Source organism: Triticum aestivum, chromosome 5A (assembly GCF_018294505.1).
Source record: "Triticum aestivum cultivar Chinese Spring chromosome 5A, IWGSC CS RefSeq v2.1, whole genome shotgun sequence".
NCBI classification, from domain to species: Eukaryota; Viridiplantae; Streptophyta; class Magnoliopsida; order Poales; family Poaceae; genus Triticum; species Triticum aestivum.
The window spans coordinates 673,059,531-673,131,619 of NC_057806.1; the positions used below are offsets into that span (position 1 = coordinate 673,059,531).

Below are 72,089 nucleotides of genomic sequence, written 5' to 3' on the forward strand. Positions count from 1 at the left end.
GAAAAAGTTCAAAATGGATCAAGCAAAGAAAGGATTCTTGCCTGTGTTACAAGGTATGAAATTGAGTAAGACTCAATGCCCGACCAATGCAGAAGATAGAGAGAAAATGAAAGATGTTCCCTATGCTTCAGCCATAGGCTCTATCATGTATGCAATGCTGTGTACCAGACCTGATGTGTATCTTACTATAAGTCTAGCAGCGAGGTACCAAAGTAATCCAGGAGTAGATCACTGGACAGCGGTCAAGAACATCCTGAAATACCTGAAAAGGACTAAGGATATGTTTCTCATATATGAAGGTGAAAAAGAGCTCATCGTAAATGGTTACGTTGATGCAAGCTTTGACACTGATCCGGACGATTCTAAATCACAAACCGGATACGTATTTACATTAAACGGTGGAGCTGTCAGTTGGTGCAGTTCTAAACAAAGCATTGTGGCGGGATCTACATGTGAAGCGGAGTACATAGCTGCTTCGGAAGCAGCAAACGAAGGAGTCTGGATGAAGGAGTTCATATCCGATCTAGGTGTCATACCTAGTGCATCGGGTCCAATGAAAATCTTTTGTGACAATACTGGTGCAATTGCCTTGGCAAAGGAATCCAGATTTCACAAGAGAACCAAGCACATCAAGAGACGCTTCAATTCCATCCGGGATCTAGTCCAGGTGGGAGACATAGAGATTTGCAAGATACATGTGGATCTGAATGTTGCAGACCCATTGACTAAGCCTCTTCCACGAGCAAAATATGATCATCACCAAAGCTCCATGGGTGTTAGAATCATTACTGTGTAATCTAGATTATTGACTCTAGTGCAAGTGGGAGACTGAAGGAAATATGCCCTAGAGGCAATAATAAAGTTATTATTTATTTCATTATTTCATGATAAATGTTTATTATTCATGCTAGAATTGTATTAACTGGAAACATAATACATGTGTGAATACATAGACAAACAGAGTGTCACTAGTATGCCTCTACTTGACTAGCTCGTTAATCAAAGATGGTTATGTTTCCTAACCATAGACAAAGATTTGTTATTTGATTAACGGGATCACATCATTAGGAGAATGATGTGATTGACTTGACCCATTCCGTTAGCTTAGCACTCGATCGTTTAGTATGTTGCTATTGCTTTCTTCATGACTTATACATGTTCCTATGACTATGAGATTATGCAACTCCCGTTTACCGGAGGAACACTTTGTGTGCTACCAAACGTCACAACGTAACTGGGTGATTATAAAGGAGCTCTACAGGTGTCTCCAAAGGTACATGTTGGGTTGGCGTATTTCGAGATTAGGATTTGTCACTCCGATTGTCGGAGAGGTATCTCTGGGCCCTCTCGGTAATGCACATCACCTAAGCCTTGCAAGCAATGCAACTAAATGAGTTAGTTGTGAGATGATGTATTACGGAACGAGTAAAGAGACTTGCCGGTAACGAGATTGAACTAGGTATTGATATACCGACGATCGAATCTCGGGCAAGTAACATACCGATGACAAAGGGAACAACGTATGTTGTTATGCGGTCTGACCGATAAATATCTTCGTAGAATATGTGGGAGCCAATATGAGCATCCAGGTTCCACTATTGGTTATTGACCGGAGACATGTCTCGGTCATGTCTACATTGTTCTCGAACCTGTAGGGTCCGCACGCTTAAGGTTTCGATGACAGTTATATTATGAGTTTATGAGTTTTGATGTACCGAAGTTGGTTCGGAGTCCCGGATATGATCGCGGACATAACGAGGAGTCTCGAAATGGTCGAAACATAAAGATTAATATATTGGACGGCTATATTCGGACACCGGAAGTGTTCCGGGGAAGTTTCAAATAAAACTGGAGTACCGGGGGGCTACCGGAACCCCCCAGGGGGTTAAGGGGCCTCATGGGCCTAAAGTGGAGAAGAGGAGGGGCTGCCAGGGCAGGCCGCGCGCCCCCCTCTCCCCCTAATCCGAATTGGACAAGGAGGGAGGGGCGGCGCCCCCCTTTCCTTCATCTCCTCTCTCCCTTCCTTCCCCCTCTCCTACTTGGACAAGGAAAGGGAGGGGAGTCCTACTCCCGGTAGGAGTAGGACTCCTCCTGCACGCCTCCTACTAGGGCCGGCCGCACCCCTCCTTTGGCTCCTTTATATACGGAGGCAGGGGGCACCCCTAGACACACAAGTTGATCCACATGATCGTTTTCTTAGCCGTGTGCGGTGCCCCCTTCCACCATAATCCTCGATAATACTGTAGTGGTGCTTAGGCGAAGCCCTGCGACAGTTGAACATCAAGATCGTCACCACGTCGTCGTGCTGACGGAACTCTTCCCCGACACTTTGCTGGATCGAAGTCCGGGGATCGTCATCGAGATGAACGTGTGCTGAAACTTGGAGGTGCCGTAGTTTCGGTGCTTGGATCGGTCAGATCGTGAAGACGTACAACTACATCAACCACGTTGATATAACGCTTCCGCTGTCGGTCTACAAAGGTACGTAGATCACACTCTCCCCTCGTTGCTATGCATCACCATGATCTTGCGTGTGTGTAGGAATTTTTTTGAAATTACTACGTTCCCCAACACCACCACGGGTGCACTGCCCACGGGCTCGGCCTTGACGGTGGCGAGCATCGGCGACCCAGAGGAGCGGAGGAGGTGGAGGAGGAGCCGCCCACCATGCGCCTCGGCAGCCAAGAGTTGCCGCTCCGGCGGGGGACCGGGGCCGGGATCGCCGGGTACACGAGCGGCGGCTCGTTGCCACCCTCGAGGTGCTCAAGGACGGCATGGAGCGTGTGCCCGGGGATGCCCCACCACAGGCGGCGACCATCGGTGTTGTGACGCTCCCTCACCGGCGCGTTGTTGGTGAAGACGAGCTGCTCCTCGTGGCGACGCTGGAAGTATGCCGTCCACCAAGCGTGGTTATCGGCGGCGTACTTCAGAAGGCCCTGCACCTCCTCCGGCAGGGACGCCCGAACACGCTCGATCTTGGCAAGGCGGCAGTTGGCGTCGGTCGACGGAGGGGGGACGGGGACGCCTTCGGCGCTGAGCTCCATGAGCCCGACACACGCATGTTAGGCGGCGCCGGGTAGTTCTCCTCGTGGAGGAGGTACGTCTCCCACTCGTGAAGGTGGCGGTGGCCGAAGCCGTTGGCCGCCGCTCCATCGCCGGGGAATCGCTCGCCCTTCGGCGGTTGTAGACGCGGTGGCTGTAGACGGGGAGAGAGATGGGGGCATTGGCGGCGAGGGAGTGTGAGGGGGAGCAGTATTTATAGCGGTGGGTGGGCGGCAGCCATGTGGAGGACTGGCAAGAGGGGTGGGCCACCGCTGAGGAATCAATGGAAGGCTGACCGACGGCAGCCTTCGCATTGATTCCCCGCGGGAAAACGAGTCGATGAGGATGACAAACACGCCTAGTCGCTGACTCGGCGGGTCCACTAGGCTTTCGCATAAAAAATGTTTCCCCCGGTGCCCCCGAACACCCCCAGTGCGCCGGGTTTGGCCTGGGTCCGCCGACGCCAAATTCGGCCCTACCCGATGAAAAATGGGGCTTCTAGGGGCGCGACTGGACCGGTTTTTTCATGTCGTCGATAAAAAAGGCCTTGGGAGGTGTGTTGGGGGGTGGGGGTGTGGAGATGCTCTATGTTCTACATCAAAGTCCAAATTCAATTCAGATCGGATGCCATTGGTCTCCATACATACGTGGTCAAGTAGAAAAGTCGTGACGAACTATCTGTCGTACGTGTTCTGATGGGTTGCGGAGTGTAATTGTAGGAAATCCATCCGGCGTGAACGAGTGCCGTCGTGATCGTCCTGTCACTGCTGACCCTCTTCCCGGCGTGGCACCCAAATCATATGCTCTGGCAGCCGCGATTGTTGTTGGCTCTGTTGAGATTGAATAGCCTAAGAGCATCTTTAGCCGCGCCCCCAACAGGCCCCCCAGGTCACTTTTTTGGCGCCAGCGCCAGAAAAACGCCCCAGTCGCGCCCCCAGAACGACGAAAAGCACCGGTTCGGTCCTTTTTTCGCCCGGCGGCCGCAGGCCGAACCCGGCGCACTAGGGGGCGATCGGGGGCTCCGGCGCAAGAGAAAAACGTGGCTGGCCCACACCGTCAGGCAAAAAGTTAAGATTTTCTTCCCCGATCCGCCTTCCACCCCCCGCGCCCTCCGCCGCCACTAGCTATATCCCGGTGCCGCCCGCCGCCCTTCACCACTAGATAGCCATTCCCCGCCGGATAAATAGCAAAGGTTCACCGCGGCAGCCCCTCCAACAACAGCTGGGCGTTTTCGGCCGTTGTTTCCGGCCGCGGAGGGGCAGTTCGGCGGGTGCACGCCAACCGGGCGCAAGGTGTTCGGCGATTTGCCTGCCTCAGCGATGGACTCGAATGACGAGGAAGCGCTCGCCGCACTGCTGGAGGAGGAAGCCGAGGCCGACGTCCAGGAAGAAGAGCATCTGATGGTGCTCGCCGCCCTCGCCCAGCTGCTGGCGAGCAATGAAAAGCCGCGGCGAGGTGGCTCGGCGCCGGGGTGTGTGAAAGCAAAAAACTGGCATCGTCTCGAAGGCTACTGCATGCTCTACTCCGACTACTTCGCCGATGCTCCACTTCACGGCGACAAAACATTTCGGCGCCATTATCGGATGAGCCGAAAGCTCTTCCTTAGGATTGTGAATTCCATCCGGGAGTTCGACAACTACTTCAAGTGCAAGATGGATTGCACCGGCAAACTTGGATTCACCTCGATCCAGAAGTGCATGACAGTGATGAGGATGCTTGCATGCGGAGCTCCCGGTGATTCACTGGACGACTATGGGCGCATGGCCGAGTCCACCAGCATGGAGTGTTTGTACAAGTTCTGTCGGGCAGTGGTTGCAGTGTTTGGACCGCAATACTTGAGAACACCCAATGCGGAAGACACTGCTCGGATCCTAGCACAGAATGCAGCAAAAGGATTTCCTAGGATGCTTGAAAGCATCGACTGCATGCATTGGAAATGGAAGAATTGTCCATTTGCTTGGCAGGGGATGTACAAAGGCGCCAAAGGCGGTTGCAGTGTGGTACTTGAGGCGGTGGCCACACAGGACCTCTGGATTTGACACTCCTTTTTTGGTATGCCAAGAACTCACAATGACATCAACGTGTTGCAGTGCTCTCCTGTCTTTGCCAAGCTTGTTGAAGGTCTTTCTCCTCCGGTGAATTTCGAGATCAATGGGCAGCACTACAACAAGGGGTACTATCTAGCTGATGGCATCTATCTGAGATGGTCGACATTTGTGAAGATGATCTCAAACCCTGTGCCAGGAGGCAAGAACGCCTGGTTTGCGAAGGTTCAGGAGGCTTGCAGGAAGGATATCGAGCGGGCATTTGGTGTGCTCCAATTTCTATTTGCTTTTGTCCGGTACCCCGCTCAGACCTGGTCAAAAGATCAAATGTGGGAGATTATGACTTGCTGTGTCATCTTGCACAACATGATCATCGAGAGCGAGCAAGAAGACCCAATGTTTGACACTGAACCATACTACAGGCAGGTCCTCTAGCCGAAGTTGATCACCAACTACCGGCAACCTGGACTGCCTATCTCAGTATGCGTCAGGAGATCCGAGACCCACATGTGCATCATCAACTGCAGCAAGATCTGATAGAGCACCTATGGAGGCTCAAGGGCGACGCCGGGCGCGACGTGTGATGAAATATGAGTTTTTATTTGTTGAACTATATAATTTGTATTGAACTATTTGTTGTTGTACTATTTTGTTGAAGTATTTGATATTTCTGTGATGAAATATGTGATAAAAAAATTTATGTGGATAATTGAACGCCGAACAACGGCGAACCACGCCGAATATGGGCCTATTGTCATCCATATGGGCCCTTTATTCGCTGAAATGGGGCTGAAAAGTTGGCCAATATAGACGCATGGGGTGACGACTGGGCACAAAACCGCCCCAGTGCCGGTTATATCGCCGGCTCGTCCCCAGGGGACGATTTTTATGCGTCTTGAGGGGAGGGGGGGTGGGACGGCTGGAGATGCTCTAAACACCGTTTGCAGGTAGCTAGCTAGCGTGGGTGCAACGTGTGGAACTGCTGAAGCTACTTGCTGAAGTGCTCACTCGATGAGTTCCCTGACCGGTGCTATTGGCCATAGCCACACAGGCGTGCAAGATCGTGATTGGTTCGGTCGGTGTATGGGTTTTGACACTTTTGCACTTGAGGCCCGGCAGGCTCGGCTGAGCATATACATGCCCTAAACCATGTCTCAGAGGCTGCATGACAATAGAAACACAACTCAAGGTTTGGTTGCAAGTATGTGCTCCCGGTGTTTGGTTACGTACAAGATATGCGGTGTGGTAACCTTTTCTTCTTATATTATGGTGAGATTACCAGCACTAAGCACACACATTACTATAGTTTCCATTCAACCACATATATCCAACTTCACGGTAGCTCCAACGTATATCCATCGTACCACCACAATATGGAGACACCACTGATAGAATTTATTGGAACTAATCTTGGGCACATCATTAATTGCCCAAATGATATTTGTAAAAAAGCACATTCGCTAATTGCTCTTTATCTCTTTTTTGTCTGCGCGGACCTAAAGGGACGTGGCTAGACAAAATGGGTCCGTGCGATTGAAGTTGGCCCCCAAACGGGCATCCATTTTGTCTGTTTGGGTTGGGCAAAGGGGCGGTGTCCGGTCCTTTCTACCTTTGCGTTGGCAAAAGGGAGGTGTTCGACCCTGTCTACCTTTATGCTCGCCTTGCGCCCAACCGACGGACGCATTCGTATTTCGTCCGTCCGCCTGAATTTTAGGCAAAGGAAAAATGAACCAGAAATCTAGTCGTCGCGGCCAGAGTGATGCTAGCGGTCAAAGTTCATGCTAGCTAGAGTGCCAGCGGCCGGCACCCATGCCAACCTACAAAATTTGATCACCCCCATAGTTTTCACACCGGCACGCTTGCCAGCGCACAAAAAATGGCCATACTTCATGTCTGGCGGCCTCCTAGTTCATACTGGCACACAAGCCGACATACAAAATGACGTCGATCTTGGCCGTAGCTCATCATCTTTTGACCATCTCCCTTTGCTTCTTCTCAAACCAGCCTCTTCTCTCCGGGGACATTTTGCTCAAGTCCACGGTCATGAAAGCTAGCGCCATTCATTTTGCTTTGGATCTTGCCGGGATCGAAGCCTTGGCATTGGCCCTTGGGGTGGAAGGCTTGGCCACGGACCTCATAGATGACATTCTCCATGAAAGCGTTGAAGTCGGGGTCGTCTTGCGCCGGCGTCGGATAGGGCGTTCTGTCCAACAGGTTGCGGGCATTGGGAAGGTTGCTCATAGGAATCATCCGAGGCTACTTGCATCCCAGTGGCCGACTGGCTGGCGACACCTGACCCAGGCATGGCGTTGAGGTCGATGACGGCCGCTGGTGCAGGGGTGGCCGGCGCGACCATACTGCCACCCAACGACATGGAGAAGCGGGTCACACCATGCTCGTGCGCTGGATGAATGTCGCCCGTCTAAGGTGTTGTGAAGGAGCTCGGCGACTGACCTTGTGAAGGGCGAACGATCGATGAGCATGTGTTCGCCGCGGCCATGGCGGCGCCAAGGAGAATGGCCGGTGCAGTTGGCTAAACCCTAGCATGAGGAAGGTGTGCGTCGTTGCTGCCTGCATGGCCTTGGCGACAAGGGCCTCGTTGTCCTCGATGGCAGCCTCGAGGGCGTTCTGGGCCACGGCTTTCCTGTCTGCCTGAGAGGCCCTCTAGGCTCTCTGCTTGGCCGATTCCCGGTCAAGTCGGTCGAGCTCCGCTGGAGTGAGCTTGCCCTCGGCTTCTTCTTCTTCATCGTCGCAGGAAGGGCGGAGGTGGCAGCGGGTTCCTGCGGGGCGCTGGCCATGGAGCGGGAAGGGCTGAGGGTGGGCGGGAGGGCTTTTTGAAAAAGAAGGGGGAAATGGGATTGTTGTGTCCCTGGCAGTCACGCCAGGGGAGGACAAGGGTACGCGTCCTGCCCATCCATGCGTTGTCCGTCTAGATGTAAACGCGGACCAATTTTGAGCGGAAAATGGGTCGCAGACGGATAGAAAATGGACGCTTGACTGTTTGTAGGTGCATGTTGGGCCGTGATTTGTGTTAGTTTGGACCCAAACGAACGCGGCCAGATGAAATGGCTTGTGCGTTGGAGTTGGCCTAACCCTAATACGCAATTTCTTGACTCTTGCCTCCATGCCGACTTCCTCTCTCTCGTGGTCGAAGTCCTAAAACATAAGACCGTGCGCAGGGTACTGCCAACTCTAGGTTGTTCGGGTCAACGACGACATTGAAGTGGCGGAGCTTCGCAACCAGGATGTGGCGGTGGGCGGTGAGCATGAGGAGCGCCCAGAAGGGCAGCGCGGCACCATTCTCGGCCCCATCCTGACCCGGATTGCTTAATGGTGTGACCGACGTGGCGTTCCCGCTTCCTCCCCAACACATCATCCCTCAACAGTTGGAGCACGGGTGACTCGTCGTTTGCGTCTCCGGGGGTTGCACAAACCCTTCCTGATTTACGGAGGTCCTCCTTAATTGCGTCGCGACACCTCCACTCACTGCTTTCGTTGTCCTTCTCCTGCTAGCAGGAGACCGTGGGGGAAGCTCCAGGATGGAACCAGGAGACGACAGCGAGGACAAGCATCACGGCGTTGATTCAGGCCTTCGCTCGCGTGCCGCCCAACCCCGACCACCCCCACCGCTCCCTCCTCGGCTGGTGTTGTTCTCTCACTCATACACACCAGGTGCTTCATGTAATGCACACGGGAAGAGAAATAAAACGAGGGGAAGAAAGAAGAAGACCAAGTCAACATGTCCCGATGGCAATTTTGTTTGCCAACTCAGCGTGATGGATGGGCCCACCAGTCAGAAACCTCATCAAAGAGTGCCAAACGAGCCATCAATGCTTTCTGTGAAAAAATAAGTGTTCTATTCAGTACATTTTGCGACCAACACATAAAGTGATGGCCTTTTGCTAAGGACGGTATAATTATGGTGGTTTTATGGATTTCACTCGGTGTGGGTCGTGTGTTGACGAGGGACGGGAGGATTTTTTTTCTCTTGAGCGGACCGAGCAGGGTACTGCTTGATCCAACGAGGCTGGATAGCTTGATCTAACGGGTTGCATGGTGACCTCGCTCAACTGGATCGGTAGACCCACGCAAGTGCCCAAAATAATAATAGTACATACTACGTCCCAGCGTCTAACTTTTTTTTCGAGAAACTGGCAGGAGCACTGCCTTTCAATTAGAAGCAGAGTGAGTGTTACAATAGTTTACACAAGGCTTTTCCTATAAGATTCGGGTGGCGGGGTAGCCTCCCAACCATCATCGGCATGCGGATTACTCGCGAAAGAGAAAGCAAATGGATCTGTGCAAGCGAATATCTGTCAAAGCTAGATGGGCAACTTCTTGGCAGGTCAACCTCTTGCCGATGAAAACCCGACGGTTCCTCTCCTTCCAGATGTTCCAGAGCGTGTAAATCATGGCTCCACTACTCTCTCGCCTGTTCTGAGCTGGAACACTGGCAAGAAAGCCCTCCCACCACGTGTTGATGGAGGTTCCATTGTCCGGTGGGCTCGGGCTAGGCATTCCCTCCGCTGCGTGGACGCTCCTCCAGACCGCCTGCGAGAAGGGGCAATCTCTACAGAGATGAGTGACCGTCTCATTGGATGCCATGCAAAGGCGGCATATAGGATTGTGTGGCCATCCACGGATTGCCAGGTTTTTCGCCGTGAGGATCCTTCCATGCAGGACAAGCCAGGCGAAGAGCTTGCATTTGGGGGTGCCTGTGCTTTCCAAACCTTAGCAGAGCGGAAAGGCACCAAGCGACCAGAGAACTGCATATGGTAGGCAGACTTGTTGGAGTATTCCCCTGAACCCATCCAGTTCCAGCGGATGGAGTCTGGACGGGAGGGGTCAATGCCGGTGGTCTGTAGAAGCTGCCAAATGTCGAGGAATTCGCAGAGCTGGACGGCAGTGGTCAACCGGTCAATGGCAGTAATCCAGCGATCCCCCTCCAGATCTTCACAAACCGTCCTGTTCTTTCTTGTAGCAATCTTGTAGAGCTCAGGGGCACGAGTGCATAGCGGAGAATCACCGATCCATTTATCCTTCCAGAAACTGGCACGCTTTCCATCTTCGATAGTGATAGTCGTGGAGGCCCGGAATAGCGCCATGTCAGATTCACTGCAGGGCAGGTCGGTGCCCACCCATGGCCGGTCAGGGTCCGCCCACTCGTACCAAGGCCATCGCAGCCGCAAGGCACGTCCAAAGCGCTCCAGGTCAGTCACCCCAAGTCCACCCAAGATTTTGGGGGTGCATACCAATTTCCAATTTACTAGGGAGCACCCCGCCCCGGCATTGTCATTGTCATCAGCGCTCCAAAAAAAATTTTGAGCCAACCTGTCCATCTTCTTGAGCGCCCATTTGGGTAGGGGGAGGACCGCCGCATGGTAGGTGATGGTAGGAATGAGAACTGACTTTGTGAGGTCCACCCGGCCAGCCCGCGTAAGGTTTCTTCCCTTCCAGCCCGGGATGCGAGCGCCGAACTTGTCAATGAGAGGTTGCAAGTCCACCTTCCGAAGACGTCGGATGTGTAGGGGGAGACCGAGGTATTTTCCGGGGAAGGTGGTCAGCTTGGCTGGGAAGACCGAAAGAGTGTCAACCAGGTCAATGTGCTCGCAGCGGATGGGGAAGACTTCGGTCTTTTCAAGATTTGTTCTTAGTCCAGTGGCTTCGGCGAAAACATCCAGGATGTGACGGATGGCCAGTAACTCCTCCTTGTTCGGGTTGGCAAAAATTCTGGCGTCATCAGCGTATAGGGAGGTTCTTAGCCTGGCAGTGCGAGTCTGAACTAGATTGAGCACCCTCATATCTATAGCCATGCTAAGGATCCGTTGTAGAGGGTCAATGGCAAGGATGAAGTCCCAGAGTCTAACATTTGTGTACAGAGGGAGTACATAGTAAAACCGTGACAACACCCAAAATTGCATATGTTTACAAGCGGAGAGAGTACACAGTTTTTTGTCAGGCCCTACGCTTCCATACACGCATGATCTCTGGGTGGGAAAATGAGTTGGCCTCCTCCTCCATATATAACTCTCGCTTTTATTATTGTTCACTTTATTCAATAGCGTCAATAATGTGGCACATTAGATTCACTCTCTAAAACATTCCTTCCGATATATGTCCATAATTGCAAGAATAACTTACTTTTTCTACTACACGCCAACTGCACGGGATAGATTCTATTCGACAGGTACATTTTGGAATAGACCATTTTTTCCATTGGTACCGTCCGCCTCCTCCGAAACAAATTAAGTGAAGTGGCAACAACGGGAAATGCCTGCCTACAAGGGCAAACGACTCAGGGGTTCGTGTGTTTAACATTTTTACTCTATTATTTGATTTTTTTTGGAGTACAAGACAGCTCCAGAGAACATTTAACATTATTGCAAATGTAATTTATTTGAGAAAATGGATATTTTTTGTTTGTTCCCTTTTTGGGTTTTTAAAATTTTGCAATTGAAATAGTGTTAAAAGACTTGGCCAGAAATCAACAAAAAAATGGAGTAAATTTAGCTTTGTGCTCAAAAGCTAGTGGTTGTAGCAATGAGTATCCCAGTAAGTATATTTTTCACCATTGCATCTCATTAAAACCATTCAGCTGCGCATCAAGGACGCTAGCTCGCGATAGCCACGTCGGCGCTGGTCATTTTGCAAAAACGACCTCGTCTTTTCCGTATTCAACCCGCACTCCCGACTCGTCCCTCTCACTCTACTCCATTCACTCCCCTCCCCTCGCAGCCGCCCCACGCTCCTCTCAGCTCTCGCCTCTCCCCCCGCCTCTCCGCCGTCGCCGCCGCGGGGCTCCTCTCAGCTCTCGCCTCTCTCCTTTCCCCTTGCTGTGTCGCCTCCCCTCGGCGCCGCCGCCTCGCCTTGCCTCGGGTCTCCGTTCCACCTATTTTTTTTTTACTTTTTGCTCCAAGCCAGCGACGAATCCCCGGATCTGGCGTCAGCGAGGAAGGATACGGTGGCTGCGAGGACGTACACGCCGGATCCGGGCCAGCACAACCACCAGATGGGAGCTGCGGCGGCTGGACACCTTCGAGGTGCTGCCGCGGGCAGGAGAATATCGCTGCAGCACCCTTCGCCGCTGCCAAGCTCCTGGCGCTGGTGGACGCGAGACCCCAAGTTGCCGTCCACCACGAGGTGCTGCTACGGGTAGGAGGAGCTGCTGCCGCACACCACTAAGTGATGCTACGGGCAGGCGGAGGTGTGACCACGACGACGTACCAGACAAGGTACCTGCTCCCTGTCCAATTTCTAGCAATCCAATTTTTTGTGTTAGTACTATGATTTGTGATGGCAAGGAGTGCTGTGGTTTTCTCTAGAGTATTGTACCATTTGTGATGGCAAGGAGTAATCTGTAGCTGTAGCAGTAAATCATTAGAAAAGCTGGGCAAATCTGTAGCTTTTGCTCTAGAGTACTGCTCAAGGAGTACAAACTGCAACTACTCCAGCAGTACTCCCTGTATTGTGTTATTGTGTACGCAGGATTTAGATGTGTTGTACTCCTGCCCACTGTAAAATGATCCTCTAAATCATGTAGACAGAAGTAGGAGTACTTGTCGAGGGAAATGATGATGGTGGTAAATGATCCTCTAAATCCTGCCCATTGCCAAATGATCATCTAAATCCTGTCCACCGTTAAATGTTGATGGTAACCACCTTGCTTGTTACTCCTTGCTGGAGTACTGTTAACTGAAAATACAGAACAAACAAACAAAATGCATTTGAAGTTGCGTGTCGTGGCCGTGCTGGGATGGTCGATCGATACCGCGCCGATCCGGTTCGGCGGGGTCGTCGACGACGTGCTGTGGGAACAGGAGACCGGGCTCTGGTCCCGGCAGTCCGGGGCATGCTGCTGCTGCTCGTGCAGCAGAATGACGGCCGCATCGGCGCGTCCGGGGAGAGTTGCATCGACCTGGTGGGCAGGTGAATTCGTTCGACGGCGTGCAAGAGTTCTTCGCCCACTTCCACTACCCCAACGCACAATACGCCCTCATCCCATCTCATCTCCTGCTTAACTGTTTTGCTACTTTTAATTATTCAGTGCTTTCATTTCACACGTATTGAATTATGCAATACTCCATGTGAAAATGGAATGGAGGGAGTACTAAATTTAGGATCAATTTTTCACTTCCTGCCAACAAGTGTGAATTATACTGACATGTCCTGAACTCTTTTGCTGGTCAGGAGAGGCGCAGTGAATGAGAATGTTGGCTTAGAAATTCAGAACATCCAAGAAGTGGTCGGGGGACTGGTTTTGGTAAGTGAACACGGTACAAAGTTAGTTCGGTTTATGATTTGGACGTGGTTTAATGTCATGAACCATCTGTTTTGTTTTTGTAATATCTTTTTTTCCTATCTAACAAGAGGTTGTTATTGTTCATTACCCTGCATTGGATGGTTATGCAGTAAGCCAGTAAGATGCTTCTGTGAACAAGCAAACATTGATGTTTAGATCCTTTACAACAGTACATGTAAATATCATTTCACTTATTTGAAATTCCACACACCCAGTTCATATATATGAGGGTATCTTGAGAAGATCAGTTCTGCCACTGTTGTTGTTGGAGACAGAATTGAACGAGCTCTTCCTTTGTATCATCTTTCTTATATTGATTAGTGAATAGTTGTTGCTGCTTTTAGCCCTCGTTTTCGTGAGAACTTGTTCAGAGTGTAGAAAAGAAAATTATGTGGCTATAGAAGCATATATGCCATTCAGTAAAACATCAAAGAAAAATAACTTTGAAATCTATATATTTATTGACTGTGCACCTATTCCATCTTCCAAGTAACTTCTGTGGGGTCATCCTGATCAGAAGTTTATCCACCTAAAGAAAAATTAATTTTATCCGAACTTCATTTCATTTATTATGTTCTCTCACATTTTTTCATTGTATTTATACATGAGGATTTTTTTTGTTTCTCTTGTTTATTTTGAAAGTGAGTACCAGTTTTGAATAGGCATTATCTTTGACCATTTGATAGTGAGTTGAAAGAATATTTTCTCATTTCCAAGTTCCTCGCTACCCGCTCTCCTGTTTGAAGATTATTCTATTCCTTTTGTGAATTCTCTTCATGTCCTGAAGAGGAGGTTTCTGCACCCTATTATGCTTCATGTCCTTCATTCAAAAATTAATTTGATGCCTGGCTGATTAGTGCTGAATCAGATCTAGCACAGAATCACATTTTACAGCATTTCCATTATGAGTATGTTTATACAGTTGTTGAGTACCTTTAATTGAATCAGCAGATTGTCTCGTCTACCCTTTGTGTATTAGTTATCCTTCCTTATGGTGTTTTGATTGAATAGAAGCAGATCAGGAGCCTTTGTTGTTGGTCCACTCTAATCCCAACCCTTTGTATGATATTTTTGTCATCTAGATTTTTATAGATGGTTATGTTGTATGTTCATATTCATATGTTGGCTCGGAGATCCCTTTTGTGGCTTCTACTTTATCATGAAGATTGTCGACAAGGATTGAGAAGACATAATTGCTTACTAATTAGATTTCCATAGATGGTTATGTTGTATGTTCATATTCATATGTTGGCTCGCAGATCCCTTTTCTGGCTTCTACTTTATCATGAAGATTGTCGACAAGGATTGATAAGAGATAATTGCTTACTAATTGCTCGTGTGTTTTTCATCTCAGTGCTTCTCGGTGCCCTTCATAAAGAACTTTCTCCCCGGATTGTCTATCAAATCTCCAGTTGGAAATATCAGTCTACAGGCCCGTCTGATAAAATTAACCTTTAACAACCAACTGGATGATTAGCTGCTCCATCATGCTACATACGCCTCTTTGTTGAGTGTTTTCCCCGTTTTCTTGGAGAGTGCTACCTTTGCAATGGTTTGGCCATAAATCTGTTGTCCGCACAAGTAGTACTGCTAATTTGCCCTTTTTAATGACGATTTATGCTTTCCGTACGCAAGTATTTTATTTGCAGTTTTGCATTAGCCAAATACTGAACTTCAGTGGGAGACATTCACTGTTTTTCAGATTTGATGGAAAAACAAAAAATATGCCGCCAATCGGCGTAATTTTATAACCGTTCTCGTCATCTGAGTAACATCCGAAATGGCTAATCTGATCGGTTTTGCTGCTTGTGTAGAACCGACGACAAGCTTGTTGGCGGGCATCTGGCAGGATCGGTGAACATCCTCTACATGTACAATACCAGCTCAGGCAATTATTAGAACTCTGTCAGTTAGTTAAGCTCTTGTGATCATTGAAAGGGAGGGGGGATTAAGGTGTTTCCATCAACAACCATTTATTGGTCGAGTGGACTCAGAACTGGATTCGTACTGAAAAATCAGGGTTGGCATCATGATAACAAGCATGGTCACCTTAAGTCTCAACTCTGAGCCTCCTCTTGGAAAAAATGCCCGCATTCCAAACAAGTCCATTTACAGACTCTAAACCTCCTCTATGAGCACCAAGTAGACACTCTCTTTGCTATGTTTTGGCACAAAGAGCCAGACATCAAGTACTACGTGTGCACAATCAACAGGACATTTGCCAAACCAGGCCAGCGCATGGTATGCTCAAATGCACAGCCTATTCAATGTTTACTAACTTCATAATGTAGCAAGTTGTATCTCCATACCACACAACTCCCACTTTTTATTGTTTTTTTAACAGAAAAGATGCTCATTTATTCTAACCGAGTATCTGTGCTTTTAACCTTATCTTTTCAACACCACTACTAATGCTTTAATGCCATCCGCACACTGTATATGAAAATGATTAATTTGCCTTGTGTAAGCCCAATTTTCTTTCATCGCCATTCTTTACCACTCTCATACTTAGTTATACTCAATCAGATTCATTGAACTCGCTTTTACAATATTACTTGTTTTTTCTTAGAGCTCTATAATCTACTGTAGTCGACCATTCAATTACAAGCACATCTATTTTTAGTTCTTCATCTTCCTTTACTACTTCACTCTTTTCATGAGCTTCACCAGCCATTTTACAGAATATGAAATGTTGTTTTCTTATGCATTTTAATTACCTTTACAACTGTAACTTTGTGATGATACAAACGAAAGTTGCACATATTTTCCTATTTATACTATTGTTCTATCCATGCTTAAAATATAACAAATCATATTCTGTTCATACTACTTAACAGTCAGCAGTTTACTTATGTTACAAATACCAATTATATTCCCTTTCTCACCTGATCAACACCTGATCTGTTGTTATTTTTCTCCTACCACTTATGAAATTTCTACTTTGCCTTTTCTAGCTTACCATTTTTTCATTCGTTTGTTCTCTGTTCATACACTAAGCTGTACATACTCAAATCGTCAATTGCACACCAGAAATATTGACTTCTCTTTGCTCTTTCATGAGCCATTTTACTTGACCATTCAGAATGTTGGGTCCTCAAGACGTGTAGTGAATAACAGTACTTTGCTAACACCATTAATATCATGAATATCCATAGAACACGCTCTTATCTTTCATATCACACAACAATTTATGTCCATGTAAATAACTTACTTTCTTCTACCAGTATTTTTAGGTTAACTATACTGAAGAGAACTTGCAGGACTACATTGATCCAAACAATGATACACTCATGGTCATACTTGCAGACCGCCATCTGCTCGCCGAATGTTGCATCATGCTAGGAATGGACAAAAGGGCCACTATAACCACCAACTGGCCTGAGTTTTGTCGCCGCGCCAACATTCGCGAGGGAGACATATGTGCATTTCGTTTCAGGATAACTTCAAAGCGCCGCCTGGTCCTCACCGTGCACTACCTCTAGATGCACCATCGAAGATGATGCAGCCCCTGTGTCAATATAATCTAGCATTAAGTACTCCTAATTATGTTATATCCTGTGATAACCTATCGGTTGCTTTTGGGTCCTCTTATCACATGCTTTTCAAGACACTAAACCTACGTTGCTGCTTATGTTAAGTGCACTATTGTCAGTCAGATGTTTCATGTTCAGATCCATAATGAGCTTTCTCTGTAAAGTATATATTTCTATTTTTGCTGCTAAGTTTCTTAACTAAAGCAATTATCCCAAATGCTAATTAGAATAGAAAAGAGTGTTAAAGGGATGAGTACAACCAGGCACTGCTCAGCCACCCTTCAAGAGGCGCGCCACGGGCATGCCCCAACACCTAGTTCAATGAACATATTGACCAAACGTCGGCCTTACGTGGCTTGATACTTACTTTTGTAAGGTTTCGCTGGTAAAGGCTGCCCCACACAGAATGGTCAAGCCAACCCAGACCCGACTCCCTACTTGTTGGACAAAGCAGCAGGGAGGATACCGAGATTAGTGGCAAGTGTGAAGCCTAGTCAGGCCAGACGCCCTGCAAAAATATGTGTCTACATATCACGCTATGTAGGCCTGACATATCTGCCATGTTAGTTTTGGGAATAATGTTTTAGTGGTGTCATATTATGTTGCTAGTAAGTCCCATAAATAGGATATATTATGTCATTATGTTTCTTCAATGGAATAAATTAATGAACAATTTACTCAGCACAGAAGTTCTTTGAATTCGTATAAGACCATGCTCCTTCTTTTTAAATATTACCCTAATATTAGAGCATAATAAAATAAGAGTGCACACATCTCCAATATGATTGTACTTAAGAGAAGAGAGAAGGCATACTCACATTCATCAACTTCAGTCTGCTGGTGTTCAAATCTCAGGTTTGGCGTCCGGTGTGTCTCACTAAGAGCATCTCTAGCAGACTTCTTAAAAAACAGTCAAACCGGTAAAAAATGATGTTTTCATTTTTTGCTATTAAAAAACACCCTGAATAGAGCCCATAAAAATGGTCAAACCCGTAAATTTTCTCATGCCCCTGAGAATCCACCTCCACAACCCTTTTATTTACAAATTTGGAGGCAAAGATGAGGGTTTCCTAAAAACCGGTCAACGCTACGTGAGAAGGGAATTCCGCCATGCACACACGGGCTCCGGTGACCTTTCGCCATGGAACTCGTCGGAAACTCGACGCTTACGATAGTTGCGGCGACGGGAGCTAGCTCCTGGATCGATTCGATCGATCCGTTCAAGCAACTACGGTGACGGGAGCTAGCTAGCTAGCTTCTGGATCGGTTTGATTGATCCATTCAAGCAGCTACGACAACGGACGGGCGCTTCATGCGAGCCATCCTGGACACTGCTGGCTCCGTATTTGGCCGATTCGTGCGCTGTCTGCCGGCTTCGTAGGAGCGAGCTAGCTGACGTGGACACGGGCGAGAGGAAAAAGAAGACGCGGGGACAAAAATGTAAGCAAATATTCGGTTTTACAGTTTATGTTTGAGGAGTTTGTTCGGCCGCAGCTCAAACCGACTCTGAAAACACTTTTCCGTGAACTGAAAACCGCGTTTTCAGTTCCGCGGTTTAAGGAGTTTGCTAGAGATGCTCTGAGACCAAATATTCTTTCCATGATATGTGACCAATCTCAGGTTTGGCGTCCGGTGTGTCTCACTAAGACATAATATTATTTCTATTGTATGCGGCCTATCCGTACACAACCAGATGTCAGGTGACTTTATCCATCTACTAGAGGCTCAACTATGTGCTTGAGTGTATCTATGCTTATTGGATTGGACTGGCGGGGATAACTAGAAATATCAACTAATCAATGGGTGTGTGGTGAATATATGCAAACATGCATCCGTCGGTAAGCTAGCGCTCAGGGCTCCAATGACCTTCCGTCATGAAACTTGCCGGAAACTCGACGCTTACAACAGCTGCGGCGACGGGAGCTAGCTAGCTAGCTCCTGGAACGATTCAATCGATCCATTCAAGCAGCTACGGCGACGGGAGCTAGCTAGCTCCTGGATCGATTCGATCGATCCAGTCAAGCAGCTACGGCGATGGACGCTGGGGCGCTTCGTGCGAGCCGCGCTGGACACCGGAGGCTCTGTTTTTGGCTGATTTGTGCGTTGTCCGTCGACTTCGTAGGAGCGAGCTAGCTGACCGTAGATACGCGCGAGAGGAAAAAACGTGGGAAAATATACAAGAGAATATTTGGTTTTACAGTTTCAATTTGAGGGGTCTGTTCGGCCGCAACTCAAACCGACCCTTAAAACACGTTTTTCGTGAATTGAAAACTGCATTTTTAGTTTCGCGCTTTAAGGCGTCTGCTAGAGATGCTATAAGACGAAATATTCTTTCCATGGTATGCAACCAATCTCAGGTCTGGCGTCCGGTGTGTCTCACTAAGACAGAATATTCTTTTCATGGTATGCGACCTATCCGTAAACAGCGAGATGCCTGGTGACTTTATCCATCTACTAGAGGCTCAACTATGTGCTTGTGTGTGTCTATGCGAAATGAAACGTGTATCTATGCTTGTTGGATTGGACTGGCGGGGATAAGTAGAAATATCAACTAATCAATGGGTGTGTGCTGAATATATGCGAACATGCATGTGTCGGTAAGCCAGCGCTTGGGACTCCGGTGGCCTTCCGCCATGGAATTCGCTGGAAACTCGGCGCTTACAGCAGCTGCGGCGACGGGAGCTAGCTAGCTAGCTCATGGATCGACTCGATCGATTCATTCAAGCAGCTACGGCGATGGAAGCTAGCTAGCTAGCTCCTGGATCAATCGATCCATTCAAGCAGCTATGGCATCGGACTATGGGGCCGGGGCGCTTCGTGCGAGCCGTTCTGGACGTCGGCGGCTCCGTATTTGGCCGCTTCGTGTGTTGTCCGCCGGCTTTGTAGGAGCAAGCTAGCTGACCGTTGACACGTGCGAGAGTAAGAAGAAGACGTAGAAGAAAATATAAGCAAATATCCGGTTCTATAGTTTAAGTTTGAGGGATTCGTTCAGCCACAGCTCAAACTAACCTTTGAAACGCATTTTCCGCGAACTGAAAACCGCGTTTCTAATTTTACGGTTCAAGGGGTCTGCTAGAGATGCTCTAAGACGAAATATTCTTTTCATGGTATGCGTCAATCTCAGGTTTGGCGTCCCGTGTATCTCACTAAGATTGAATATTCCATGGTGTGCGGCCTATCCCTAAACAGCGAGATGTCTGATGACTTTGCCCGTCTACTAGAAGCTTAACTATGTGATTGTGCGTGTCTATGCTTGTTGAATTCGACTGGCCGGGATAACTAGAAATATCAACTAATCAATGGATGCGTGGTGAATATATGCATTCGTAAGCTAGGGCTTGCTATAAATAGCGGGGCTTACACACTAGCAATCATCCATCTCACTCTCAGGCTGGCTAGCTAGCTACACGTACGTTCCCTAGCTAGCTAGCCACTAGCCAGCTCTAGCTAGTTGCATCTTGATCGAATGGCGGTAAGTGATTGCAGCTGCATGCATACTACTTACATATGATGTGATTTGCTTGTGATTGAGCACTAGCTAAATCCAGATTGGTTTGTGTGGTATGGGGATGTATATAGGGCGCAGTGAAGATTGGTTCATGGGGTCTACCCAGCGGAAAACTTTGCGACATCAACAGCTACAGCAGCCCCCAACGCCTCATCAGCATCACCGTGTATAGCAACGAAACCCCTGGAGGCTGCATCGTTGGCTTCTCCTTCACCTACGTGGACCAGACCGGAGGGGCCATCAACGTCGGCACATGGGGCAACACCTGGGGAGGCGTCAAAACGGTACACAGCACACACGCTCGCTCTCTCTCTCTTTTGGGCCACTCCAACATGCATGCAGAAATTTGAGAAATTTGAGCGCATGCATGCATGCAGATTTATATGAACCAGGGGGAGCATGTGAACGATGTGAGCGGCACCTCCAACAGCAGAGGGGTGACCTCGCTCAAGATAGTCACCAACCAGGGGGACCGCGGCACGTACGGGTGTCCGGCGGGCGACGCATTCAGCGTGCCGCTGCGGCAGGGCAAGAACGAGGTGGTGGCCTTCTTCGGCCACTCCGACGACACCCTCAAGTCCCTGGGCGTCTACGTGCCGGGGGCCAAGGAGTGCCCCGTCAAGATTGGCCCCTGGGGCGGCCACCTCGGCTCCTCCAGGGACCTCTACGCCAGCAACATGCCGGTGCAGCTGCAGAGCATCGCCGTCCGCAGCAGCGAGAGGTCCGGCGGCCGCGTCTTCGGCTTCTCCTACAACTACTTGGACAAGGCCGGCCAGCGCATCAGCGTTGGCCCCTGGGGCTCCAGGACCAAAGGCCAGCAGCGCAACATCGCCATGAACGAGGACAACTACGTCACCTTCATCAGCGGCACCTACGATGACTACGGCGTCACCTCGCTCAAGTTCGAGTCCACCCAAGACGACTACGGCCCCTTCGGGTGCCCGGTGGGCACCGCCTTCAGCGTGCCTGTGCGGGATACCGGGGCCATCGTCGGCTTCTTCGGCCGCTCCAGCGCCGACGGCCTCGTCGGCTTCGGTGCCTATGTCGTGCCGCTGGATGACTAGCTATCTGGTAGCTAATTAACGATCCAGACTATGCATGCATTCTTACACCTATTGTACTACCGCATGCCCAGTGAGTTGTGTTAAAAAAACAAGGCAGCTACTATGCATGATGCTATACAAGTTGATGTGTGTGGTGAATAAGGATTACTTATGCGAGCTTGCGTGTACGTTAGCAACATGCATGCATGTATGTGTGCTCACATGCAAATATATATGTACACTACTGTAAGTTTGCCGTCCGAATATATATGAAAAAAAATAGTATTTATATATGATATGTATGCACTCCTTTGACTTTAATTCATTAATTAGATGGATTTATAATTTTATTATACTGTGCATGGAGATTATTTAGGATGAGCCTACAATAGAAGAAGAGACTCTTCTCCCCTCTCTCTCATACAGATGATTTTTTTTCTTTTCTTTTCTAAGGGTGCATACAGATGATTTCTTGGGTCAAAATATTCAATGTATTCATTCATGCACATACAAGAGATCTTGCCCATAGTTTAGACCTTTTACAGTAGATGAAAATAATATAAACTGTCCATTTCTAGTCATTTAATGGACTGGGTCCATCAATACTACTAGAAAAAATCAGTAGTATATTTTTTTGAAGGGGTAAAATTGGAAGACAAAATCCGTGTGTTTTCTTCTCGTGCTTTAACGGGACTGCAGAGACCGGACCGGACATGAGATGGCTTCTTCCCGGACGGTATTTTTTTTAAAAGGGGGATTACCCCTGGCCTCTGCATCCGAAAGATGCATGCGACCATATTATTAAAAAGTGGCGGCAATTACCAAAGTCCGAGATCCAATATAGCTCGCAAACAGAGCAAAGAAAAAAATAAAGACAAAGTGAAATCATAGCCACAACTGGCTGGAAAATAGGACAAAGTGACTAAACATCTATTCCGTTATGAGACCGCCATCCAAGCCGGTTGAAGATACCCCGTGCTACCATCTCCCATTGGTTGCACCCAGTAACCGAATGCTCCCTGAAGTCCATAGGAGTGAGTAACAACCACATATGGTTCCATGTCGTAGCTCTGAAAATAACCTGCAAGAAATTTGAAGTATTTGTCTGTTAAAGATCATATCGTTCCTACAATTCCATATAGCCCAAAGTAGCGCGTATATTCCAATCCGAATACGTGCCACAATAGCAGGTTCCACTCCAGTTAGCCACGTCCCAAATAACGCATCAATACTGCTGAAGGAGTAATGTTAGCGGCTATATGAATGGTTTGCTAAAGTAATTTCGCGAGAGGGCAATCTATGAAGAGGTGTTGTTTAATCTTGGTCACAAAAACAACATCATACACTATCTACCCATCTATGAAGAGGTGTTGCTAAGGATCACATGTTTGTGGACAAACCACATGAAAATTTTGATTCGCAAGGGAACCTTAACTTTCCAAATATGCATCGATCTTGGGATTGCGCCAGACTTAATTAGATCCAAGTACATAGATTTAACCGTAAACACTCAATTTCCCGTTAACTTCCAGTGAATGTAGTCCGGTTGGTCGGAGAGTTGAACATCCATCAACCTCCGCACCAAGTGTAGCCAGGAACTTCAACGTTCCCCTACTAAAGACCTCCTGAACTAGATATATAAAGGTACCACATATAATACTGTAGTCACGTAATCCTCCTTAGGTTGCACAATATTATACAAGGTGGGATACTATAGGGCTAGAGGTGTCTTTCCTAACCACATATCCTCCCAAAACCTTCTTGTTGTTCCATTACCAACAACGAATTTCACCCTATGAAAGAAGATATCTTTTGTTCTCATGAGTTCCTTCCAAAACGGTGAATCATTAGGTCTTACGGTAACCTGAGCCAGAGATTTAGATTGTAAATATTTTTCCAGTAAAATCTGTGCCCACATACCATGCACCAGTCTCTTCGGATAACAAATATAACCATTCATTAGGCATTTATTTTTAATCTCCAGGTTCTCAATACCAAGACCCCCCCCCCCCGGTCTTTGGGTCGGCAAATAATATCTCATCTTGCCAAGCGGTATTTTGCCTTAACCTCATCTGACTGCTAGAAAAACAAGATCAATAGAAGTCTAGTCTCTTCCGTACCCCTTTAGGTACCTCGAAGAAAGATAACAGGAACATCGACATACTAGTTAGTACTGAATTGATCAGCACCAGCCGACCTCCATAGGACATAAGCTTACCCTTTCAGCAACTTAGTTTTTTGATGCATTTCCATTCTTTATTAGTTAATTTACGATGATGAATTGGAATGCCCAGATAACTAAACGGTAAGGATCCCAATTCACATCCGAATAATTATCGGTAAATATCTTGTTCCTCTTTGGCCCTACCAAAGCAAAACAACTCGCTCTTGTGAAAGTTAATCTTTAGTCCCGACAATTGTTCAAAGAGGCACAACACTAGTTTCATATTCCTAGCCTTTGCAAGATCATGCTCCATGAAGATAATAGTGTCATCAGCATATTGTAGGATAGAAACTCCCCCATCAACCAAATGGGAAACAAGTCCACCTACTTGGCCATTCTCCTTCGCCCGACCTATAAGCACGGCCAACATATCAGCCACAATGTTAAATAAGATAGGAGACATCAGGTCTTCTTGTCTCAGGCCCTTATGAGTCTAGAAATAATGACCGATGTCATCATTCATCTTAATCCCGACAGTATCTTTTTGGACGAAGAAATCCACCTGACTCCTCCATGTTCCATTAAACCCCTTCATGCACATGTCCTGTTGTAGGAACGGCCACTTGACATTATCATACGCCTTCTCAAAATCCACCTTGAAGATCACCGCATCTAGTTTCTTCGAATGGATTTCATGTAAGACAACAACCCCTTCTAGGATATGTCTCCCAGGCATGAATGCAGTCTGACTCGGTTGCACCACCGAATGGGTGATCCGTGTAAATCTATTGGTGCCTACTTTCGTGAATATTTTGAAACTCACATTCAAGAGACAGGTTGACCTAAACTGCTCGATTCGAACTACTTCTTCTTTCTTTGGCAACAACATTATCGTACCGAAGTTAAGATGGAAGAGTTGCAGGTGGCCATTGAAGAAGTCATGAAACATAGGCATAAGGCATCCTTGACATGCCAACATTTCTTATAGAATTCCACCGGGAACCCATCTGGTCCCGGTGGTTTATTCGGCTTCATCTGAGATATCGCATCGAAAACCTTTTTCTCAGTAAAAGGTGAAGATAGAATCCCATTTTCATCTGAGATATCATGCCGAAAACCTCTTTCTTAGTAAAAGCCCAACGGTATTTTTGGCCGAGGAAATCACCATGTACAATAGATTGATTGATCTTGTCCGGATGCACTAGATCGTACGTGATCAGTCGATTGTTTTCTGGTTGCACTCAAATGACGCAGGCACAAGCAGCGGGGGCATCTCAGAAGGAGCAACAGCCACCACGGCGCCGGACGCTGTAGCGGCGACTCCGTGGCCTGCTGGTTGATGTGATGCCCGGTAGGAGACTTGGAGCTCCTACTTGAAGGGCACGGAGGCCAGCTCTGATCAATTGTTGGACATGGTCATTGATGACCGGCGACGACAACGACGAGGCTTCATGAGGATGGTTACCGCCAGGGATTTTACAAATTAAGGCCCTGTTCGGCCACGCGCGGAGCAGCGTTTAATCAACTCCGCAGATTATAACTGGATTGCCGCTCCGCTCCGGCGCGGAGCCGCGGAGCGGAGGGAATCCGAACGCGGCCTAAGAAACAATAAAATGACAAAACCACCCCACTATTTAACGGCTGCAATGATTCAATACTACCGGTTTCAGAAGTAGCACGATGTACCCCAAAAAAATATAGGAAAGAAAGTTAGCTTGGTCAGGGCATGTCCTAAAACCATTGCCTCCTAAGTTAGGGGTGAAATTGCTTTTGTGACCGCTGCATAGGTCCAAATTACATAAACACAACTTTAAACACAAAGAGAATTACATAAAGCTTCACATGAGACACTTAGCCTCCACACGAACAACTAATGAGCACATGTCGTCTTCTCCGCAAGCTGCATCAGAAATGGAAGCCTCTCCTTGCCTCCGGTGACCGGCCAAACCAAAGCTCTGTGGAGAATAATTGCGTTGCTAATGTTATATTCCTTGTGTGTGTATATCACTATAATGGGATTGTTTATCGCTTTCCGGTAATGAAATGCCAGGATTTAATTTGCGGAAACATATAAATAAATAAATGGAGATCGTGTTTCTAAAATAAGTTGGAACGTCCAAGAGTAATTCAACCAATTCATTGCTACCAGTAAATAATTAATTCATGAGAGAGATATGGAGATAGAGAGAGAGTGTAGGGGAAGGCCCCTGCTGTGACCCAGTTTTCATTATATCAAAGATAACTACAAGAGGATCAATCAGGGGTTAGGGGAGTTACATATGAGACGCAGAAGACTCACTTTCATTACTCTTCTTTGTTTAGTAATCCCAACAATATGCGACGCCCAAACTCAATAAAACTCTCTTACTGTATTCCAAATTTATTGAAATTCTGGTTTTATTTTAAATCAAACTTCTATAAATTTGACCAAGTTTACGGAAAATTATGTTAATATGTACAACATCAAATATATATAATAAAATATATTTTTTGATAGTACGGAAACTATTTTTTGTATTGTAGATGTTGATATATTTTTCAATAGACATGTGAAACTTAAATTATTTTGACGTAAGGCAAACACTGAACTTTAAATATCCAGATGTAATCCCCGCAAAAAAAAATCCAGATGTAATATATTCACTATTTTAAGAATAACTTTACTTTACTTTAAATTGGTAGTGCACACACTAGCTAGCTGCGCGGGATTCCGGTCCATCGAACATTATATGCAGGATATTACCACATACATGCACACATGGACATTTCTAATATTCTGTACGTGAGGATGCCAACAAGATAACAAGGAACCTTAGCCACCGGACTACCACATACATGGACAGATGAATACGCTGAATGGTGTGCGCGTGAAGGTGAAGATGCCCACAAGATAACAAGGAACCTCGGCATCCATCAACATGCTGAGACGTTATGATCCAAAAGACTCCGCAACTAGTCAACTAAGATACTCGGAAGGAGTTTGGGGCGTGTTTGGTTACATTGCCAATTCAGCCTGGCCCGGTGAGCCTGGCTTTATTGAGCCGGTTTGAGGGGATGCAAGCAAAAAGACCCTAGATGCATATAGTTTGGTTGTCTACATGTACCTAGTTGCATGAGACAATCATTTTTGATCCGGCGTTTGGTTGCCCGCATTGCATTAGACGCACATATGACATGGTGTTTGGTTGCAACTTGCATAAGGTGTTGTCACCACTACTAACTAGTGGTGAGCTTACCACACACAATCTGAACATGTAGTACCATCTAGTTAAACAAATGACAGTTTATCCTAATTACTATCAAATGACAGTTCAAATTATTAAGAGCCATTGGCTAAATAGGGGATAGTTCATCGGTGTTGCTGCCACCGGATCTTCCTCTTCCTCTTCCTCTTCTTATGTTTCTGCTTCTGCTTCTTCTTCTTCTTCCATCTTCTTCAAATCCTGCACTGACCTCTGTTAAGCCACATTGCCTCTGCCCACTACAACCTTTTGTTCTTCCAAGCGTCATTGTCAAATGCCTCCACACCATGGCCGGAGCTAACAACATCGTCAGGCTCGACCTCTTCCTCCTCAGGCACGTGTTCATCAAAGCCCCACTGGAGGATCCAGTTATGCAGAATGCAACAAGTAAGAACAAGCTTAACCTGAGTGGAGTATGGGTGGAATGCTGTAACGCCCTCGATGCGGCTATATCTCCCACGTGTCGAAGCACGACTTAGAGGCATAACCGCATTGAAAGCAATGTCGCAAGTGAGGTAATCTTCACACAACCCATGTAATACATAAGGGAAAGAGATACATAGTTGGCTTACAATCGCCACTTCACACAATTACATGAATAAAGCATTACAACATCCAAATACAATCAAGGTCCGACTACGGAACCAAAACAAAAGAAGAACCCCAAATGCGACACGGTCCCCGATCGACCCCAACTGGGCTCCACTACCGATCAACTAGAACGAAACAACACAAAGGACAAGATCTTCATCGAGCTCCTCCTGAGCTTGGTTGCATCATCTGCACGGTTCAACGGCACCTGCAAGCTGGTTTTGGAAGTATCTGTGAGTCACGAGGACTCAGCAATCTCGCACCCTCGCGATCAAGACTATTTAAGCTTATGGATAAGGTAAAGGTATGAGGTGGAGCTGCAGCAAGCGACTAGCATATATGGCGGCTAACATACGCAAATGAGAGTGAGAAGAGAAGGCAAAGCACGGTCGAGAAACTATGATCAAGAAGTGATCCTGGACTACTTACGTCAAGCATTACTCCAACACCGTGTTCACTTCCCGGACTCCGCCGGAAAGAGATCATCACGGTTACACACGCGGTTGATGCATTTTAATTAAGGTCAACTTTAGGTTTTCTACAACCGAACGTTAACAAATTCCCATCTGCCCATAACCGCGGGCAAGGCTTTCGAAAGTTCAAATCCCTGCAGGGGAGTCCCAACTTAGCCCATGACAAGCTCTCACGGTCAACAAAGGAATAGACCTCCTCCCGAGATATTCCGATCAGACTCGGTATCTCGGTTCTACAAGACACTTCGACAAGTTAAAACAAATCCAGTAACACCACCCAGATGTGCCGACAAATCCCGATATGAGCTGCACATATCTCGTTCTCAGGGCACACCGGATGAGCAAGACGTCGGGTAGGCCAGCCCAGAGTTGCTCCTGGTAGCCCCGCACATCGCTCGGTTGGACCAACACTCAGAGGAGCACTGGCCTGGGGGGGTTAAAATAATGATGACCCTTGGGCGCGCGACGCCCACGGGAAAATAAAAGGCTAGGTGGCGAATGGTAAAACCAAAGTTGGGCATTGCTGGAAGAGTTTTATTCAAGGCGAACTGTCAAGGGGTTCCCATTATAACCCAACCGCGTAAGGAACACAAAATCCGGGAACATAACACCGATATGACGGAAACTAGGGCGGCAAGAGTGGAACAAAACACCAGGCATAAGGCCGAGCCTTCCACCCTTTACCAAGTATGTAGATGCATTAATTAAATAAGATATATTGTGATATCCCAACAAGTAAACATGTTCCAACAAGGAACAACATCTCCATGTTCCAACAAGGAACAAACTTCAATCTTCACCTGCAACTAATAACGCTATAAGAGGGGCTGAGCAAAGCGGTAACATAGCCAAACAACGGTTTGCTAGGACAAGGTGGGTTAGAGGCTAGGTTCAACAATATAGGAGGCATGACAAGCAAGTGGTAGGTATCGCAGCATAGGCATAGCAAAAGAGCGAGCAACTAGCAAGCAAAGATAGAAGTGATTTCGAGGGTATGGTCATCTTGCCTGAAATCCCGCAAGGAAGAAGAACGAGTCCATGAAGAAGACAAACGGGCGTAGACGAATGGGTCCTCTCAAACACGACGTTACCAGAACCAACCCGAAGGAGCAAGCACCGGAAAAAAAAGCACACAACATAGTAAAGAACCATCACATAATCATGGCATAATGCACAACTAAGTATGATGCATGTCCGGTTTAATAATACATGGCATGGCAAAGTGCACAAACAAACCTACAAATTAAGTGGAGCTTAACATGCAATGAGTTGCATATTGAAGAAAACACCACATGACTTATTTAGTTCCCTCTCATTTATGTACCCAACAAGATTAAATGTTGATTAACATGGCAAGAGGGTGAAGCAAAAGGAAACTGCATATTTAAGCAAGTTTAAATGAGGCCGGAAACAACAACAACAATTCCGGAAAAATCCTCATGTGCGTATTATGGATTTGGTACTGTTCTGCCCTAAACACAATTTTAGAGTTGTTAAGCATGCAAAGTGAAGCCACCATGTTAAACTAGGCAAAATTCTACCCCATTTACATATAAAGTTTATTAGATTTGGAGCTACGGTTATTTAGTTATGAATTAAACCGTTTTAGCATGCTATTTTTGCAAAATTAAACAAACAACATTTTAGACATTTTTAACATGCATGAAAGTGGCATATTATTAATCTACACAAAATTCTAAGCATTTTCATATATAAATTGTTTTAATCCGATGCACGGTTATTAAGTTATTATATGCATGAAGTTTAGGGGCCATTCTGCAAAACTGACACTCTCTGGAAAAATAGCTAAATCGCAGAGCCTAAAAAAATTTACATGGGCCGGAACTGCTGCCCAACAGCGGGGAAAAGAAAAAAAACAAACATCCTGAGGCGCTAGGGCTTCTCACCCATGGGCCTTGCCCAGTCGGAGGAAGATGCAGGCCGCGAAGGGAGGCGCTGGGCCTTGGAGAGGCAAAGAGGCCCATGCGCGTGGCGGACACTGGCGGGATCTGGGCCTGGCACGGCCTCGGTCAACGCAGGTAGGAGCACACGTTCACTGTTCGTTCTCTGCTCGACAGAGACAAAGCAATGGCGACGGCATGGGCGCAGCGGCTGCTCCATCCGGCGAGATGCAGGTGAGGAAGGCAAGGCGGCACAGGGTAGACGCGGATCTGGTCGACGACGGGGTCGAGGAGTCTTCGGGCGGCAGCGGTGCTACGCGCCATCGGATCCGGCGGGGTTCCAGTCGGCAGGGGAGACAGCGGCGCTTGACGTGAGCTCCTGGCGGCGGGGTCGGCGGGAAGCGGCCGGAACGGAACTGGGACGACGGGATCTGACGGAGGGGCCGGATCTGGAGCAAACGGTGGCGGCTTGAGGCACTGGTGCGGGCAGAGCTCAGCAAGGCCATGGCGCGGGGATGCTCCTGTCGACAGAGAAAGGGAGAACAGAGAGAGATGAGAGAGAAAGAAAAGGAGGAGCACGGGAAGGAGAAGAAAGGGGCGACGCTCATCTGGATCGGGAGGAGCTCGGGCACGAGGGCAGCGCAGGAGTAGCGAGGTGCAGGCGCCTGGTGGTGCTCGACGGCGGAGGAGCTCCTCTCCTGTTGGGTTCGAGCGAGGCAACAAGGAGGAAGCAGGCGCGAGGAGGCAGGGATCCAGACGCTCGGGACTGCTGTTGCTGCTCCAACGAGGCAACCGGAGGTGATGGTGGTCGGTGAAGCCCTCGGGCACGAGGTCCTTGGCGACTGGGGACGAGGCACAGAGGGCATCGGCTCCTCCAGAGCGTGGCTGGCAGCGCAGGAATCGAGAAGTGGATGGCTTAGGTTGACTGCGAGGGATCTAGGGGATGAGCTGGGTTGGTTGGGTGGAGAAAACGAGGAGGATTTGGATCGGAGAAGAGGCTGGTTGGCTTGGCGTTGAAAACAAAGGGAGTGGCGGCGGGTGAGGGATTGGATGGAAGGAAGGATGGGACAGGATCCCTAATTTCTAGGGTTGCCCATCATATATAGCAGTGGGATTAAGTTTAGGGGCTATTCGGTCCATCCGATTGTAATCGGACGATCGAGAAATAAATAGGTAGGGAGTCCAAACAAGAAAACTTTGACATTTTGTAGATGTTTGAGGATGATGCGGACCCAACGGTGATGACTGCCCAGGTCGGGTCCGGGACAATTTCGGACGCACACGTGAGGGGTGCCGCGGGCTGACGAGAGAGGTTAGGCAGGACCTGGCGGTGAGTGGTAGTGATCTGTGTAGACGGTCTCGAGCTGAGAGAAGAGAAGAGAGGGAGGCCCGGCGACTGTTTCCAGAGACCAAAAACGTCCGACGATTTGACCGGCTATAATGCCGCTATAGTTTAACGGCTGGGCTATCAAACGAACTCCGAATGCGATGAAACTTGACAGGCGGTCTATCTACACTATAATAAGACCACACGTCAACTCTCATCCCATTCCGAGAACATTTTCCAGCCACTTATAAAATACTATTTCGGACATGCCGCAGGCGCGTGCAAGTGTGGTTGGGCTCAGAACGGACAACGGACGGACTGGGGGAACCCGAACGAATACAAGTTTTGAAAACATGATGATGCAATGCACATGATGACATGATAAGATGCAACACGCAAGCAAATGACAAGCCAACAACAGCAAATAAGCGGAGGACACCTGGCACATCGGACTCGGGGCGTCACAACACTCCACCACTACGAGAGGATCTCGTCCCGAGATCTAGAATGGCACCGGAGGGACAACGGAAGAGAAAAAGGAGAGGTAAACTAAGTTGCTTCTTTGACAAACAAGTGAAACCAAAGAACCTTGAAAAGGTTGAGCAAAATGAAAGAAAGAAAACAACGGAGAAGAACAAAGTTGAAAGCACTCCGTTAAGAAAGAGGAATAAGAAAGAACCAATTCGGGTAGCACTTCGGTTGAAAAGAGATGAAGACTTGATAAAATGAGAGAGCTTGAGCAAAAGGGGCATAATACTCCGATTAAATGGATAAACCAAGAAAAGAACACGATCCTGACAAAACAAGAAGATGTGTTGAAGAGAGCAACATCACAACGCCTCCGGAAGGAAGAAATAGAAGATAGACAATTGAAATAAAAGAATGGGGAAGAAACTGCCAAGTTGTGCCACAATTGAGCTTGAGAAGGTATCCTTAGGAGACGGGTCGAGCGGAGTTGTTGGAACACCAACAACGAAAAGAATACGCTTGATATGGTCTTATGGAATACATCTCGAATTATGAGGTGACAACCTGCCGCTCACGGAAAGATTTTGATTGGATTGATATGAACAAGGAGACGAGAAAATATTTCACCGGGAGGATAAGTGAAGAACTTGGATCATTTATAAGCACCATAATTAGCAACAATCCTTAGGGAAAGTTTTAGGTGAAATATAACCCAAGATAACTCCAAAGAAGAGGTTGATGGATTTAAAATACCCCATTCTTAACAACCTGAGAATCATGAAACATGAACTCAAATATCAAGAATGATGTAAGAGCACCTCCAATGATATGGTAGAAAGAAATGCACTCCGGATTGCAAGATGAAGAAAGCTTGAGCTCCTTAGGAAAGAAACTCAATAAAAAACTTCTGGACGGAAATAAATCCTTGATGAACCTTCATGTAGAACCTTCATGAAGAACTCCGTTAATAAAAAGAGTGATCAAACGGAAGGAAAGAGAAGTTGAAAACACAAGGTGAATCCTTGTAATGATTAGATGGATCTTCATGATGATATAATTGAGAGAGCTTGGAACTCCGGGAAAAGAAAAGATAAAGCATCTCAAACTGAGAATTTGATATGATGAACCACTCCGGAAAAAGGAATTAATCACTTGGATGGAACAAGAATAAGAATTACGTTATGCGTATCCTTCACCAATTTAATTGATGACAAGCAACGGATTTGGCATACTACTTATTCTCGAAGAAAAGATTAAGATCGATGTCGCGCCAACTTGGGAAGGTATTGAACGAACCACCGGAAGGGTTGAAACGACGAATAAATTGATATGATAAAGAAGGAAGAGAAAACTCTTGAACGAGCCACCGTAAGAATTGGGAACGAACGAAGTAAAAGGGAAGAATCACCGGTAAGAATTAGCAAATAACGAAGATGCTTGAGAGAATTTAGATCCATGAGAACGAAGAGATTACGAGCTGATTAGAGAATCCTTGATTTAAGCACCGGTATGATTTAGAGAATGAGAACTGAAAGCTGAGAATGAATAAATCTTCTGAAATGATGGGCTCCGGAGAATCAAACTAAAAAGACTCCTGGATTGCTCCGGATGGGTGAAAAGAATTCTCACAATCGAAAAATAATTATGAGAGGATGGGAAAAAGCTAGAATCACGAATCTTGAAGAGAATGGAGCAAGATATGGAGGAAAAGTCTTCTTCGGTCTTCGGAACCTGAGAATGACGACGAGAAACACCAACAATAATTGTAGAGGCACCCCGAAATACAGAATAGAAAGGTTGATCCAACGATGAAAATAATTTGAAAGATCTTGGAGAAAAAACATAAGACTGAAGAAAATTCATTCTTACGTCACACTTTAAGATGAATTTGAGGGTAGCTCCGGGAAAATAAGAAGAGTCAGGTAAGATCCTGGGAAAAGACCCGTGGGTTAGGGCCCACTCAAAAGAGACACCGTTGAATGATTTAAAGGAGAGATTGCACCGGTTGAATTAAATGGCTTGAATGGGATAACAACCTCGAAATAGGTTGAACAGATCTTGAATGACAAGACGAGCCTTTTGAGAAAGCTTTGAGCACGCCGGAACAAATGAATAGTGAGAAGTGAATTGTTATGAGGTACAACGGTATGAGATGGCATTGAAATGAGGAAAGGGGTAAGATCAACAAAGCTTGACTTGAAACCACCGGAAAGATAAAAGAAAGAAGAATGATGAACTAGAAGCTCTGTTAGTATCTTCATGAGAATCACCGGATAAGAACATTGAAGGAAAAGAATGGAGAGGCTTCACATCAATAAGATGGATACTCGATTAAGAAATCTGAGTCCTTCAAGAAAAACAAGGGAGGGAGGGTGGGAAAAAAACAAAGGCAACTTGGAGATGGATGAAACAAACACCGTTGAGAAGAACTGATACTTGATCTTGCAGTTGTTGAAATGATCGGACCCACTTGAAGAGAAACACGCAGGTGAAAAGAAATTGGCATGACAATCTCGATTATCATGAAGGATTAGTATTTCAATAGGAATATGAGAACACCATTTAGGAAAGGTATGGAATCAACATTTGCCTTCGAAGCAACTCAGATACCACAACTCAAAACAAAAACAAAGGGTTGGCTTGCAGAATAAGCTGGAACAAACATATGATAGAGATTTCGCCTGAAGTTTTCGTGGTGGGGCCTACACGGGCTCGATCGTACAGCACCATCATGTACAAGGCAGTGCACATGACATACGAAGCGTCCCCGAGTCGGCATAGCCAAGGACTCTTTAAGACACAACGAGACCACTTGTAAAACCGACCGTGAATAGGCGGACCACTAGACGTCGAACCCCAATTTCATATCATACATCTGTCGGAAAGATATCCTAAGAGCTACTTGAATTCCCACCTATGAAACTCCCGAACCTTTCCGGTTATGCAATCAGGTGTTGGGGATACAGGGGAAGCATAATATCTCACCCAAAACTAGCAAATCCTACATCCAGCTGTATCCATCCTTCAACACATAACCAAGAAACCTTCGGAAATCATCTACCTCAACCTTCGAAAAGCATGCGTTATACAAGTTATGGCAATACTCCCGAACTCCCGCCCCAGTACTGGGTGGCATCGAGGTTATCTCACCAACAACTGCATAAAAGAGATTTTCGATGTCGGCGAAACTAATCTCAGGTATTCCAGAATCTCAATGATAAAATTGTGACGACAACACCTCGGAGCTCAACTCCCCGGGACACTGCCACAACCCCTAAATGACAGGAGGCACCAAGAACAATGTTCTCGTCACAAAACCATCGGAACGATTCCAAGATACCCGCGTGATCCTAAAAAAATTTAGTGAAATTTGAGAAGAGAAGAGTCAAAACTCTACGTCAGGATGCCTTACCAGAGCGATGAGGAGACTGGGGAGTAAAAAGAATTCCTAAACTCTCCGATATATAATTCCTAAATGACTCAAAACATTTTTTTCTAGACTCAACCACGGCTACTAAAAACGATCAAGCAGTGGGGGCTCCTAAGGTCGGGGAAGGCTCTGATACCAACTTGTAACGCCCTCGATGCGGCTATATCCCCCATGTGTCGAAGCACGACTTAGAGGCATAACCGCATTGAAAGCAATGTTGCAAGTGAGGTAATCTTCACACAACCCATGTAATACATAAGGGAAAGAGATACATAGTTGGCTTACAATCACCACTTCACACAATTACATGAATAAAGCATTACAACATCCAAATACAATCAAGGTCCTACTACGGAACCAAAACAAAAGAAGAACCCCAAATGCGACACGGTCCCCGATCGACCCCAACTGGGCTCCACTACCGATCAACTAGAACGAAACAACACAAAGGACAAGATCTTCATCGAGCTCCTCCTGAGCTTGGTTGCATCATCTGCACGGTTCAACGGCACCTGCAAGCTGGTTTTGGAAGTATCTGTGAGTCACGGGGACTCAGCAATCTCGCACCCTCGCGATCAAGACTATTTAAGCTTATGGGTAAGGTAAAGGTATGAGGTGGAGCTGCAGCAAGTGACTAGCATATATGGCAGCTAACATACGCAAATGAGAGCGAGAAGAGAAGGCAAAGCACAGTCGAGAAACTATGATCAAGAAGTGATCCTGGACTACTTATGTCAAGCATTACTCCAACACCGTGTTCACTTCCCGGACTCCGCCGGAAAGAGACCATCACGGTTACACACGCGGTTGATGCATTTTAAATAATGTCAACTTTAGGTTTTCTACAACCGAACGTTAACAAATTCCCATCTGCCCATAACCGCGGGCACGGCTTTCGAAAGTTCAAATCCCTGTAGGGGAGTCCCAACTTAGCCCATGACAAGCTCTCACGGTCAACAAAGGAATAGACCTCCTCCCGAGATATTCCGATCAGACTCGGTATCTCTGTTCTACAAGACACTTCGACAAGTTAAAAAAATCCAGCAACACCACCCAGATGTGCCGACAAATCCCGATAGGAGCTGCACATATCTCGTTCTCAGGGCACACCGGATGAGCAAGACATCGGGTAGGCCAGCCCAGAGTTGCCCCTGGTAGCCCCGGACATCGCTCGGTTGGACCAACACTCAGAGGAGCACTGGCCCGGGGGGGGGGGTTAAAATAATGATGACCCTTGGGCGCGCGACCCCAAGGGAAAAGAAAAGGCTAGGTGGCGAATGGTAAAACCAATGTTGGGCATTGCCGGCAGAGTTTTATTCCAAGCGAACTATCAAGGGGTTCCCATTATAACCCAACCGCGAAAGGAACGCAAAATCCGGGAACATAACACCGATATGATGGAAACTAGGGCGGCAAGAGTGGAACAAAACACCAGTCATAAGGCCGAGCCTTCCACCCTTTACCAAGTATATAGATGCGTTAATTAAATAAGATATATTGTGATATCCCAACAAGTAAACATGTTCCAACAAGGAACAACATCTCCATGTTCCAACAAGGAACAAACTTCAATCTTCACCTGCAACTAACAACGCTATAAGAGGGGCTGAGCAAAGCGGTAACATAGCCAAACAACGGTTTGCTAAGACAAGGTGGGTTAGAGGCTAGGTTCAACAATATAGGAGGCATGCCAAGCAAGTGGTAGGTATCGCAGCATAGGCATAGCAAAAGAGCGAGCAACTAGCAAGCAAAGATAGAAGTGATTTCGAGGGTATGGTCATCTTGCCTGAAATCCCGCAAGGAAGAAGAACGAGTCCATGAAGAAGACAAACGGGCGTAGACGAACGGGTCCTCTCAAACACGACGTTACCGGAACCAACCCGAAGGAGCAAGCACCGGGAAAAAAGCACACAACATAGTAAACAACCATCACATAATCATGGCATGATGCACAACCAAGTATGATGCATGTCCGGTTTAATGATACATGGCATGGCAAAGTGCACAAACAAACCTACAAATTAAGTGGAGCTTAACATGCAACGAGTTGCATATTGAAGAAAACACCACATGACTTATTTAGTTCCCTCTCGTTTATGTACCCAACAAGATTAAATGTTGATTAACATGGCAAGAGGGTGAAGCAAAAGAAAACTGCATATTTAAGCAAGTTTAAATGAGGCCGGAAACAACAACAACAATTCCGGAAAAATCCTCATGTGCGTATTATGGATTTGGTACTGTTCTGCCCTAAACACAATTTTAGAGTTGTTAAGCATGCAAAGTGAAGCCACCATGTTAAACTAGGCAAAATTCTACCCCATTTACATATAAAGTTTATTAGATTTGGAGCTACGGTTATTTAGTTATGAATTAAACCGTTTTAGCATGCTATTTTTGCAAAATTAAACAAACAACATTTTAGACATTTTTAACATGCATGAAAGTGGCATATTATTAATCTACACAAAATTCTAAGCATTTTCATATATAAATTGTTTTAATCTGATGCACGGTTATTAATTTATTATATGCATGAAGTTTAGCGGCCATTCTGCAAAACTGACACTCTTTGGAAAAATAGCTAAATCGCAGAGCCTAAAAAAAATTACATGGGCCGGAACTGCTGCCCAACAGCAGGGAAAAGAAAAAAAAAACAAACATCCCGAGGCGCTAGGGCTTCTCACCCATGGGCCTTGCCCAGTCGGAGGAAGATGCAGGCCGCGAAGGGAGGCGCTGGGCCTTGGAGAGGCAAAGAGGCCCATGCGCGTGGCGGACGCTGGCGGGATCTGGGCCTGGCATGACCTCGGTCAATGTAGGTAGGAGCGCACGTTCGCTGTTCGTTCTCTGCTCGACAGAGACAAAGCAACGACGATGGCATGGGCGCAGCGGCTGCTCCATCCGGCGAGATGCAGGTGAGGAAGGCAAGGCGGTGCAGGGCAGACACGGATCTGGTCGATGACGGGGTCGAGGAGTCTTCGGGCGGCAGCGGTGCTATGCACCATCGGATCCGGTGGGGTTCCAGTCGGCAGGGGAGACAGCGGCGCTTGACGTGAGCTCCTGGCGGTGGGGTCGGCGGGAAGCGGCCGGAACGGATCTGGGACGACGGGATCTGATGGAGGGGCCGGATCTAGAGTGAACGGTGGCGGCTTGAGGCACTGGTGCGGGCACATCTCAGCAAGGCCATGGCGCGGGGATGCTCTTGTCGACAGAGAAAGGGAGAACAGAGAGAGATGAGAGAGAGAGAAAAGGAGGAGCACAGGAAGGAGAAGAAAGGGGCGACGCTCATCTGGATCGGGAGGAGCTCGGGCATGAGGGCAGCGCAGGAGTAGCGAGGTGCAGGCGCCTGGTGGTGCTCGACGGCGGAGGAGCTCCTCTCCTGTTGGGTTCGAGCGAGGCAACGAGGAGGAAGCAGGCGTGAGGAGGCAGGGATCCAGACGCTCGGGACTGCTGATGCTGATCCGACGAGGCAACCGGAGGTGATGGTGGTCGGTGAAGCCCTCGGGCACGAGGTCCTTGGCGACTGGGGACGAGGCACAGAGGGCATCGACTCCTCCAGAGCGTGGCTGGCAGCGTAGGAATCGAGAAGTGGATGGCTTAGGTTGACTGCGAGGGATCTAGGGGATGAGCTGGGTTGGTTGGGTGGAGAAAACGAGGAGGATTTGGATCGGGGAAGAGGCTGGTTGGCTTGGCGTTGAAAACAAAGGGAGTGGCGGCGGGTGAGGGATTGGATGGAAGGAAGGATGGGACAGGATCCCTAATTTCTAGGGTTTCCCATCATATATAGCAGTGGGATTAAGTTTAGGGGCTATTCGGTACATCCGATCGTAATCGGACGATCGAGAAATAAATAGGTAGGGAGTCTGAACAAGAAAACGGTGACGTTTTGTAGATGTTTGAGGATGATCCGGACCCAACGGTGATGACTGCCCAGGTCGGGTCCGGGACAATTTCGGACGCACACGTGAGGGGTTCCGCGGGCTGACGAGAGAGGTTAGGCAGGACCTGGCGGTGAGTGGTAGTGAGCTGTGTAGACGGTCTCGAGCTGAGAGAAGAGAAGAGAGGGAGGCCCGGCGACTATTTCCGGAGACCAAAAACGTACGACGATTTGACCGGCTATAATGTCGCTATAGTTTAACGGTTGGGCTATCAAACCAACTCTGAATGCGATGAAACTTGACAGGCGGTCTATCTACACTATAATAAGACCACACGTCAACTCTCATCCCATTCCGAGAACATTTTCCGGCCACTTATAAAATACTATTTCGGACATGCCGCAGGCGCGTGCGAGTGTGGTTGGTCTCAGAATGGACAACGGACGGACTGGGGGAACCCGAACGAATACAAGTTTTGAAAACATGATGATGCAATGCACATGATGACATGATAAGATGCAACACGCAAGCAAATGACAAGCCAACAACAGCAAATAAGCGGAGGACACCTGGCACATCGGACTCGGGGCATCACAAGTGGCTTCTGATCCAGGATCTTAAACCTATTCTTCAGATCTCCAAATGCCCTCTCAACAGTTACTCTAAGGCTGGAGTGTTTGAGATTAAACAGCTTCTGTGCAGTCCTAGGATAGTTCCTATCAGAGAACTCGTTGAGATGGTACTTGGTTTTCCTGAAGGGTGGAAGAATACCCGACCGACATGCATAGCCAACATATTCAAGGTAGAACTTGCCATCGGGGATGTTGATCCCATCAGGTCGACTCATGCTGTCATTGAGAATGTTAGCATCATGCACTAACCCCTCCCAGCCAGCCAGCACATATGTGAACTTCAGATTAAAGTCAACAGCAAAAAGCACATTCTGGCTTGTGTAGTGCTTCCTCCCCCTGTATACTGCAGACTGTGACCTAGGAACTCTGGCAGTGACATGAGTACCATCTATTGCCCCAATGCAATCCTAAAAAAGGCATCACAAGCCTGTGTTAGTGCTGAACTTGAACAATACAAGCATATCAAGCCATGAAAAGTGTATACTATCAATGCTCACCTTGAAGTATGGATACCATCATGGGTTTCCGTGAACCTTGGGTGGAGTCTGGCTAGTTAGTCTCCTGATCATCTCTCCTCTAAGCTCCCCAATTGCAAAAAGCACCTGCTTGAAGTACCTAGAGATGGTCTCCATTGATCTCCTGAACGTGTTGTGAATGACCCTGAACCTCTGGTTATGGCCAACAACATGGAGGAACATGGACACTTGCTCTTCGACACTGGTGTTGATGTTATTTTGTAGCAGCCCCCTGCTCCTGAAGGTCTCGACAAGCCTGGAAAATGGTGCTCCTTTCATTCGAAGCATCCATAGAGCCTCGACGTCATTGCAGTTGTAGATGTAGTTCATATTTTGGATCCTCTCCTGTTCCCGGATAAACAATGGACCATAGCGGATCAAAGGTCTCCCAGCACGACGAACAGCTCGCTGGTGCATGAACATGAACCATGCCTGAATCACACTAATCAGTGATGCTGCCTGAATTATCAGCCTCATCCGTGCGTCCATAACCTAGTCGACATCGACAGTTCGTTCAGTGGGAAATCGATCCTACACCTAGCCTAACGGCCTAACCACCGAGCTAACAAAGGGGGGAGGGGGTGCTGCTTACTGGCATCGGAGACGAGGACGGCGTAGGGGGAGCCATGGCACAGACAAGGTCGACCAGACGGTGTCCAACAACAAGGGGAGCACTAGATCCGCCGCAAACGCCGCCGCCTCTTCCGCCGCCGCCGCCTCTAGCGCAGATCTAAAATCGCAGCCGCCGCCGGTGGTGAGGCAGTAGCGAAGAAAGGGGGGTAGTGGCTATGGGTGAGCAAGTGAAAGGGGGGCGAGGCTAGATTTGGCGCCAGGATGACATGCCAGATTTCCATCTCCCGCCACCCCCCTGGCCCTCGCATCGCACCCGCCCATGCGACCTCGCGCCGCACTCAGCCTGCCTCGCAAGAAACAGCCGATCCGAGCGCTTCTAGTGAGCCAGGCTCTAGGTTGCTTCGAGAAGCGTGCGATGTAGGCCCAACAGTGAATCCAAGCAACCAAACAGGCCTCTTCCTTCCAGTGCGGGCCTGGTTGGGCTCGATGTGGGGAACCAAACACGCCTTTGGTGGCTTGGGCATACCTAACCTTGAGGACGTAGTTTAAAAAAAAACCTTCAAGATATCAAATGTCTCTTGGGGTCTTGGATAAAAAAATACCCTAAAAGAGATGACAACCTCCTCTTCTCGTAACACTACTAGATTTTGGAAAGGGGTCATGTCTGTAGTTAAATCTATTAAATTTGACTACAGGTGGACTGCTGGTAATGGAACCAAAATGAGGTTTTGGGAGGATGCCTGGTTTGGGTCTCCCCTCTAGCAGTTCAATGTTGGCCAGTTTATATAATTTGTAATGAAACTGCTAAAACCATAGCTGATATTTGGGATGGTACCCAACTCAAGCTAACTTTTAGGTGGACTTTTATGACTGGCTTAAGGAATTATGGTATCAATTACTAGAGATAGCTCATAGGATTATTTTCTCTCACGATACAAACTCTCTGATTTGGCAGCTGGAGAACAATGGTAGATACTCCACTAGCTCCCTGTATCATGTAACTAATTTTAGGGGAGTGCAACCAGCTCACATTCTTGCTGTCAGGAAGCTTATTTCCAGCTAAATTTTGTATCTTTCTTTGGCTTTTCTCTCGAAGCAAACTAATGACCAGAGATAACCTTAGGAAAAGGCATATTATCAAACCTCGAGAATGTGTTTTTGCTGTGAACATGAAACCACACATCAACTTTTGTTTCACAGTGTGGTGGCCAGAGTAATCTGGCTTGTCATCAGGGGGTTCTTTGGAGCCCCAGTAGGGTATGATTTTATTTTAGTTGCTAAACACTGGCTTTCAAATAATAGGCTTTCCGCTTTAAACATTGTTTGCTCTATTGTGTTGTAGAATATCTGGAAATTTAGGAACTCCATGATATTTAACAATGTTGAGTGGAATTCTATCAAACTGGTGTGGTGGATCATCTTGAGAACTATCAGGTATTGGTTAGTTCTGTCGCGGGATCAAAGTAAACAGAGACTCAAGGAGTTCTCTATCTTCCTGTCAGACTACATGAGGAAGCCTCTTTAAAGAGTATCTACCATTGTTCTCGTGGCTCTTCTTGTTGTCGTTGAAGAGCTCGAGGACGGAGATCCAAACCTTGTAGGCCGTGGTGGTGGCGGGGTTGGTGGGCATGACAAGGTCGACGATGTCCATGGCCATGGAGCCATAGAGCCAGCGAAGCACCATGACATTGAGGCGAAGCCACGTAGAGTCAGTGGAGGCCGTCTCGTGTTGGGGAACGTAGTAATTTCAAAAAAATTCCTACGCACACCCAAGATCATGGTGATGCATAGCAACGAGAGAGGAGAGTATCGTCCACGTACCCTAGTAGACCGTAAGCGGAAGCGTTATGAGAACATGGTTGATGTAGTCATACGTCTTCACGATCCGACCGATCCAAGTACCGAATGTACGGCACCTCCGAGTTTAGCACACGTTCATCTCGATGACGTCCCATGAACTCTGATCCAGCAGAGCTAAGCCCCGCTAGATATGATCGAGGTGGATTATGGTGGAGGGGGGCACCGCACGCGGCTTGGAATAATCAACTTGTGTGTCCTAGGGTGCCCCCCTGCCCCCGTATATAAAGGACCAAGGGGGGATGCCGACCGGCCCTTGCAGGGCGCGCCAGGAGGAGGAGTCCTCCTCCTAGTAGGAGTAGGACTCCCCTTTCCTACTCCTACTAGGAGGGGGAAAGGAAGAAGGAGAGGGAGAAGGAAAGGGGGGCGCCCCCTTCCCTAGTCCAATTCGGACCAGAGGGAGGAGGGGGCGCGCGGCCGGCCCTGGCCGGCCCTCTCTCTCTCCACTAAGGCCCATGTGGCCCATTACTTCTCCGGGGGGGGTCCGGTAACCCTCCGGCACTCCGGTTTACTCCGAAATCACCCGGAACACTTCCGGTATCCGAATATAGTTGTCCAATATATAAATATTTATGTCTCGACCATTTTGAGACTCCTCTTCATGTCCGTGATCACATCCTAGACTCCGAACTACCTTCGGTACATCAAATCACATAAACTCATAATACCGATCGTCACCGAACATTAAGCGTGTGGACCCTACGGGTTCGAGAACTATGTATACATGACTGAGACACGTCTCCGGTCAATAACCAATAGCGGAACCTGGATGTTCATATTGGCTCCTACATATTCTACGAAGATCTTTATCGGTCAAACCGCATAACAACATACGTTGTTTCCTTTGTCATTTGTATGTTACTTGCCCGAGATTCGACCGTCAGTATCTCAATACCTAGCTCAATCTCGTTACCGGCAAGTCTCTTTACTCGTTTCGTAATGCATCATCCCGCAACTAACTCATTAGTTGCATTGCTTGCAAGGCTGATAGTGATGTGCATTACCAAGAGGGCCCAGAGATACCTCTCTGACAATCAGAGTGACAAATCCTAATCTTGATCTATGCCAACTCAACAAGTACCATCAGAGACACCTATAGAGCACCTTTATAATCACCCAGTTATGTTGTGACGTTTGTTAGCACACAAAGTGTTCCTCTGGTATTCGGGAGTTGCATAATCTCATAGTAAGAGGAACATGTATAAGTCATGAAGAAAGCAGTAGCAACAAACTAAACGATCATCGTGCTAAGCTAACAGAATGGGTCAAGTCAATCACATCATTCTCTAATGATGTGATCCCGTTAATCAAATGACAACTCATGTCTATGGTTAGGAAACATAACCATCATTGATTCAACGAGCTAGTCAAGTAGAGGCATACTAGTGACACTTTGTTTGTCTATGTATTCACACATGTACGAAGTTTTCGCTTAATACAATTCTAGCATGAATAATAAACATTTATCATGATATAAGGAAATATAGATAACAACTTTATTATTGCCTCTAGGGAATATTTTCTTCATCTCGGTGGTAAGATGATCCTCGAGGGCGTAGGTGATGACGGCGATTGTGAAGAAGGTCCTCCACTTGGGGAAGACGACACTCTTTGAGGCAGTCTTGGATTATGGGGTCCTCAGGTGTCCGGGCCACGTAGGTTGGGCCGGACTAATGGGTCGTGAAGATACAAGGTAGCATGCCTTCCCCCGTGTACGGATAGGACTCTCCTTTGCGTGGATGGCATGATTGGCGTCTGGATGTGTGCTTTCCTTTCTCTGTAAATCGACCATGTACGACCCTAGGCCCCTCCGGTGTCTATATAAACTGGAGGGTTTAGTCCGTAGAGGCTATCAGAATTCATATAGGCTAGACATCTAGGGTTTAGCCATTACGATCTCGAGGTAGGTCAACTCTTGTAACCCCTATACTCATCAAGATCAATCAAGCAGGAAGTAGGGTATTACCTCCTTTAAGAGGGCCCAAACCTGTGTAAATATCGTGTCCCCTTTGTCTCATGTTACCTTCGATCCTCAGACGCACAGTTCGGGACCCCCTACCCAAGATCGGCCGGTTTTGACGCCGACATTGGTGCTTTCATTGAGAGTTCCTCTGTGTCGTCGACGACAGGATCGATGGCTTGCCTTGTCATTAACGACAACATTACCTCTGGAGCGGCCCTAGCTCCGGGACAGGTCCTCCAGCTCGGCAGTTTCACCATGGGTGCCCGCGCGGCCGTTAAGCCACAGGCAGCCCTCCAAATCACAAAACATCGTCTTCGCATCGGCCTTGAACACTCCAAAAAGCTAGATCCAACGGATATCTCATCCTTGAACGAACTACTAGATCGCATCGCCGCCTTGGGGGTTGCAATAGACTACGATCGGATTTGGCTTAACCCGATCAGAGGGAAATCAAGTCCCCGCCGATCACCCATCTGGTAGCGGTCATGGAGGAACAAGGCGAGAATACTTCTCCCCCTAAGTTAAGAACAAGCTATGTTCGGATTTCCGAGCCCTGCGAGCCGGATACCCATCTTTTGGAAGAGACCTCATGTCCTCCGAACATAGAACCGGGCATTGAGCCCAAAAGCTGCCAGGACACTCCGAATCCTGGGCTAGTAACCTCGGAGGTTCTTCAAACTCCGGATGCAATAGTGGGTCAGGGTTTGGATTTTGTCCCGCCCACCCACCACAAGCAATACTCCCCAAGCAATTCAGGACCTCCAGATGTATGCGACCTAATGTATGTATGACGGCAGCCTGAGGACACGGTCCATCACTTCTGGGCCAAATTCCTCCTTGTTAAAAACAAGATCAAAGATTGCTGCGACGATGATGCGGTTTCAGTATTTTGCCGCAACTGTACGGATGAGGGAATCCTCAACACCCTCAATCGCCACCGCATACTGCACTTCGCAGATCTGGTGCACATCGTACAGAAGTACTGCGTGATACGTCTCCAACGTATCTATAATTTTTTATTGTTCCATGCTATTACATTATCTATTTTGGATGTTTAATGGGCTTTAATATGCTCTTTTATATTATTTTTGGGACTAACCTATTAACCGGAGGCCCAATGTCAGTTTCTGTTTTTTTGTGCCTATTTTAGTGTTTCACAGAAACGGAATACCAAACGGAATGAAACCTTCGTGATGATCTTTCTTGGACCGAAAGCAAACTAGGAGACTTGGAGTGGAAGTCTGGAACTCCGTGAGGCGGCCATGAGATAGGAGGGCACGCCCAGGGGGTAGGCGCCCCCACCCTCATGGGCCTCATAGAGCTCCACCGACATACTTCTTTCGCCTATATATACCCTTATACCCTAGAAACATCAGGGGGAGCCACGAAACCACTTTTCCACCGCCGCAACCTTCTGTACCCGTGAGATCCCATCTTGGGGCCTTTTCCGGCGATCTGTCGGAGGGGGAATCGATCGCGGAGGGCTTCTACAACAACACCATAGCCTCTCCGATGAAGCGTGAGTCATTTACCACAGACCTTCGGGTCCATGGTTATTAGCTAGATGGCTTCTTCTCTCTCTTTGATCTTCAATACAAAGTTCTCCTCGATGTTCTTGGAGATCTATTCGATGTAATACTCTTTTGCGGTGTGTTTGCCGAGACCCAATGAATTGTGGGTTTATGAACTTGATTATCTATGAATATTATTTGGTTCTTCTCTGAATTCTTATATGCATGATTTGATATCTTTGCAAGTCTCTTCGGATTATCGGTTTAGTTTGGCCTACTAGATTGATCTTTCTTGCAATGGGAGAATTGCTTAGCTTTGGGTTCAATCTTGCAGTGTACTTTCCCAGTGATAGTAGGGGCAACAAGGCACGTATTGTATTGTTGCCATCGAGGATAAAAAGATGGGGTTTATCATATTGCTTGAGTTTATCCCTCTACATCATGTCATCTTGCTTAATGCGTTACTCTGTTCTTATGAACTTAATACTCTAGATGCATGATGGATAGCGGTCGATGTGTGGAGTAATAGTAGTAGATGCAGAATCGTTTCGATCTACTTGACACGGACGTGATGCCTATATTCATGATCATTGCCTTAGATATCTTCATAACTATGCACTTTTCTATCAATTACTCGGCAATAATTTGTTCACCCACAGTAATACATGCTATCATGAGAGAAGCCAGTAGTGAAACCTATGGACCCCGGTTCTCTTTCTTATTACATTGCATCTCTTTTATTATCGCATGTTTACTATTTTGCAATCTTTACTTTCCAATCTATACAACAAAATACCAAAAATATTTATCTTATTATCTCTATCAGATCTCACTTTCGCAAGTGACCGTGAAGGGATTGATAACCCCTTTATCGTGTTGGTTGCGAGCTTCTTGATTGTTTGTGCAGGTATTAGGTGACTTGTGCGTTGTCTCCTACTGGATTGATACCTTGGTTCTCAAAAACTGAGGGAAATACTTACGCTACTTTGTTGCATCACCCTTCCTCTTTAAGGGAAAACCAACGCATGCTTAAGAGGTAGCAAGAAGGATTTCTGGCGCCGTTGCCGGGGGGATCTACGCCAAGTCAAGACATACCAAGTACCCAACATAAACTCTTCTCCCTCGCATTACATTATTTGCCATTCGCCTCTTGTTTTCCTCTCCCCACTTCTAAAATGATTTTCGAAAAGATTTGCCTTTTCCTTCGCCCTTCTGCCGTTCGCCCTTCTGTTTGCTCGTGTTACCATGTGCCTTCTATTAGCTTGCATCTTCGCTTGCTAAATATCTATTGTTATGGATCCTCATCCTATTGCTAGTCTTTTAAAAAATCCAATTATGATGAACCAATTGCTAGTGAGTTGAGTGCACTAGATTATCTTTATGAGGTTTTGCTTGAAATTCGTGAATATGAAAATTGTGATGAAGTGTTGAAAGAAGGAAATTATAAAGTGATTCACGATAGCTCCTTGAATGAAAAGATGATTGCAATGATGTTATTATAAATTCTATTAATGTCAATTGTGTTAATGATATGCGAAACCCTAAGCTTGGGGATGCTAATTTTGCTATGTCTACTACTTGTTGCAATGATCATGATTGGGGTGATTTTTCTTATGATCTTGAAAATTTATTTAAGCCCCATGATGAATATGAGATTGATAATATTGTTTCCAATAATATTGAAAGTGGGTTTTGAAGAGTGTCGACTTTAGATCCCACATATTTGCATAATATTCAATCTTGTGTATTTTTTTTATAAAAGTGGGTTCAGAGAGGTCATGACTTTATTTTATGATAATCCCACTATTTCGGAAGAGTGTCAACTTTGCGTGCATGTGGATCATGAAGAGAAAATTTTATGTGATAGTTATATTGTTGAATTTGATTATGATCCTACATGTAATTATTATGAGAGAGGAAAATATGGTTGTAGAAATTTTCATGTTACAAAATTACCTCTCGTTATGTTGAGATTGCTATTGTTCCTTTCTTCTTCCTTGCATATGCTAGTTTTTGCTTGCCTTGATAATTTGTCTGCTTATAAAATGCCTATGCATAATAAGTATGTTAGACTCAGATGTGTTTGTCACATGCTTTATGATGCTCCTTCCGTGCTTCAATTCTTGTCTTTCATGTGAGCATCGTTAAAATTATCAATGCCTAGCTAAAAGGCTTTAAAGAAAATCGCTTGTTGGGAGGCAACCCAATTTTATTTTTGTTCTTAACTTTTTGTTCCTATTTAGTAATAAATAATTTATCTAGCTTCTTTTATGATTGTATTTTTATGTTTTAATTAGTGTTTGTGCCAAGTAAAGCCTTTAGGATCTTCTTGGGTGATTATTATATGATCTTGCTGATAAAAACAGAAAGTATGCGCTCACGAAAATAATTTTCATTTTTTACTAGAGAGCAATAAAATACCAATTCTAACTGAAGTAGCTCAATATACAAATTGTACTGGTCTTCCTAAGTTTTCAGAATATTTGGAGTTACAGAAGTATTCGAAACCTACAGATTGCTACAGACTGTTCTATTTTTGACAGATTCTGTTTTTCGCGTGTTGTTTGCTTATTTTGATGAATCTATGGCTAGTATCGGGGGGTATGAACCATAGAGAAGTTGGAATACAGTAGGTTGAAAACCAATTTAAATAAATAATGATTTAATTACAGTACCTTACAGTGGTGGTTTATTTTCTTATACTAACGGCGCTCACGAGATTTTCTGTTGAGTTTTGTGTTGTGAAGTTTTCAAGTTTTTGGGTAAAGATTTGATGGATTTTGGAACAAGGAGTGGCAAGTGCCTAAGCTTGGGGATGCACAAGGCACACCAAGGTAAAATCCAAGTACAACCAAAAGCCTAAGCTTGGGAATGCCCCTGAAGGCATCCCCTCTTTCGTCTTCGTCTATCAGTAACTTTACTTGAGGCTATATTTTTATTCACCACATGATATGTGTTTTGCTGCGAACGTCTTGTATGATTTGAGTCTTTGCTTTTTAGTTTACCACAATCATCCTTGCTGTACACACCTTTTGGGAGAGACACGCATGAATCGGAATTTATTAGAATACTCTATGTGCTTCACTTATATCTTTTGAGCTATACAATTTCCCTCTAGTGCTTCACTTATATCCTTTTAGAGCACGGTGGTGGTTTTATTTTATAGAAATTATTGATCTCTCATGCTTCACTTATATTATTTTGAGAGTCTTTTAGAAAAGCATGGCAATTTGCTTTGGTAATAAAATTAGTCTTAATATGATGTGCATCCAAGATGGGTATAATAAAAACTTTCATATAAAGTGCATTGAATAGTAGGAGAAGTTTGATACTTGATGATTGTTTTGAGACATGAGGATGGTGATATTAGAGTCATGCTAGTTGAGTAATTGTTAATTCGAGAAATACTTGTGTTGAGGTTTGCAAGTCCTGTAGCATAAACGTATGGTAACCGTTGTGTAACAAATTTGAAGCATGGGGTATTTCTTTGATTGTCTTCCTTATGAGTGGCGGTCGGGAACGAGCGATGGCCTTTTCCTACCAATCTACCCCCTAGGAGCATGCACGTAGTGCTTGGTTTTTGATGACTTGTAGATTTTTGTAATAAGTATGTGAGTTCTTCATGACTAATGTTGAGTCCATGGATTATACGCACTCTCACCCTTCCACCATTGCTAGCCTCTCTAGTACCGCGCAATTTTCGCCGGTACCATAAACCCACCATTTACCTTCCTCAAAACAGCCACCATACCTACCTATTATGGCATTTCCATAGCCATTCCAAGATATATTGCCATGCAACTTTCCACCGTTCCGTTTATTATGACACGCTCCATCATTGTCATATTGCCTTGCGTGATCATGTAGTTGAAATCGTATTTGTGGCAAATCCACCATTCATAATTTTTCATACATGTCACTTTTGATTCATTGCAAATCCCGGCACACCACCGGAGGCACGCATATTGAGTCATATTTTTGTTCTAAGTATCAAGTTGTAATCTTTGAGTTGTAAATAAATAGAAGTGTGATGATCATCATTATTAGAGCATTGTCCCATGTGAGGAAAAAAAGAGAAATGCCAAATAAAAAAGAAGGCCCAAAAAAAGAAAGAAGAGAGAAAAAATGAGAGAAAAATAGTGAAGGGACAATGCTACTATCCTTTTTCCACACTTGTGCTTCAAAGTAGCACCATGATCTTCATGATAGAGAGTCTCTTATTTTGTCACTTTCATATACTAGTGGGAAATTTTCATTATAGAACTTGGCTTGTATATTCCAACGATGGCTTCCTCAAATGCCCTAGGTCTTCATGAGCAAGCAAGTTGGATGCACACCCACTTAGTTTCTTTTGTTGAGCTTTCATACATTTATAGCTCTAGTGCATCCGTTGCATGGCAATCCCTACTCACTCACATTGACATCTATTGATGGGCATCTCCATAGCCCATTGATACGCCTAGTTGATGTGAGACCATCTTCCTCCTTTTTGTCTTCTCCACAACCACCACTCTATTCCACCTATAGTGCTATGTCCATGGCTCGCGCTCATGTATTGCGTGAAAGTTGAAAAGGTTTGAGATTACTAAAGTATGAAACAATTGCTTGGCTTGTCATCGGGGTTGTGCATGATTTGAGTATTTTGTGTGACGAAGATGGAGCATGACCAAACTATATGATTTTGTAGGGATGAACTTTCTTTGGCCATGTTATTTTGAGAGGACATAATTACTTTGTTAGTATGCTTGAAGTATTATTATTTTTATATCAATATTAAACTTTTGTCTTGAATCATTCGGGTTTGAACATTCATGCCACAATAAATAAAATTACATTGATAAATATGTTAGGTAGCATTCCACATCAAAATTCTGTTTTTATCATTTACCTGCTCGAGGACGAGCAAGAATTAAGCTTGGGGGTGCTTGGTACGTCTCCAACGTATCTATAATTTTTTATTGTTCCATGCTATTATATTATCTATTTTGGTTGTTTAATGGGCTTTAATATGCTCTTTTATATTATTTTTGGGACTAACGTATTAACCGGAGGCCCAGTGCCAATTTTTTTACCTATTTCAGTGTTTCGCAGAAAAGGAATACCAAACGGAATGAAACCTTCACGATTGTATTTCTTGGACCGAAAGCAAACCAGGAGACTTGGAGTGGAAGTCTGGAACTCCGTGAGGCGGCCAGGAGATAGGAGGGCGTGCCCAAGGGGTAGGCTTGCCCCCACCCTCGTGGGCCCCACGGAGCTGCACCGACGTACTTCTTTCACCTATATATACCCTTATACCCTAGAAACATCAGGGGGAGCCACGAAACCACTTTTCCACCGCCGCAACCTTCTGTACCCGTGAGATCCCATCTTGGGGCCTTTTTCGGTGATCTGCCGGAGGGGGAATCGATCACAAGGGCTTCTACATCAACACCATAGCCTCTCCAATGAAGCATGAGTAGTTTACCACAGACCTTCGGGTCCATAGTTATTAGCTAGATGGCTTCTTCTCTCTCTTTGATCTTCAATAAAAAGTTCTCCTCGATGTTCTTGGATATCTATTCGATGTAATACTCTTTTGCGGTGTGTTTGCCGAGATCCGATGAATTGTGGGTTTATGAACTTGATTATCTATGAATATTATTTGGTTCTTCTTTGAATTCTTATATGCATGATTTGATACCTTTGCAAGTCTCTTCGAATTATCGGTTTAGTTTGGCCTACTAGATTGATCTTTCTTGCAATGGGAGAAGTGCTTAGCTTTGGGTTCAATCTTGTGGTGTCCTTCGCCAGTGATAGTAGGGGCAGCAAGGCACGTATTGGATTGTTGCCATCGAGGATAAAAAGATGGGGTTTATATCATATTGCTCGAGTTTATCCCTCTACATCATGTCATCTTGCTTAATGTGTTACTCTGTTCTTATGAACTTAATACTCTAGATGCATGCTGGATAGCAGTCGTTGTGTGGAGTAATAGTAGTAGATGCAGAATCGTTTCGATCTACTTGACACGGACGTGATGCCTATATTCATGATCATTGCCTTAGATATCTTCATAACTATGCACTTTTCTATCAATTGCTCGGCAGTAATTTGTTCACCCACGGTAATACATGCTATCATGAGAGAAGCCACTAGTTAAACCTATGGCCCCAGGTCTCTTTCTTATTATATTGCATCTCTTTTATTATCGCATCTCGTTTACTATTTTGCAATCCTTACTTTCCAATCTATACAACAAAATACCAAAAAATTTTGTCTTATTATCTCTATCAGATCTCACTTTTGCAAGTGACCGTGAAGGGATTGACAACCCCTTTATCGCGTTGGTTGCGAGGTTCTTGATTGTTTGTGCAGTACTAGGTGACTTGTGCATTGTCTCCTACTGGATTGATACCTTGGTTCTCAAAAACCGAGGGAAATACTTATGCTACTTTGTTGCATCACCCTTTTCTCTTCAAGGGAAAACCAACGCATGCACAAGAGGTAGCACTGCGCAATGGAAAGCGCCTGGAAAGACCAGGCAGCCCGGTGGGAACCTCCTGCCTTTAAGTAGCCCACCGAATGAACAAAAAGGATGCACCCTTACGGGGCACCTGACTATCATCTCATCGACAAGAGAACCAAATCCTTCACATGACATAGGATTGTCCTTAACGAACTGTTCGACAAGCCCTGTCAAATACACACTACGCCGATTACCGAACCAACACACATCCTTCGGGCATGTTGGGCACTCCGGCAAGTGGCTAAGAGCGGCGAGACCATCCTCACCAACACCACTCCGGAGACATACTCTTCGGAGGACTACGATCTTAATGTCTTTACGGTCTTTGAGACCTTTTCTTCAAATAATCGGTGCAAAAGGGCGCTCCGCGACCTCGCCGAAGTCAACCATGTAGCCGCAATGAATCCTTGGAATGATATGGCAATAACTTTCACTGCCAATGATGAACCAAGGGCCAGATCATTCCGAGCACCTGCCGCATTGGTCTTAAACCCAATTGTGGATGGCTTCAGGCTCACCAAGGTGCTCATGGATGGCGGCAGCAGACTAAGCCTCATTTATGAGGATACGCTCCAAAAAATGCAAATGGACAAGAGTCGCATTGAGCAAAGCTGCACCACTTTTTGAGGCATATCCCCAGTCGAGAAGCACGAAGCTCGGGGAAAATTAAGCTTGATGTGGTGTTCAGCACGACGGAGAACTAAAGGTCCAAAGAGTTGCTCTTCCATGTGGCACCTTTCAATAGTGGATATCACGCCCTTTTGGTGCGAGACACATTCACACGCTTCCAAGCTATACCCCATTACGGGTACATGAAGCTCAAAATGCCAAGGCCCAACGGAGTTATCACAATCACCAGTGATCCAGATATAGCACTCCATGCCGAAAAACAACATCTTTGGCCCTTGAGGCACTATCTGAGGCCCTCACGGCCGAAGAATTAATGACTCTGTGCTCTACAGTGGACAAAGATGATGTAATCCTTGATAAGAGGCCCAAGTTCGCTTCTTTCAAACCACCAGGGAAATAGTTAAATTTCAAGTACACCCGACGAATCCCAACAAGACAGCCTCCATCGGAGCACAGTTGGATCCGACGGTCGACGTTGCCTTGCGAGCGTTCCTATGCGAGAATTGGGACATCTTCGCCTGGCACCCTTTAGATATGCCGAGAATCCCACGCAGACTGGCCGAACACAGCCTCAATGTAATAAATGGGTTCAAACCAGTCAAGGAAACGCTGCGATGATTTTCTGAACCCAAATGACAAGCTATGGGGGAGGAGCTAGCCAAGCTACTTGAAGCCGGGTTCATCAGAGAGATCAAACACCCAGACTGGCTGGCAAATCTGGTCACGGTGCCAAAGAAGGATAAATCCTGGTGCCTCTGTGTCGATTTTAAGGATCTCAATAAGGCTTGCCCTAAGGATCCCTTCCCACTACCCCGCATTGATCAAATAATTAACGTGACCGCAGGACATGACTCACTATTTTTCCTTGACGCATACCCCGGATATCATCAAATCAAGATGAAGGAGTCCGACCAAGCCGCAACACCATTCATTACCCCTTACGGGCCTTTCTGCTTCAACACTATGCCTTTCAGGCTCAAACACGCCGACGCCACTTTCCAATGCATGATTAAAACATGTTTGGAAAAGCAAATCGGCAAGACAGTGGAGGCATACGTCGATGATGTTGTCATCAAGACTAAACACGTCGAATCATTGGTGGACGATCTACGAATCACATTCGACAACCTCCGAACATATGACATACGGCTCAATCTGGAAAAATGTTTCTTGCCGGAAAACTACTCGGGTTCATCGTTTCCAATAGAGGAATTGAAGCGAACCCGGCAAAAATCCGAGCCTTGTCACAATTGACAACACCAATAGACTTAAAGCAAGTCCAAAATTAGCCCGGTGCATGGCAACCTTGAGCCGCTTTATCTCCAGATTAGGGGAGAAGGCGCCACCACTTTATCGACTCCTCCGACACACCGACCACTTCGAAGTGGACAGATGCAACACAGCCCGATTGGAAGAAATAGAAACTTTGTTAGCAAGAAACCCAATCCTTGCTGCACCAAGGGTTGGCGAACCTATGTTGCTCTACATATCTGTGACTCATTAGGTAGTAAGTGCGGTGCTCGTCGTTGAACGACAGGAGGAGGGACATAAATTCCCACTCCATAAACTGGTGTACTATGTATCGGCGATTCTAACACCATGCAAATCTCGATACCCACATTATCAAAAGATAGCGTATGTGGTCTTCATGGCATCCCAAAAGTTGCGGCACTACTTTCAAGAGTGTTCGATCACGGTGGCTTCCGAAGTACCACTCAATGACATCATAAGCAATCGGGACACCACCGACCGCATCGCCAAATGGGCCATCGAGCTCTTACCATTTGAAATAACATACAAGCCACGCCGAGCTATCAAATCTCGGGTGTACAACACATACTCTAACTGGATAATGTACTCCGACGGCTCTAAAATGTTAGCCGGATTGGGGGCTGGTGTGATCCTAACATCCCCCACAGGGGACACAGTCCGTTACGTATTACAAATCATGTATACGGACTCCAACAATGCGGCTGAATATGAGGCCCTATTGCATGGTCTTCGAATGACCGTTTCCATGGGCATACAATGCCTCGAGGTACATGGGGATTCAAACCTCGCGATATCCCAAATAAATGGAGATTTCGATGCAAAAGATCCAAAAATGGCGGCATACCGCAATGCCATACTAAAATATCTGCTCGGTTTGAGGGGCTCGAGTTTCATCATGTCTCTTGAGAAAATAATCAGGCAGCAGACATCCTTGCTCGAATGGGTGCTAAATGTGACCCCGTCCCCACCTAACACCTTTGTGTAAAGGCTCTTCAAGCCATCCGTGGTATGGCAGGATGAGAGCGGCAACATTAGTCCGAAGCCGAGCATACCCTCAGTTGCTGAACACAATTCTAATATCATCAGGGGCTCAGACACCGAAATGACACCTTCCACCCATTTAATCATGGCTGTCATCGCTCCATGGACCAAACCCTTCCTAGCCTACCTTAATAGGCGGGAGCTCTCTGATGACCAGAATGAGGCTCGCCGTATAGTCCGACGCTCGAAAGCCTACAGCGTTCATGAAGGAGAACTCTACAAGAAAAGTACTACTTGAGTTCTTCAAAGATGTATCTCTGAAGAGGAGGGATGGCAGCTCTTGGCCAAAATATATGCTGGCCTCGGTGGCCATCATGCCGCAGCCCGGCCCCTCATAAGCAAGACCTTACGTACATGTTTCTTTTGGCCCACGGCCCGAGCAGATGCACAAGCACTCGTACAATGCTGTGTCGGGTGCCAGCTATTCGCCAATCAAAGTCATATGCCACCGACCGCCCTAAGAATAATTCCCATTACCTGGCCTTTTGTGGTCTGGGGGCTAGATATGGTCGGACCCCTTAAAGGGGGAAGCCATAAGAAGAAATATCTGCTGGTCATGGTGGATAAATTCACTAAGTGGATAGAGGCCAAACCAGTAAAAACAGCTAAAGCTGGGCTGGTGATTGACTTTATATCCAGCATTGTACACTGTTATGGTGTCCCTCACAACATTATCACTGACAATGGCTCTAACTTCACAACAAATGAGGTGAAAAATTGGTGTGCCTGGGCATTAAGCTTGACTACGCCTCCGTATATCACCCTCAAACAAAACGATCAGGTCAAACGGGCTAATGGCCTAATAATGAGTGGCATCAAACCCAGACTAGTGTGATCCCTAAGGGAGTCGGATAAACACTGGGTCGAGGAACTCGATTCCGTACTCTCGGGGTTGCGGCCCACGCCCAATCGCATGACCGGATACACGCATTTCTTCATGGTGTACGGCAGAGCGGCTGTCTTGCCCTGCGACATTATTCACGACTCACCTCGAGTGCGCATGTATGAAGAGAGAGAGGCCAAGCTCGATTGGCAGGACGACCTAGATGGCTTGGAGGAGGAGCACGATGTTGCAATAGCCTGTTCCGCATTGTATCAACAACAGGCTCGGTGATACCAAAGCAGAGAAGTGCGGGCAAAAACTTATACCGTCGGTGAGCTTGTTTTACGCCTCCTAGAGAAGAAAAAGGATAAGCTTAAACCAAATGGGAAGGTCCCTTCATTATAGATGAAGTTCTCACTGGAGGAGCCTACCACCTTCGCAATGCATCGGAAATCGCTTAGAGTCGAACCCATGGAACGCTGCTCAGCTCCAAAGATTCTACGCATAAGTTCGGCCATACTTCTTTTCGGTCTCTTTTTCTTTCTTCTCTTCATCTGTTTTTCATTTTCTCATTTTGTACGATTTCCATGATATGTTCGGATAGGTCAAACACTTGAGGGGTACACATCCTTAAATGTACACACCCCACCATGACTGGGGGCTTCTGTAAATAGAAGCTTATCATTATCCTGAGCCTAGAGCTCACAATATATGTGTCGTTTGCTGATATATATCCTTTTTGCCATTATATGCACTTCTATGACTTAAGTTTTTGTCAAGCTGGGTTGCCTCGCTCCTATGCTTATGCCCTACATTCCCGATTGTCCGGCTAGGGCATGAAGGGAGCACCTCTACGATTGTTACAACCGTGTTATCCGAACATGTACCACAGACGGGTGAATCCGAAAGCTAGCGTTCTTAAGGGAATAATTGCTCGGCAATCAAACGACAGGTTGTTGCAGTATTGCAACTAATTTACAACACCGTGAGACAGTTTTTCTGTTTATGGATCGCACACCCCGACACGTGTACACATAGTATGCCGACCCAAGGAAAGGAACCCTTAACGAAACTATTTTCCTTGGAAGATGTTTCTTACATAGGTAATATAACATACGTTCCGAACTCAAATTTTGTTTGTTCGAGCACAATGACCAGGTTGCTTGGTTTCCGTATATAATACATACTTCTTTCATTTCAAGAAAAAGTATCCGGAAACACTCCACCAGTTTTTATTTGGAGGACAAAAGCCAAAGGCCTGCGATGACAAAATTTTCACATGTTTAGATAAAAGGTACGAGTTGACTAATACAAACACCTATTCCTTATCTACTCCATCTATAAGACTGTCTAACTTACTGTCATTCTGCGAGTACTTCGCAGCTATCATTACTTGGTCATAAACCAACTTCACTAGAATTTCTTTCCCATCCGGTCCCTGTGGTCCTACTTAGGCCATATGATTTGGGTCCAATTTAGTGAAGCGTGTCTTCACCATAGCCTAGGCTTCTCGTGCGCCTTTGCGGCAGGCGGATATCTTCCATAGCTCAAACCGGCGTCGGGCACCTTTGAACAGGTTTGCTAGACCCTCCATATTTTCCAGAGGGGTATCAGATGGCCCTAAAGCCTTCACCATACTTTTCATGGCTTTCCGGGCCCGAGCATGCATCACGGGCAGTTCCTTCAGCACGTCGCCTTGAAATACGGATACTTCTTCCTCCGGTCGACCAGTCAACAGGCCTGTGGCAACAGAGTCATGACATTTTGATTTAAGGGATTGCACATAAGCACCTAGGATGGTTATAATAAGAGAGGAAGACATACCGAACATGCCGCCTTTCAGCTTCTCATTTTCCTTCTGAATGGCCGATAACCGAGCCTTTAAGCAAACTATCTATTCGGATAGTTTGTCCTTTTCCCCGCCATGTTTATTCTCCTCGGACACGCTCGTTGTCCCCTTTTCCATTTTTGCTAGCTCGATGGTGACAGCATTTAACTGTGTCTGATTTGCTTCTAGCTCCTGGGACAGCACGACATTTTTCTCTTTGAGAACCTGCGGGTGATAGTGATCCTTAAATATGTTTAAATTTACCGCTTCAAGTCTCGGGGGCTACTGGCACATGACTGTCAAAAATTGCATAAACTTTTACCTATATGTCCTTCGAGAACAGTTGAATGACTTCGGCAAGTCCGTCTCGAGCGGCTCGGAGATACACGTCCACCGAACTGAGTGCGGTAAACTCTTGTTCAGAAAACGCCGGAGCCGGCTAGCCTCTTTCAATCGACGGTGATTCATCACGCTTTCCACCTTGGAGTTCAATATGGATACGTCATCCGAATCTTCTTGAGGAGGCGGATCTGGTGTTGCATCGGCTCGAGTCCTAGTTGACGAGTCCGGCACCGGATCAGTGGACATTCGGCTGATCGGGCGTTTTTCAACCGTCCGCCGGATACTCCTCCTGATGTCAAGGATAAAAGGAGACTTTTCACAAATCCAGAGTCATGCATAGGCATGTTTTAGAGCTTACGTACCTCTTGGAAGGCCGTGAGGTCTCCGCAGCACTCCCGGTCCCTTTTCTCTTTGAACTACGGCCTTGTGTAGGGGCCGCCCTGAGGGGATATGGTCCCTAGAACGCCGATCCTATCAAAACCCGAATCAGTACGAGAGATAGAAATGCAGATAATGATTTCCTTATAAGGAATCTCCGAATACTCACAATGCAGAAGGGATAGAGGCGGGGGTAGTCGACGGTAATAGCCACCTCCGAACCATCAAGACTCACTTGATAAAATACCCCGTCGTCAAACTCGACATATATGTCCGGATCCTCACAAAAGCCAGGATCTTTATCATGGTTATGATCCTCTGGCTGGGGAGTGGGACAGTGGACGTCCTCGATCATCTTCCTCCATGACTGTTGGTGGCAACGAAGGGTAAATTTGATTAGTGTCTGTAAAGCAATAAAATAAATACAGACAATCGAAATCTTACCCATTCAATGGGGGTGTACATGGAATAACCCTCCCATCAGTTTAACCAGAGAAACTCTTCCTTCTCGCCCTTACACTACTAGGAAAAGGGTTATAGATGGAAATGACACTAATGGCGCACCAGACATGTGGTGCGCCATTAGTATATACTAATGGCACACCATGTGTTGGTGCACCATTAGTGTCCAAATACTAATGGCGCACCACATCCACGGTGCGCCATTAGTAACAATTTTTTTTCATTTTTTTCAAAACTAGTAATGGCGCACCGTGGGAGTGGTGCGCCATTACTAGTTAAACTAGTAATGGTGCACCACATCCACGGTGCGCCACTAGTAAATTATTTTCAAATTTTTTTCCAATTTTTTTTATTGTTTTTTGAAAACTAGTAATGGCGCACTGTGGGTGTGGTGCGCCGTTACTAGTTTAACTAGTAATGGCGCACCACCCCCACGGTGCGCCATTACTGACTTGGCCCAAAACGTACCGAATGCACCCCCCTCCCTCGTGGATCACCTTTTCAGTTTTAAAAAAAATAAAAGAAACTGATGGAAATGTCCAAAAAATAAAAGAAAATAAGTTTCCTATGTGATATGTGGTCTAGTTGTTGGGAAAATTTACAAATATGAATTTCGACTTTATTTGCAAAATCTCTCTGAAATTTGTAAAATGGGCATAACTTTTGCATACAAACTCGGATTAAAAAGATTTTTATATGAAAAATCATCTACTCGAAAAGTTACATCCAAATTTAACAGAAAAAAGTTACGGGGCTTTTAAGATCCGGAGGGAAAAAATTCAAAAATTTTCAAACTTACTAGTGGCGCACCATATACTAGGTGCGCCGCTAGTAACAGAAAAAAAATTGGTTTCGAAAAAAAAATTGAATTATTTTTCAAAATATGATATGTAATATGACCGGGAAGTTTGAAATATTTTTTCAAAATTTCATCATACTCAAGAACATGAACAAAGTCCTAGACATCAGCAAGGTTTAATAGGATTGATATGATAAATATATCAACAAGTGCCTGCGAAGTGAGGTGGTGCTGGGGTTGGATAGAACTATGAAGTTAAGCGTGCTTGGGCTGGAGTAGTGTGAGAATGGGTGACCTTCCAGGAAGTTTGACCACAGAGTGCGATTTGACCTAAGATTAAGCATATTGACTCGAGATTAAGCCATAGTGACCTGAGATTAAGAAAAAAATTGATTTTTTTAAAAAAAAATTGAAAAAATTTGAAAAAAAATTATTACTAATGGAGCACTTCTATGTGGTGCGCCATTACTAAGTCACATAGTAATGGTGCACCTCTAGGCATACTAATGGCGCACTACTGGTGCACCATTAGTATCTGGTATACTAATGGCGGACCAGTGGTGCGCCATTAGTAAAAAAATACTAGTGGCATGATACTAATGGCGCACCAGTAGTGCGCCATTAGTACGCAAAACTGGTGCGCCATTAGTAGGCCTTTTCCTAGTAGTGTTATACAGATCGGCCAAGATTGAGGCCAGTTCGGCTGGAGTATCCGGACCCTTCCGTTTGTAGCGGGATGCGCCATCTTCTCCGTTGTAATACCATAAAGGGGTTACTCTGGATTGAAGAGGCTGGACACACCTATTTATTGCAATCGCCATAACCTTGTCTATCGAGAGCTTGGTATGGGCTAGCAACCTGACCTTGCTGACCAACCTCTTTATCTCTGCACTGTCCTCTTCCTTGGGGCCCTTCGGGGACGCCAGTTGAGGCGCTTCTTTAAAGGAGCATTTGAAAATTCTAGGAGGCCGTGCCGGACTGGATCCGACTGCGGAACGTCATCCATATAAAACCATTCCGAAGACCACTGCGGGTATACCTCTTTAGGTGTTCCTATGAGGTATCTGGATCCGGCTATAGCCATACTTCGGGACCGCCCACCTCAAATATGGAACCACCCCGGTGGCGGGGAACGAGGCAAAAGAACTTCCTCCATAATTCAAAATGGGCCACGATGCCTAAGAGTAGTTCGCAGAGGGCAACGAAACCTGAGATGTGCAAAATCGATCCTGGGGTGAGGTTGTGTAGTTGGATACCGTAAAATTCCAATAATCCCTAGAGGAAGGTATGGATGGGAAATCCCAGGCCCCGCAACAAGAATGGGACGAAGCACACCCTCTCCTCCTTATTGGGGTTGGGGAAGTTCTCACCATCGCGTCGTTGCTGATTGAATATAATCCCGCTCGAACGGAGACTAGATCCGCGAGGGGGAGGTAACCTTGCGTCTAGAGTCGGCTTAGCTGAAGATGAGGCTAGAGAAACTCTGCCAATCACCCTCTTGAGGGCCATGGGGCGTGAGGAGGAGCCTAGGGCACTGGCCATAACGGAAGGCTTTGTCCGTGGCTAAACTTGGCAGTTTCCTTTTCTAGCGCGATGTGGAATAACATTAGGGGATCTACATCTCCTTATATATATGCCATTCGGACGTGGTGAGGTTCCTATTTGCAAAAAAACATGGATTGTTCGTATTCACTCAGCACACGGAAATCGAAGTGACAATAGGGAGGAAGTGTAAGGGGTTTTCGCCAGGCTGTCATTGGTCCGAACTATAATAAGGAACCCACCTTGCAAAGCCGAAGACATGACCTGGATACAACATCGTCATTGAAGGCAAGTTTGGGGGCTTCTGAGAGAGTCTTGGATTATGGGGTTCTCAGGTGTCTGGGCCACGTAGCTTGGGCCGGACTGATGGGCCGTGAAGATATAAGGTAGCAGGCCTTCCCCCGTGTCCAGATAGGACCCTCCTTTGCATGGATGGCACAATTAGCGTCCGGATGTGTGCTTTCCTTTCTCTGTAAACCGACCCTGTACGACCCTGGGCCCCTCCGATGTCTATATAAAATGGAGGGTTTAGTCCGTAGAGGCTATCAGAATTCATATAGGCTAGACATCTAGGGTTTAGCCATTACCATCTCAAGGTAGATCAAATCTTGTAACCCCTATACTCATCAAGATCAATCAAGCAGGAAGTAGGGTATTACCTCCATTAAGAGGGCCCGAACCTGGGTAAACATAGTGTCCCCTTTGTCTCATGTTACCTTCGATCCTCAGACGCACAGTTGGGGACCCCCTACCCGAGATCGGTCGGTTTTGACACTGACACTTTTGAACTCGGGGACGAGGAAGCGGATGTTGTGGATGGCGGTTGCCTGCGCCCAAAGGGCATCTTGGGGATGAGGAGGGGACTCAGTGGGTGCCATGGGAGGGGAGGGAGATGGGGCCGGCAGCACTAGGGTTGAGGCCGGCGGCGCTACGGTTGAGGAGGGCGGAAGCGTGAGGATGCTTAGGCTGATACCATGAAAGAGTTTAGGAATATTTGCCACACTTGGGCTTTTTCATTCCATGTTAATATATAGACAGGTTTACAATACTAACCATAAATGGGAGATCGCAATCATATCAATACTCCTCAATTTAGGGGATTAGGAGATATGTCACAAACTCACAATGCGTGACATATTAGTCTAACACCTCTATTGATTTGTCCAGGCTGAATCTAATTACACCTGATCGTTTCTCCTCTCCTGAGTATCGGAACAGGGCAGACTTCTCGACACCGATGAAGGGCAAACTCATCACGACAACTCAGAGCCTGGTATTGCACCTCGAGATCCACTGGTCACCGCAACCTCATTCATCACCACCGTTCAAGGCCAAACATGCTTCATACGTCTCCAACGTATCTATAATTTTTGATTATTCCATGTGTTGGGGAACATACTAATTTCAAAAAAATTCCTACGCACACGCAAGATCATGGTGATGCATAGCAAGGAGAGGGGAGAGTGTGGTCCACGTACCCTCGTAGACCATTAAGCGGAAGCGTTATGACAACGCGGTTGATGTAGTCATACGTCTTCACGATCAACCGATCCTCAGTACCGAACGTATGGCACCTCCGCATTCAGCACATGTTCAGCTCGGTGACGTTCCGCGAACTCACGATCCAGTAGAGCTCGAGGAAGAGTTTTGTTAGCACGCCGGCGTGGTGACGATGTTGATGAAGCTACCGTTGCAGGGATTCGCCTAAGCACCGCTACAATATGACTGACGTGGATTATGGTGGAGGGGGGCACCGCACACGGTTGGGAGAGATCAACGATCAACTTGTGTATCTAGAGGTGCCCCCTGCCCCCGTATATAAAGGAGCAAGGTGGAGGCCGGCCGACCCTAGAGGGTGCTCCAGGAGGAGGAATCCTCCTCCTAGTAGGAGTAGGATTCCCCTCTTTCCTACTCCTACTAGGAGGGGGAAAGGAGAGGGGAGAAGGAGAAGGAAAGGGGGGCGCCCCCCTCTCCTAGTCCAATTCGAACCAGAGGGGGAGGGGGGCGTGACCTGCCCTGGCCGACCCCTCTCTCTCTCCACTAGGGTCTAACAAGGCCCATTAACCCCCGGGGGTTCCGGTAACCCCTCCGGCACTCCAGTAAAATCCTGATTTCACCCGAAACTCTTCCGATGTCCAAATGTAGGCTTCCAATATATCAATCTTTATGTCTCGACCATTTCGAGACTCCTCGTCATGTCCGTGATCATATCCGGGACTCTGAACTACCTTCGATACATCAAAACATATAAACTCATAATACCGATCGTCACAGAACTTTAAGCGTGCGGACCCTACGGGTTCGAGAACTATGTAGACATGACCTAACCAATACCAGAACCTAGATGCTCATATTGCTTCCTACATATTCTACGGAGATCTTTATCGGTCAAACTGCATAACAATATACACTGTTCCCTTTGTCATCGGCATGTTACTTGCCCGAGATTCGATCGTTGATATCCCAATACCTAGCTCAATCTCTTTACCGGCAAGTCTCTTTACTCGTTCCGTAATGAAACATCCTGCAACTAACTCATTAGTCACATTGCTTGCAAGGCTTATAGTGATGTGCATTACCGAGAGGGCCCAGAGATACCTCTCCGACAATCGGAGTGACAAATCCTATTCTTGATCTACGCCAACTCCGCGAACACCATCGGAGACACCTGTAGAGCACCTTTATAATCACCCAGTTACGTTGTGACGTTTGGTAGCACACAAAATGTTCCTCCTGTATTCAGGAGTTGCATAATCTCATAGTCATAGGAACATATATAAGTCATGAAGAAAGCAATAGCAGTAAACTTTAAACACTAAAGTGCTAAGCTAACGGAATGGGTCAAGTCAATCACATCATTCTTCTAATGATGTGATCCCGTTGATCAAATAACAACTCATGTCTATGGCTAGGAAACTTAACCATCTTTGATCAATGAGCTAGTCAAGTAGAGGCATACTAGTGACACTATGTTTGTCTATCTATTCACACATGTATTATGTTTCCGGTTAATACAATTCTAGCATGAATAATAAACATTTATCATGAAATAAGTAAATAAATAATAACTTTATTATTGCCTCTAGGGCATATTTCCTTCAGTGTCCCACTTGCACTAGAGTCAATAATCTAGATTACACAGTAATGATTCTAACACCCATGGAGTCTTGGTGCTGATCATGTTTTGTTCGTGGAAGAGGCTTAGTCAGCGGGTCTACAACATTCAGATCCGTATGTATCTTGTATATCTCTATGTATCCCACCTGGACTTGATCCTGGATGGAATTGAAGCGTCTCTTGATGTGCTTAGTTCTCTTGTGAAATCTGGATTCCTTTGCCAAGGCAACTGCACCAGTATTATCACAAAAGATTTTCATCGGACCCGATGCACTATGTATGACACCTAGATCGGATATGAACTCCTTCAACCAGACTCCTTCATTTACTGCTTCTGAAGTAGCTATGTACTCTGCTTCACATGTAGATCCTACCATGACGCTTTGTTTAGAACTGCTCCAACTGACAGCTCCACCGTTCAATATAAACACGTATCCGGTTTGCGATTTAGAATCGTCCGGATCAGTGTCAAAGCTTGCATCGACGTAACCATTTACGACGAGCTCTTTGTCACCTCCATAAATGAGAAACATATCCTTAGTACTTTTCAGGTATTTCAGGATGTTCTTGACCGCTGTCTAGTGATCCACTCCTGGATTACTTTGGTACCTCCCTGCTAAACTTATAGCAAGGCACACATCATGTCTAGTACTCAGCATTGCATACATGATATAGCCTATGGATGAAGCATAGGGAACACTTTTCATTTTCTCTCTATCTTCTGCAGTGGTCGGGCATTGAGTCTTACTCAAGTTCACACCTTGTAACACAGGCAAGAACCCTTTCTTAGCTTGATCCATTTTGAACTTCTTCAAAACTTTATCAAGGTATGTGCTTTGTGAAAGTCCAATAAGCGTCTTGATCCATCTCTATAAATCTTGATGCCTAATATATAAGTAGCTTCACCGATGTATTCCATTGAAAAACTCTTATTCAAGTATCCTTTTGTGCTATCCAGAAATTCTATATCATTTCCAATCAACAATATGTCATCTACATATAATATTAGAAATGCTACAGAGCTCCCACTCACTTTCTTGTAAATACAGGCTTCTCCAAAAGTCTGTATAAAACCATATGCTTTGATCACACTATCAAAATGTTTATTCCAACTCCGAGAGGCTTGCACACTTTGTTAGTACCCTTTGGATCGATAAAACCTTCAGGTTGCATCATATACAACTCTTCTTCCAAAAAAACCATTCAGGAATGCAGTCTTTACATCCATTTGCCAAATTTCATAATCACAAAATGCGGCAATTGCTAACATGATTCGGACAGACTTAAGCATCGCTACGGGTGAGAAGGTCTAATCGTAGTCAACTCCTTGAATTTGTCGAAAACCTTTCGCAACAAGTCAAGCTTTGTAGACAGTAACATTACCGTCAGCGTCAGTCTTCTTCTTGAAGATCCATTTATTCTGGATGGCTTGCCGATCATCGGGCAAGTCAACCAAAGTCCACACTTTGTTCTCATACATGGAGCCCATCTCAGATTTCATGGCTTCAAGCCATTCTGTGGAATCTGGGCTCATCAACGCTTCCTCATAGTTCGTAGGTTTGTCATGGTCAAGTAACATGACCTGCAGAACAGGATTACCGTACCACACTGGTGCAGATCTTGCTCTGGTTGACCTACGAGGTTCGGTAGTAACTTGATCTGAAGTTTCATTATCATCATTATTAGCTTCCTCACTGATTGGTGTAGGTGTCACAGGAACCGGTTTCTGTGATGAACTACTTTCCAATAAGGGAGCAGGTACAGTTACCTCATCAAGTTCTACTTTCCTCCCACTCACTTCTTTCGAGAGAAACTCCTTCTCTAGAAAGGATCCATTCTTAGCAACGAATGTCTTGCCTTCGGATCTGTGGTAGAAGGTGTACCCAACAGTTTCCTTTGGGTATCCTATGAAGAGACATTTCCCCGATTTGGATTCGAGCTTATCAGGTTGAAGCTTTTTCACATAAGCATCGCAGCCCCAAACTTTAAGAAACGACAACTTTGGTTTCTTGCCAAACCACAGTTCATAAGGCGTCATCTTAATGGATTTCGATGGTGCCCTATTTAACGTGAATGCAGCTGTCTCTAAAGCATAACCCCAAAACGATAGCAGTAAATCAGTAAGAGACATCATAGATTGCACCATATCCAGTAAAGTACGATTACGACGTTCGGACACAACATTATGCTGTGGTGTTCCGGGTGGAGTAAGTTGCGAAACTATTCCGCATTGTTTCAAATGTAAACCAAACTCGTAACTCAAATATTCTCCTCCACGATCAGATCGTAGAAACTTTATTTTCTTGTTACGATGATTTTCCACTTCACTCTCAAATTGTTTGAACTTTTCAAATGTTTCAGACTTATGTTTCATTAAGTAGATATACCCATATCTGCTCAAATCATCTGTGAAGGTGAGAAAATAACGATAACTGCCGCGAGCCTCAACATTCATCGGACCACATACATCAGTATGTATGATTTCCAACAAAACTGTTGCTCGCTCCATTGTTCCGGAGAACGGCGTTTTAGTCATCTTGCCCATGAGGCATGGTTCGCAAGTACCAAGTGATTCATAATCAAGTGATTCCAGAAGTCCATCAGTATGGAGTTTCTTCATGAACTTTACACCAATATGACCCAAACGGCAGTGGCACAAATAAGTTGCACTATCATTATCAACTCTGCATCTTTTGGCTTCAACATTATGAATATGTGTATCACTACTATCGAGATTCAACACAAATAGACCACTCTTCAAGGGTGCATGACCATAAAAGATATTACTCATATAAATAGAACAACCATTATTCTCAGATTTAAATGAATAACCGTCTTACATCAAACAAGATCGAGATATAATGTCGTGCTTAACGCTGGCACCAAATAACAATTATTCAGGTCTAAAACTAATCCCGAAGGTAGATGTAGAGGTAGCATGCCGACGGCGATCACATCGACTTCGGAACCATTTCCCATACGCATTGTCACCTCGTCCTTAGCCAGTCTTCGCTTAATTCGTAGTCCCTATTTCGAGTTGCAAATATTAGCAATAGAACCAGTATCAAATACCCAGGTGCCACTGCGAGCTCTAGTAAGGTACACACCAATAACATGTATATCACATATACCTTTGTTCACCTTGCCATCCTTCTTATCCGCCAAATACTTGGGGCAGTTCCGCTTCCAGTGACCAGTCTGTTTGCAGTAGAAGCACTCAATCTCAGGCTTAGGTCCAGACTTGGGTTTCTTCTCTTGAGCAGCAACTTGTTTTCCATTCTTCTTGAAGTTCCCTTTCTTCTTCCCTTTACCCTTTTTCTTGAAACTGGTGGTCTTGTTGACCATCAACACTTGATGCTCCTTCTTGATTTCTACCTCCGCAGCCTTTAGCATTGCGAAGAGCTCGGGAATCGTCTTATCCATCCCTTGCATATTATAGTTCATTACGAAGCTCTTGTAACTTGGTGGCAGTGATTGAAGAACTCTGTCAATGACACTATCAACCGGAAGATTAACTCCTAGCTGAGTCAAGTGATTATGGTACCCAGACATTCTGAGTATATGTTCACTGACAGAACTATTCTCCTCCATCTTGCAGCTGTAGAACTTATTGGAGACTTCATATCTCTCAATTCGGGCATTTGCTTGAAATATTAACTTCAACTCCTGGAACATCTCATATGCTCCATGACGTTCAAAACAACGTTGAAGTCCCGGTTCCAAGCCATAAAGCATGGCACACTGGACTATTGAGTAGTCAACAGCTTTGCTTTGCCAGACGTTTATAACATCTGGCGTTGCTCCAGCAGCGGGTTTGGCACCCAGCTGTGCTTCCAGGACATAATTCTTTTGTGCACCAATGAGGATAATCCTCAAGTTACGGACCCAGTCCGTGTAATTGCTACTATCATCTTTCAACTTTGCTTTCTCAAGGAACGCATTAAAATTCAATGGAACAACAACATGGGCCATCTATCTATAATAACATAGACAAACAAAATACTATCAGGTACTAAGTTCATGATAAATTTAAGTTCAATTAATCATATTACTTAAGAATTCCCACTTAGATAGACATCCCTCAAATCATCTAAGTGATCATGTGATCCATATCAACTAAACCATAACCGATCATCATGTGAAATGGAGTAGTTTTCAATGGTGAGCATCACTATGTTGATCATATCTACTATATGATTCACACTTGACCTTTCGGTCTCAGTGTTCTGAGGCCATATCTGCATATGCTAGGCTCGTCAAGTTTAACTTGAGTATTCTGTGTGTGTAAAACTGTCTTACACCCGTTGTAGATGAACGTTGAGCTTATCACACCCGATCATCATGTGGTGTCTGATACGTCTCCAACGTATCTATAATTGTTGATTGCTCCATGCTATATTATCTTCTGTTTTGGACATTATTGGGCTTTATTATCCACTTTTATATTATTTTTGGGACTAACCTATTAACCGGAGGCCCAACTCAGATTTTTTTTCCTATTTTAGGGTTTCAAAGAAAAGGAATATCAAACGGAGTCCAAACAGAATGAAACCTTCGGGAACGTGATTTTTGGAACAAACAAGATCCAGGAGACTTGGACCCTACGTCAAGCAACCAACAGGGAGGCCACGATGTAGGGGGGCATGCCTATCCTCCTTAGGCGCTCCCTCCACCCTCGTGGGCCCCCTGTTGCTCCACCGACGTACTTCTTCCTCCTATATATACCTACGTACCCCCAAACGATCAGATACGGAGCCAAAACCCTAATTCCACCGCCGTAACTTTCTGTACCCACGAGATCCCATCTTGGGGCCTATTCCGGAGCTTCGCCGGAGGGGGCATCGATCACGGAGGGCTTCTACATCAACACCATAGCCTCTTCGATGAAGTGTGCGTAGTTTACCTCAGACCTTCGGGTCCATAGTTATTAGCTAGATGGCTTCTTCTCTCTTTTTGGATCTCAATACAAAGTTCTCCCCCTCTCTTGTGGAGATCTATTCGATGTAATCTTCTTTTTGCGGTGTGTTTGTTGAGACCGATGAATTGTGGGTTTATGATCAAGTTTATCTACGAACAATATTTGAATCTTCTCTGAATTCTTTTATGTATGATTGGTTATTTTTGCAAGTCTCTTCGAATTATCAGTTTGGTTTGGTCTACTAGATTGATCTTTCTTGCAATGGGAGAAGTGCTTAGCTTTGCGTTCAATCTTGCGGTGTCCTTTCCCAGTGACAGCGGGGCAGCAAGGCACGTATTGTATTGTTGCCATCGAGGATAACAAGATGGGGTTTTCATCATATTGCATGAGTTTATCCCTCTACATCATGTCATCTTTCTTAAGGCGTTACTCTATTCTTATGAACTTAATACTCTAGATGCATGCTGGATAGCGGTCGATGTGTGGAGTAATAGTAGTAGATGCAGGCAGGAGTCGGTCTACTTGTCTTGGACATGATGCCTATATACATGATCATACCTAGATATTCTCATAACTATGCTCAATTCTGTCAATTGCTCAACAGTAATTCGTTCACCCACCGTAAAATACTTATGCTCTCGAGAGAAGACACTAGTGAAACCTATGGCCCCCGGGTCTATCTTCATCATATTAATCTTCCAATACTTTGTTATTTACTTTGCCTTTAATTTTACTTTGCATCTTTATCATAAAAATACCAAAAATATTATCTTATCATATCTATCAGATCTCACTCTCGTAAGTGACCGTGTAGGGACTGACAACCCCTTATCGCATTGGTTGTAAGGATTTATTTGTTTTGTGCAGGTGCAAGGGACTCGCACGTAGCCTCCTACTAGATTGATACCTTGGTTCTCAAAAACTGAGGGAAATACTTATGCTACTTTGATGCATCACCCTTTCCTCTTCAAGGGAAAACCAACGCAGTGCTCAAGAGGTAGCAAGAAGGATTTCTGGCGCCGTTTCCTGGGAGGTCTACGCAAAAGTCAACATACCAAGTACCCATCACAAACCCTTATCTGCCGCATTACATTATTTGCCATTTGCCTCTCGTTTTCCTCTCCCCCACTTCACCCTTGCCGTTTTATTCGCCCTCTCTCTCTATCCTCCCTCTCTTTCTCTATTTGCCTCTTTTTGCTCGTTCTTCGTTTGCTTGTGTGTTGGATTGCTTGCTTGTCACGATGGCTCTTCCCCGATTTGGTGATCTTCACCTTAAAAGGTTAGAAGAAATCGAAAGCAACTCAGGAGTTTTATGGTCTTACAATTTGAGCATAATAGTTTCTTTAGAAACGAGCTTAAAGAACGAAAAAGCTTTATGAGTTATATGAATAAAGAGCTCGATGATATGTCTACAGAATTTGATGGTTTGAGATCCCAATTTGCTTGTCTTGGGAAGTTAATAGCTGAAGTTTCGGATAAGCAAGCTACCTTAGTTAATAAGATGGCCACTAAGCCGAAAAACTATGATAATAAAGATGAAGATCTAAAAGTTATTGATGTGTCCCCTATTAAATATTTGATTTGCAATATGAATCTTGATAATGATGGGACTGAATATGATCCACCTTTACCTAGAAGGTGTTCCAAAAATTCGGAGTTTTTAGATCTTGATGCTAAAATTGATAAAAGTGGGATTGAAGAGATCAAAACTCTAGATGTTAATGAACCTAATATTTTGGATTTCAAGGAATTTAATTATAATAATTGCTCTTTGATAGATTGTATTTCCTTGCTGCAATCCGTGCTAAATTCTCCTCATGCTTATAGCCAAAATAAAGCTTTTACCAAACATATCGTTGATGCCTTGATGCAATCTTATGAAGAAAAACTTGAGTTGGAAGTTTCTATCCCTAGAAAACTTTATGATGAGTGGGAACCAAGTATTAAAATTAAAATTAAAGATCATCAATGCTATGCTTTGTGTGATTTGGGTGCTAGTGTTTCCACGATTCCAAAGACTTTGTGTGATTTGTTAGGTTTCCGTGATTTTGATGATTGCTCTTTAAACTTGCACCTTGCGGTTTCCACTATTAAAAAACCTATGGGAAGAATTAAAGATGTTCTTATTATTACAAATAGGAATTATGTGCCCGTAGATTTTACCGTTCTTGACATAGATTGCAATCCTTCATGTCCTATTATTCTTGGTAGACCTTTCCTTAGAACGATTGGTGCAATTATTGATATGAAGGAAGGAAATATTATATTACAATTTCTGTTAAGGAAAGGCATGGAAAACTTTACTAGAAAGAAAACTAAATTAACTTATGAATCTATTATGAGAGCCACTTATGGATTGCCTACCAAAGATGGCAATTCCTAGATCTATCCTTGCTTTTTATGCCTAGCTAGGGGTGTTAAACGATAGCGCTTGTTG

At 45.7% G+C, this 72,089-nt stretch overlaps 1 protein-coding gene, 1 long non-coding RNA gene and 1 pseudogene across 3 annotated transcripts; 2 read left to right on the forward strand and 1 right to left on the reverse strand.

Moving 5' to 3' along the window:
• The first annotated feature begins 11,786 nt into the window (after positions 1-11,786).
• LOC123105876 (uncharacterized) lies at positions 11,787-17,100 on the forward strand. Of its 2 annotated transcripts, XR_006451053.1 has the most exons (4): positions 11,788-12,319; positions 13,275-14,892; positions 15,201-15,627; positions 16,611-17,100. It is a non-coding gene; the product is annotated as an uncharacterized lncRNA (long non-coding RNA). The 2 variants fall into 2 exon arrangements; XR_006451052.1 differs by having other exon boundaries at positions 11,787-12,319; positions 15,201-17,100.
• A 3,050-nt stretch (positions 17,101-20,150) lies between these two features.
• LOC100526756 (jacalin-related lectin 1) lies at positions 20,151-21,761 on the forward strand. Its single transcript, XM_044528043.1, has 3 exons — positions 20,151-20,391; positions 20,499-20,711; positions 20,805-21,761. The coding sequence occupies exons 1-3, from the start codon at positions 20,386-20,388 to the stop codon at positions 21,489-21,491; spliced, it is 906 nt and encodes a 301-aa protein (XP_044383978.1). The 5' UTR covers positions 20,151-20,385; the 3' UTR covers positions 21,492-21,761.
• Positions 21,762-25,151: 3,390 nt separating this feature from the next.
• On the reverse strand, positions 25,152-42,321 carry LOC123101777 (uncharacterized; annotated as a pseudogene).
• Positions 42,322-72,089: the final 29,768 nt, after the last annotated feature.

What these genes read in the sequence shown, in the direction of transcription:
- LOC100526756 (XM_044528043.1), top strand. An exon ending in CCTGGGGAGGCGTCAAAACG is followed by an intron (nt 20,712 to 20,804) that starts GTACACAGCACA and finishes GCATGCATGCAG; the next exon opens with ATTTATATGAACCAGGGGGA.